The 51,504-nt window shown below is 42.8% G+C and overlaps 2 protein-coding genes across 3 annotated transcripts; one reads left to right on the top strand and one right to left on the bottom strand.

Moving 5' to 3' along the window:
• Positions 1–9,251: 9,251 nt before the first annotated feature.
• On the top strand, positions 9,252–44,512 carry skila (SKI-like proto-oncogene a). Of its 2 annotated transcripts, none has more exons than XM_040143105.1 (8): positions 9,252–9,602; positions 10,176–11,457; positions 29,619–29,711; positions 30,457–30,545; positions 32,889–33,031; positions 36,660–37,030; positions 37,777–38,007; positions 40,017–44,512. In XM_040143105.1, exons 2-8 carry the CDS (start codon positions 10,336–10,338, stop codon positions 40,275–40,277), a joined length of 2,310 nt encoding a protein of 769 aa, XP_039999039.1. In that variant the 5' UTR covers positions 9,252–9,602; positions 10,176–10,335; the 3' UTR covers positions 40,278–44,512. The 2 variants fall into 2 exon arrangements, with proteins under 2 accessions (XP_039999039.1, XP_039999038.1); XM_040143104.1 differs by having other exon boundaries at positions 29,616–29,711.
• Positions 44,513–46,673: 2,161 nt separating this feature from the next.
• Positions 46,674–47,646, bottom strand: gpr160 (G protein-coupled receptor 160). The gene has a single exon (XM_040143770.1). It carries the CDS (start codon positions 47,580–47,582, stop codon positions 46,674–46,676), a length of 909 nt encoding a protein of 302 aa, XP_039999704.1. The 5' UTR covers positions 47,583–47,646.
• Between the last annotated feature and the right edge of the window lie 3,858 nt (positions 47,647–51,504).

Here is a 51,504-nt window from a genome sequence, read left to right as displayed (position 1 = left end):
ACAGACTGAGACTGAGATCCCCAGAGCCACACAGCTAGAGTGGTTGAAAAAAAAATCCTACCCTTTTAACGTTTGTAACCAAAGTGAAAAATGTATGTAATGTGAAGCGACACGAGCGAACTGGACACATGCCACACAGGAATTGTTTTACCTGTCGGACCTACGAAAAATATAATGCTCCACTGTCGGGCTCATGCAAACACATGCCTGTCTGTAATAATTTCAGGCTGTGGTAGGTAGTTTTACAGCTGAGACCAGACCTGAGCTCTCAAACCCACATGGGTGTCTGGAAGGAAGGGAATTAGGTTTGAGTGGTTAAGCTTGAGCTTTTCCACTCCAGCTGCCTGTGTCTCTGCTGGTCACGTGACTCCCGCCAGGCTTTAAGAAAAGGTCCTCGGTGTCCCCGAGGGTGAAAAGGTCATTGACACCACAGCTCTGTACTCTGCCCTCAAGCATTGCTGAGTGTTGAGAGGTGGGGAAAAAAAGGGTAATGGAAATGATGATGTATCAAAAATAATAAAAAGCATTGATTTGTGTGCTGCAATAACTTGCACAACGCTGGCTAGAAGCCCACTGGTTGAGGCTTTTTTTCACATTCCTGCTCCACTAAAACACTGCATTTAGTCTCAACTGAAGCAGGTCTAGTGGAAAATTACTCCCCTCGTATGACTGCACGAGACAAACGCGGCATTGCCGTATGCAGGACGAGGACAAATGCCTTTGCATAATTCTGTATTCCCGCGGTGGCGTGTTTGACACTGTTCCTGTGCCCTCTCCGGTGGAGAATGGGGGTACATCCCCCCAGGCACTGTGGCTCCACGTCACCCCGTGGAAGACACAGGGAAGGCTAACCTTGTATAATTAATGATGTAAAACGGAGGAGGATCTGAGAAAACATCCTGTTTTAATTGCTGTTATCTCGTTGGGTGTTTTATTCCGTCCCTGAAGGGATTAATTAGGCAGGAGAAGAATCATACTTGGTACTAAATGCAATCCCTTAGTAAAACACACACTGCAATTTAAGGAGCATCTAGTGTTTTACTTGACACCGTCTGCACGCTATCACTGCATTTACTGGAGCTCTCGACTGTAGCACCGAGGTAATGAGCTGTTCTGAGTGATTTCCGGCATCACAAGTTAAATACACTCGTTCCACCCATCCTGTAAGGTAGATACAAATTGGTGTGTGCTACTTCAGTGATTGTAATAATAAAGTGGAGGCATCTCGAGTAGTAAAAACATTTGTGTCATCAGGAGACACTTGAGATGATTCCCCATGACCACCACTTCAGAAACACCTACATAACGAATGTAAGCGAGCGGGACTCACGAGTAGAATAATGGAGGAGAAATGCCTCCGTAAACTGCATTGTTTAAAAAAAGGAGAGAAACACGTACTTCCTTGAGCACGTCGCATAAACCAGTGGGATTTACAGGAGAAAGATCTCACTTTGGGAGCTAAAAACTAAGATATAACCCTGTGTGGAAGAAGTATTAACATCCTTTACTTAAGCAAAAGTACTGCATTCAAAATCTGACTTCAGTAAAAGTGAGGAAGTATTTCATCAAAATCTACTTAAATCTACTCATCCTGCAGTAAAATGTTCCCTGTGACTGATATATTATTATATATGACATTATTAGATTGTTAATACCAATGCATCAATGCATACGTAGCACTTTACTGTTGTAGCTGCTTGAGGTGGAGCGAGTTTCAGCCAATTCGACGACTCCCTGGGCCTCGATCAGTTATTTAAATGACTCCGTCTGAGTTGAGAGGAGAAATCATTCACTACCAACTCGTAGACATTTGAACGAGGGGGCCCATACAAGAAACTGCTTCTTTTCCAAAAGGGAAATCCTCAAGTAAGGTACAAGTACCTCAAACGTGTGCTTTAAGTGCAGTGCTTGAGTAAATGTACTTTGTTAGTTCCACCACTGCTATATGTAGTGTTGAGTATTCAGTACACAAGCGTCTAGAACGAGGACCTTGAACTAGCAATGTGATCACAGGTAAAAACGTGGTGCTTATTGACTGTCAAGAGGCAGGGTTTGGAAACCTATTGTACAGTATGATGTACATGTCTGTCTCATTTCTCTCAGACGGTTCGGGTTCAGCTGCACTGCTCTTTGCCGGTCCAGTTTGTCTGGCATATGTTTTTTTTTCTGCAAGACTGTCAACACAGATTTTTTTCAAGTCTTTCTTAATACATAACTCGCATGACGTATGTGTTTGGAGAGTTATTGGTTGCCAAAAAACATTTCCAATCCACATACTGGCAGTGATACCAGGGTATGAACCGATACCGAGTGCTCTTTTTCTCCATCTGTGTAACAGCTAACTGCCTCAAACTCATTAAGACAGATAAAACATTATTATGCATCAGGGTCAGTGGCGCCATGTGACTGAATTGATGTAACTTATAGCAGAAACGCTCAACTTTATGACGACATTGGTGATTAAACTGAATGTAAGTGGGTTGGTCAAGTCTGGTGATACCAGATCCTCTTGATAAGGTCAACATTAAGCTGACACCAATCCAGCAGATCAGATTGGCGCTTCCCAAAAATAAATCCCCTCCTAGCACGCATTTTAAAGTTCTGCTGAAGCTAATATGAGGCTTCAGCAGTCAGAGGGTGTTTTCCAAAGCTCGTATGAAGGTCCACCGTTGTGTTTCCCCAAGCAGTGTTTTCTTACTGAGCTGCAACACAAAAAGAGGGAGTTCTGTACAAACAAAAGTCTGTAACCTTTGGTTGATATCCACGTTATTTATAGTTAACACAGACTGCTGAAGCCTCATATTAACTGTGGATGAACCTGAGAGAGCGCTTTGTAAGAATTTTGTAGTCCATCTCTCACACTGGATGTGCGCCAGGAAGGGGATCACTTCGTGGTCAGCATTGAGACGAGCAACGATTACAGCGAGCAGTCAGCCTCATTTGACGCAACTTTATTTTTTATTGTCATTTTCAGGCAAAAAGAAGGGATTTATATTGGAATGGGGTTTTTCTGTCTCGTGTTATAGACATGTATATGTAGTCCATTTTTCCCCAGTATTTTCCATATTGATCATGTCTGAGTCTTAAGGTAGAGCTCTGTTTCTCAGTTCAGTCCAGTTGTCTCTGTTGGAGGGTTTGATTGCAGCCATTTCCTTATGATGGTTTTTCTAGCAGGCAGCCAAGAGTATTTTAAAGAGGTATTCATTCTGAGCCATGAGTTTGCCTGGGATTTTGCCCAAGTATAATGTGACCTGGGCAAGAGCAATCAACTGCTATTCCAAAATTTCAATTATTTCTTTGGTAATCTCTTCCCAGTATGAAAAAAATTGAAGAACAAGCTCAAAAAATACGAAATATGATTTTTTTTTTTTTTTTTTTTTTTAACCACACTGCCACTGGGCATTTATCCTGTCCCTGATCAGGCTATTCATCCTATCCCTAAGTACCAATTATCCCTTTAAAGCACTGTACTGTATTACTACAGACTTGAAAAAATTTGAACCTATTCTTTTTGCAACTTTTGACGTTTCACCTGTATTATATGTGCTATGACGTGACCGATCCGCATTAAATACAGTTTTTTCTTGTCAGTGTCCCTAATACAGTAAAATTCAATGTGACCGCAATCGGTTACGCTTATTCAGTCACTGTAGGCCGCTGAATCAGCATCACAGCCTCATGTTACATAGAAATTATTCCGGTGAGATACGCATTTTGATCTTATTTGATCTTATATGATGTTCACATGGAACATGAGAAACCTGGTTATTCTGATCCCTGTATACGTGATCGTAAAAGTATCCTGGTATCTGATCATCTGCGTGCAGTTGTGTCTTGATTTCTCACCATGTTCTGTACCAAAAAGACACGTTTATTTGACTTTCTTAAAAAGAACATCTATTTTTGATTTGTCTAATGATGGTGGGGAGGATATTGCAGGCAGAAGAAGCTCTATAAAGAAAAGTTCTCAGCATAAACTTTGTTCATGGACACGGAACCACCAGATGACCAGTGCTCACTTGGTTTGTATTTTATCTATGGCAAAAACTAGTATATACTAGTTTTTTTTAATCTTTTGCCATTATGAAAAAAATTGAAGGACAAGCTCAAAAAATACGAAATAGGATTTTTTTTTTTTTTTTTGCAAAAAAAGAAAAACAAAGTTGCAAAAAGAAAAACTAGTATATACTAGTTTTTCACTGCCACAATATCCTTTCAATCAGAGTACTCAAGGTAGCGTATCCAGGTTTCTGAAAACCTGGATACGCAACACATGGCTGGGATATTTGAAATTCCCAATAATAACCAAGAATCCAGTGCAGATACAGTATGAACACACTAACTGGCATTCAACATTACTCACCTTTATGGCTGCTTGTAGCAATTACATCAGAATTTCCATTATTTTGTCTGTCTCTTGTTTATACCCAGTTGAATTTTAAGAGCCAGGTGACGACTACTGTTTCAAATAAATAACACACCGAATACTTTAGAAGCACTTACTGAAAGTACAACACATGGTTTCAATGTGGCTGCAAGATGAGACCTGACGCAACCTGCTGACACACATCAGAGAACAGGAAATTTGCTGAATGTCCGTCCTACACTGACACCTCGGAGCTCAGACCACCGCTTCAGCAAGCATCATTATCCCAAATTACAGACACATGCTCTGAACAACTCAGGACATATTTCAATATCCACCATTGATTCCAGACAGGATGTATGAAAACGACCATGAGGTATCTGCCCCCAGGGTCCACTTAGTACTAAGTCCAATAACACTTAGACAGAGTCTCGGCTAATGGAGAGGCTTATCAATGTGCTAGTCTGTTACTCTCTGTCTGTGAATTCCAACTTCCCCCACCACTGTCCACGCTACCTCATCCCTCAGCTTTTTGCTTTGTACCGCTAATGAACAATCAGTGCTGGTCACCTTATTGCACATATGAGATTAATTTACTCCCCTCAGCGCAGAGTGATGTTATTACAGGAAAATCGATGTCCCCCCCTTGTTGTTCTCTGGGGCTGGACGGGGCGTACGCACATCTGCTCTCATAATACAACTGCTGACCTTGCTGTCAGAGAGTGAGCCAGAGAGAGGCTGCGGCGAAAAGGCCAACGGTGTTGTTTATCAAAGCTCTATCAAGCCTCTATGCTCTCACAGATGTGTGACATCAGACTGTGGGTCAGTCCGCCGGCCAGGGTGTGCGCCGGCTGAAAAACCAGCGTATGTAGACAGAGCACGCAAACCTCTACAAATTCAGATTTGACGGGAGTTATAAATGATAGTGTTCATTCAGACTCAAGGGCAAAAAAATGCTAAAGGATATTCAAGCTCCTTCAAATGAAAATATATGATCTATAATTCATAAAATCTAATTCCTGACCTCCTCATACTCTGATTTTATTAACTCCCATTATCACTAAAGGCACAGTAGCCCGCCTGAATGACCCGTTGACCTTTTGCAGAGGAGAGGTCCATAAAAAAAAAGAGGGGGGAGGGGAACTATGGGAGAAGAAACCTTTATTTTGCCCAGTGAGTTTGTCCTCTCTTATCTTCTCCTTTTTTTTTTTTTTTTGGGAAACATGATGGAAAGCCAATGAGATAGATAAAGCTACTGTCAAGTCAGTTCATGCTGGCAAATGTCATCCAAGGCCATGTCAATAAAACTGACCTACAACATGATTCAAGCCAACAATATCATAGACATGAGGCTGAATACAGGTTTGGACTATCAAAGAAAGTGAGGGAAAATTTTAGGACGCTACTACCTTAAAAGTCACATTTCAAGCAAAAATGCCAAACATTACATTGCTCCAGCGTATTATATGTGAGGATTTTCTGCTTTTTAACTGTTTTATATTATTGTAAATATCTTTAGGTTTTGAACTGTGGGGCGGACAAAACAAGATATTTGAAGATGTCACCTTGAGTTTCCAGGGTATTGTGATAGGCATTTTCACTATTTTCTACTGGAAAATCACACTGACAAAATAATTGAGTTCACAGATATTTACAATCACAAATTCATTTCCAATTTCCTCACTGAGCTCAGTTTTTTATTGAAATAACAGCCAGTGGTGGAAACTAAGTAAGTACATTTACTCAAGTACTGTACTTAAGTACAATTTTGAGGTACTTGTACTTATTTGAGTATCTCTATTTTATGCCTTTTTCAACCTCTACTTCACTACATTTCAGAAGGAAATATTATATTTTTTGCTCCACCTCATTTATCGGGCAGATAAAGTCAATTTTCAGATTAAAACTTCACATGTAATAATCTTACAAAATATAATGCACTGAGGTGCAAAGTGGTAAATTCTTTCACAAAAAAAGAGAAAAAAAAAAAAAACTCAGGACCTTTTGCATTTACCTAGTGACCCTTCAGAGTGGGTTCCGACCCCTAGCTAATAAGTCATGTAAAATAATGTATCACTGACAGGGGCCATTTTTCTGCAGAATGTGTACTTTTACTTTTGATCCTTTACATATTGCTCTATACCTTTACTTAATTTGGAGTTTTTTTTTTAAAAGTACACCACTGGTAATAGCAAATGTGCAGTAAAGAGCTATTGCCGTGAGAACCCAATGCTGCTGGACCCTTTTAAGCAATACTGGATACTAGGGGGCCTCAAAAACTCCAGGTTTGCCCCATATTATTTGGGCCTAGATAATTTGATTAATCACAAATTTGTCAGAAATTTGAAACTATGTGGGGTCCGCCATCTTCCATTTAGTGGACTTGCTACTTTTAAGACCTAAATTATTTTTACGTTATATTGAGTTTCTTTATTCCATAGTTGTATCTGTAGCATTATTATATCATTGCAGAACTGTAAGGTTGCAACCAATAATTATTTTCATCATCAATACGAGTTATTTTCTTGAATAACTGATTGATTGTTCAGTGTATAAACCGTCAGAAAAGAGTGAAAAGGCCAATTGTTATTCCCAGAGACCCCAGTTAAGATATTCAAATTAATGTTGTTGTCTGAGGATCAGTGAAAAATACAGATAGATATTGAGTTTACTATCATAGAATACTATGAAACTACCAAATATTCCCTTTTAAGAAGCTGGTACCGGTGAGTTAAAACTCAGTTGATCAATTAATCAAGTTTTGAGTGAAACTATCGTGTACAACGGGGGGTCAAGAGGGGCCCAACGACACATTTTTACCCTTTAGGACGTTAATTCCGCCATGCTCTTAAGGACCTCTTTACAGTCCCCGGACCCCAGTTTTTCGCATCCACTATCCCCTCCCTCCCTCCTCTCTCTCTCTCTCTCTCTCTCTCTCTCTGCAGGCAGCGTTACCTTCTGCTGGAGGAAACAAATGTCCCAGACTCTGTGAGACACACACACACACACACACACACACAGACAGACAGACGGGCAGACAGGCAGGCAGAGAGCGAGAGCGAGAGCGAGAGCGCGAGCGAGCGAGCGAGCGAGAGAGAGAGAGACACACGAGAGACACGAGAGACACCCCCGCACAGTTTCCGTCAGCCGGGTGACGTCTCCGCCTCTCAGACCGTGTGCAGCGTGACGTTCGCGGCTGTAGTGGAGCCTCTAGCTGCATCTTGTTGACGATCCGCCAGGCTTTTCCAGTACAGAGAAGAACCTCGGGCGAGTGAGGACGGCACACGGAGAGACACACACGCAGCGTTCAGGCAAGTGTTTGAAAAAGAAAGAAAGAAAAGAGAAAAAAAAAACAAAACAACGACGGAGCTTTTAAATGGATTTATTTGAACAGTTTGCTGATGTGGTTGTTGATATTTGAGCCCAGCCTGAGACGATTAACGACCGAGTTTGAATTGTTCAGTCGCAGAGGACGGACGGAGAGGAGGGGGAGAAGCTAACATGGTTTAGCCTGCTGTATCGCTCTCTATCTGGGGTTAGCCTGCTGTAATGTTAGCGCTTTCGGTCCGCTCGGTTAGCCCGCTTTCTCGCTCACTACGGTGGGCTAGCCTGCCTCATTATTGTAGCGGGTTACCCTGCTCCGTCGCAGCGGACACCGCCGCTCAGTTATCGCCCTCCGTTTGCTGGGTGAGCCCAGGTAACTCAGCCTGCTTTATTGTCGCTCTCATTGCCGGGGTGAGCTGGGTTAAGTTAGCCCTTGTCTGTGCTCCCGGGAGCGGGGTTGGCGTGCTTCATAGCTGACTATGCTGGTAAGATTGCTTTTATAGCCGCTTCTACCGGGGTATGCCGGGATATCTAAGCTAGCTAGCGCAACTAGTATTGAACGTTACCCCTCGGAAGATAAAGATCTCACGTTTGTGTGGATGTTTGTAATCAGAACATCGTCTTGTTAGCGTTATGAAATAATGTCACAACACGAATTTGTAACATGTAATGTCTTCTTTCGAACGGTGTGGCCGCTGGGTATATCGGACAAGCGATCTACCTGCGCGTTTGACATAGGGGCGAACCGCGGTTGTAAACCCCGCCGTGCCCTCACCAAATCGCCGTGCGTAACGCTAGACCGTGGTGCCTTCCCAGACCAGACTGTAGCGTAGACAGTGAATGTCATTATCAGCGCTGTCTGCATACCAGTGCCGTCGTGGCGAGCCAGCAGAGGAGGCACAGTTTGCAGACTGTAGGAGGGAGGGAGGGAGGGGGGTGTGTGTGTGTGTGTGTCGGGGGGGGAGGGTTGGGGTCGCTGGGAATTGAGCAGAGCAGGAGCAGTGTTATACGCGGTGTCCTTGCAGCAAAAAGGATACCAGAAGTCGGGGAGGGGGGGGGTCGGGGGGGTGTTAGGAAAAATGTTTAATAGCTATGTATGGCTGTGAGGTTGTTTATGAGAAATGCCAAAAGGGTCGTTATTCAGCAAACCAATTCGGGCGTTGTGATTTGTGTCACAAATAAACCGATCAGGTTGGAGGTTTCAAGCAGCCAAACCAGAGTCCTGTAACGCACTCATCATGCTGGGGAGAAGCTGCCTCCCCGTTGATCCTCATTAGATTATGCAGTGTTTTTTTTGTCTTTTGTTTTTAATTCCTTTTCTACCGGCCCACGGTTAATGTTTGCCATTAAAACGCCCACGAACATCAGCTCGTTTCGGAAACGAGCTCGAGGTTTGCTCCGCAGCAGCAGCAGCAGCGTCTCAGTCGGTGGAAAAAAAGCGATGGGATGCTGGAAAAAAAAAAAAAAAAAAAAGCTTGCACACTTAGTCCCTGTGGTCAGTTAACCCAATGTGCGTTTTTTTTTTTTTTTTTGGACAGTCTGAAATCTCCGTTCGGTGCAGATTTTTTTTAAATCCGTCGCCTTTCACGACAGCACCGCGGAGCGCGGATGATACAGTAAACGTTGCATTTTCGAGCCGCAGTCGCGTCCAATCTGCCGTCTCGCCGTGTCATATTGCAGCAGTAGCCATTGTCAACTAAATGGCGTTTTAAATTGGGGGTTACCGGCTACGCGCTGTTTACCTTATTACGGTGGACCTGGTAATTCCGCAGTAAAGCCTGATAGTAAAAAGGGGGAAACGCCGCTTTCCGCACTGCCCCGTGTCAAGCTGTGAAAGGACTGAGAGGAGGGGACGACTGCTGTTAACGCTTTAACCAATTGTTTTTCATGGAGTTGATGGGGTCAGCGTGGGGTAAGCAGACCTAGGTGAAGGCACAATATGGTTGGGAAGGGCACTTTCATTTGCAAAGTGAAATGTTTTTGACCATTGTGTACCAGCCTTACATTAACAATGTAATGGGAGAGGGGCAGGGAGGTGGGGAATTTCACTCAGCTTGTTATGTCTGGTCAACTGGTTTCGCTTGTTAAAATTCTCACTTTGTGCAGGAAAGTTTGTTTCAAAACCTTTGGTGGAAACCCTGATGTAAATTTTCCCTGGGGTTCGGTTGCAAGGGCTGAAGAAAGCCTTGCATTTGCGTGAAGTATGGTGATGGCCATTTGGTTTAGTGGTCCATGCAAACAGCCATTGACCTCTTCAGCCCACAGCTGAGACAGTAGCCATAAAACATTTAAATTCCTTCTGGATGTTTCATGCTCCAAAACACTTTTTGACAAGATCATTTTCAGTTCGTTCATTCCTGTACAGGAAAGAAATTGATTAGCTGTAGTTTAGATAATGACTGACTTTTTTTTTTTCACCTCTTCCCTGTTTTCTGAATTTGTTTTTTTTTTGTTTGTTTGTTTGTTTGTTTGTTTTAATGCTCAGGAAGCGGATAAGAACATAGAAAACTACAGTCACCATCATGCATGTGTCTGACTACCAGCAGATTTGTGTCATTTGAAAAGACTTAAGAAGGAAAAACAGACTCAGAGGAATACAAGAACTCAGTCAGCAGACAGAAACGACAATAACTCAGTGCTTAGATATGGCCAGCACCCAGACCAGTTTGAAAACCCCTTTCAAAGACTTGACCTCATTCAAGGGCAACATGAAACGGCTGTACAGAGAGCGTCTGGAAGACGCACCCATCAAGAAGCGAGTGATGGCGGAGATCAACCTGAAGCGTCGCAGTTTGGATTCCCTCCCCAAGACTCCCAAGGTGAAGAGGGAGCAGACCGAGGACCTGCACCACGACTCTGACATGGATGTGGCGGGCCGGGTTGAATTACATATGGTGGGCTCTGCTAAAGCCCTGGACCTGAGCCCTGGGCTCAAACACACACTGGCCCAGTTCACTCTCAGCAGCCAGAGCTCCCTTGGGGGCCCAGCTGCCTTCTCAGCCCGCACCGGCCACGAGCATTCCCCAGCCGGCATGCCCCCCCTGCCGTCCCCTCCTGTTCTGGGAGGGGGTCCTCTATTGGTTCCCTGTGACAGCTCCACTGAACTCACCCACTCGCTGCTGGAAGGAGAGTCCATCTCCTGCTTCGTTGTTGGGGGAGAAAAGCGGCTCTGCCTGCCCCAGGTGCTCAACTCTGTGCTCCGCGACTTCTCATTGCAGCAGATCAACACTGTGTGCGACGAGCTCTACGTCTACTGCTCACGTTGCGACGCTGAGCAGCTGCACATCCTCAAAGTGCTGGGCATTCTGCCATTCAACGCACCCTCCTGTGGCCTCATTACACTGACGGATGCGCAACGGTTGTGCAACGCTCTGCTGCGCCCTGGGGCGGCCTTGCCTGCCGACCCCAGTGGTAAGCTGTCGGCCCATGGCCTGCTGAAGGAGAGCGAAGCCAGCTTCCAGGTGGAGCACCAATGTCTGGGGAAGTGCCAGGGTCTCTTTGTGCCCCAGTTCTACACCCAGCCTGAGGCGCCGTGCATCCAGTGTGTTGAGTGCCAGTTGCTCTTTTCACCACAGAAGTTTGTCATGCATTCACACAAGTCACCTGATAAGAGGACCTGCCACTGGGGCTTTGACTCAGCCAAGTGGCCCTGCTACCTGCAGCTTGCCAGGAAGTACCAGGGCACGCCTGAGGAGCCCAAGCTCAAGCAGCTCCTGGACGAGGTCAAAGAGAAGTTCCATTACCAGCTCAAGAGATCACTAGACAAAGTAAGTGCACTTCAGAATGATAACTTTGTCTTTGTGTGACTTTGTTTGTTTGCGAGCAATAAAATGACATTCATCAGCTTTCCCCTAAAGAAACCAATTAAAACTTTTATTAGGTGGATAATGTGCTATTAAAGTCTCCAAAACTGGTTTGCCAGTTGACCCTTCTCTTCTGTGATGGTCCAGTCCCATATTCTGTGTGATCAGCAGGTTTGACCGGCCTACCGTACGCCTGGTGTTTTCTTAAACCAGTGTTGACCCAGAATGTGTGACGGAGGACAGGTGGTGTCATTTTCTCTGGCCGGCTCTGATCAGACGAGGTTAGGCCAGCTGGCCACAGCTGAAAGGGAAGTGCATCGTTTGTCCCCTGAGGTCAGCTTGAGGTCACTGGGAATGTCCCTGAACAAAAGGCCAATATATGAGGCTCAGGGGGAGACTGTTGAACTCCTGCACAATTTAGATCATTTGACTGATTGAAAAATAAAAATTTATTCTAGTCTGCTCAAGTTAACTGGAATTTGTCTTTTTAGACTTAGACGTCATTAGTGAGCCTTTTACTTTCAAGCTAACCTGAAAGTGAAATGGTTTCATTGCATTAATGGTATTATCACTGAAAGCCAGAATACTGCAGTGTCTCCCAAAGAGGATGATTTTGCAGATTCTTCTTATTTTTCTGTGTTTTAAAAAAAAAAAAAAAGCAGTATCTAAGCCACAAGGGCAGCAGGCCTATTGAAAAGTCAGCATTCAATGGGGGAAAAGCTCTAGATTGTTTCTCTGCCATTGACTGGTTTATGTCTCATGACCTCCGTCTGACCATTGTGGACCGCCCTTTTTGTATTGCTTTGTAGGTACAGTTGGGCTTGTGTTTTTGTCTGTTTGGTGTGATCTGTTCACACTCAAATCACCAGCTCGAAGTTAGTGAAGTTAAAAAAAGGAAACGCTTTAGCCGGCAAACACTCATTTTAAATAAAAAGGGGCTCTACTACATCCCTTACTGGCAAGATTTAATTGTGATTATCGTACAGCAGGTAGCAGGTTAAGTGAGAGACTGTGGAGAAGAGATAGCAGTGTGTATTCATGGTGTGTGCAGGTGTGAGAGAACACATTTCTGAATCACAAGACACACATTTTGAACTGTTTGTGTACCTATTAGATAGGGAGATGCTTTGCATTTTCCCTGTCTGGTTAACTTTGTGTGCGAATGTGCCGGAAATACAGTCTGATGTCTCGTCTAGCGTCCCGACCGCATTCCTGTCCAGCCTCTTCCTAATTGTCGTCCTCCTTTTCCTCCGGCCCCTTATGTATGCATCTTCAAAGACCTAAACGTTCTCTCTCAAAGACAAAGATGTTTTAGTACCACAGAGGAAATGCATGTAAAAAAAATACATGCTCAAGTCCTACTGTCTTTGTTGTGTGTACGTGTGCTTTTATGTATGAGACATTGCCAACCTCAGTGGGTGTAATGAGCTGCTAACTGGTGGCTAGTATGACACATCGTCACCTCTCCCTGTCTCACACTTTGCCAGGCTCTCTGGAGTCTCTGTCTACTCACAGTTTCAGGCGCTGTCTTCTCTGTGTGGGGTGATTTTTCTCAGTTGGTTTGTTGTTTTTTTGTTTTTTCCCCCCCTTTTTTTGTTGTTTCTTTTTTTGTATCTTGCTGCTCTTGTTTGGCAGCAGTGACTACATTTTACCTTCTGTTTTTTTTGATGGGTTTGGCTTGATCCAAGATGCTGTTGTAAAAGGTGAAATTTTATGCAACAGTTAAGTCCATGTAGACAGACATACATAGGGACTAACGGACAAATTCCTGGAAAGACAGTTGCCTGTGAGTCTACAGGAAGCAGGTGATTTTTGGCATCAAAAGAGGATGCCCCCCCCCCCCCACTGGAGCGGATATATGGGTGTGTGAAAGGTCAGTGACCAGAGAACACGGTGACCTGGCAGTATCCCTCTTCACTCAGTCAGGACACTGGGGTCCCTTCCAAGTCCAACCAGTCTGTGTTTATGTGTGTGTATTTGTGTAATGAAAGTGTGTGTTTTACTGAACAGGAAGTGAGGCAGACGGACATGTCTCTCACCCTGAACATCCTCCAGACTCTGTCCAGCTGCCTCCACTGCATTGACTGTGTGACTCATACTTTCCACATCCCAGTGGATGTTAGTGGAAGGCCAGCCAGGCAGCTTATAGTCTCACATGCTTTTTAGAAAGATGGCTTGCCTCGATGTGTTGATCTAACCTCGGCTGCAGACCCTTTTCCCAGTGGCCTTTATTTACACACAGTGTCAATGTGCACATTTACAAGCAATTCATAGTTTTACCGGAGAGCTCTGGGACCTCTAGAAGAGAAGAGACACAAACAAGGGGAGCCTTCTGGAAGTCCCCCCCCCCACTTTCTCCAATGGCTGCTAGTCCCATATCCTGTTGGGAGTGTTTGGTTTGAAAAGGTGCAGTTAAAAACTCCAGGACTTGCTCTCTATAAACGGTGCTTTGTGCCCCGAGGCACTGCGACCATGTCTACTGATCCCTGCTGTGTAAATAGAGTTTGCTAGACAGACGCCACCAACAGACAGCAACAAGCTGAAGCCTTATCTCAAGAGTCACTTTAGAATCCGACAGACAATGAGTTCATTTTTGCCTTCGGGGATTGTGACGAACACTTGTACTTTCCACTGAGACAAGATCATGTGTCGTCATTTTTTACTGGGTGATTTATTTTTTGGTTTTTTTTTATGTTTTGGGTTTTTTTTCCTTCCTGAAAGAACTTTCAATTTGATAATCATCACCACCACTTTGTGAAGTATCCATCTTGCTGGAAGGACATTTTGTATTATTTGGGTAGTGTGTCTACATTGCATTTCATCAGACAGCGAGGTGGTGTATGACCAGACATTTGAATGACAAAATCTATGTTACACAGATACACAAAGGTTGTTTTTACTGTTTAAAATGTAAACATTTATACTACTCTTTAACTGGTGTTTACTTTTGGTTTGATTGACCAGAGTCCTGACCTTTTCTTAATCTGTATCTCTAAGTAGAAAAAATTTGGCGTTTCAAAATAAGAAAAAGACATTACAGACTGATATTTTAGGCATGTTTGTGAAACCCAGCGTGCATAATCCCAAGGTAGAGCAACATAGTGAACATAGCTGAGTGCTGCTTAGTTGCCTCAGCCTCGTTTGTAGCATTGCGCTGGCCCAGAGTCAGAAGTGTCAGACGGAGAGAACAACCTTCCTCTGTCTGCCACCTTGGCTGGGCTGACACAGTGGCTGCGGCACAGACGGCAGACATCTGCATCTCTCTGGCTTCCTCTATTTGCTATTTGGAAACCAGTGACTTCATTACCGCAGACCAGTGCAGCTGCACTCTCTGGCTGTCTCCTGGGCTGTCTGCTCTGTCTGTCTGTCTGCTCTGTCTGTCTGTCTGCTTGTCAGTCACTCTCGTGGGCTGTATCTAATTGGATTTTGGCAGGCATGCTAATCGTTCACTGTGCTGCATTTGCTCTCTGTTCCTCCTTCCTCTACCTCTCCCTCTGTCTTGATGTCAATCTTCCATCTGCCTGCTTTTCTTGGGTTCCTGTCCTCACACGTCTCGACTTGTGGTCTTCAGTCTGCCATCCTTTGCTCATCATCATCCTTTTCTTTTAACCTAGACAGTTCGGCTTTAGCCCACATGTCTCTGTAAACATTCAATACCCCCCTGGGGCCCCTATCAACGAACAGGAAAAAAAAAAAAAGCAGTCAAATGACCCGATAAGTCGATCGTTACATAAGCAATAAGACCACTTGTGTGAGTCTGCAAGGCGCATGAGAGGAAAGCCAGTGGCTATTGATCTGCTTTCCGACCTTGATGGATGTGGCGAGTTGCTGGGTGACACGGACACTGAATAGAGGAGGAGATGGACCGAGGCAGGAGGAAGTGGAAGGAGAGTGAAATGAGGAGACTCAGTTACAGGGGCCACAGCCGGTGTTGCAACAGTTCCTGTCTGTGTTAAGACATGTGAGCCAGTCTCTCAAGTTAACCTAACGTCTGCCGTTGCTTGCCATAATTCTTGAAACTCTGACAGGCTGCCAGACAGAAGTAGTGTCAGGCAGACGCAAGAAGGGTAAGTGTGGTCAGAAAACATACCACCACTGAGGCACTTGAGCAAATGAGGTAAGGGCAGAGAAGAGAGATAAAGAGTATGAAAGTAAGAAGATGAGAGGGTAAGAGCAGGACAGGTGAGTCTGGCTGTTGTCTCTGACACAAACTGCTCTACACTTTGGTCGTCTTCCATGAAATGGGCCATGTCAGCCAGGTTTTTACAGGGGGCTCGGGCCCCAGCTCTTCTTTCCCAGAGTTGAAAATTAACCTCCCCAAGACCTGAGCTGAACCACAAATCTGGCTTGGAACAACCCTCTTGGTTGGCCAATCACATGACGGCTAGCTCACATTTCCACAGCTAGCACTCCCTCCTTTGCCACCCGCCCCATCCCCAGAATACGTATTTCTGTGTCTGTTTGTGCATTTTCCAAAGAACAATTATCCACTTATAATGAATACACAGCAGCTTCCTTGAATGCTGGCCCAGAGTAACCTACAGTCTATCAAGCCTGTATGTAGTTTGGTGTTGAAGACTGTCTGTGTTCCCTGTGCACAACACGCTGTGCCTTGGCCAGTGTTTGTAAAGGGCTTAATGGGGCCCCGCAAGGTAGGAGGGGCTAAGCCGAGGGGCCTCTGGTATGTCACCATCAGGTCAGTGCCAGTATCACAGCTCCATAACAGCATTGCAGCTCACTGGAGGAACGCCAAAGTCATTACTTCTCAGTCTTTTTCTCAAATAGATAAAAATCTTTGAAATGTAACCAGCATTTGAAAATGGTTACAGGCCTCAGCGACAGTTCAGTTCACCGCTTAAATTAGTTGTGCAACAGCTCACAGCTTTTCCTGTGCACTACAACCCCACAGTTAAAAAAATGCATCACTGGTTGGCTGGTGGTAATTTCCCAACCCAGCTGCAGCTTGTTATTTTTGACTGTTTCCTTGGTTTGGGCTTTTTTTCCCACTTCACCACCAGAAGAAGAAGATAATGTACTGCTGTGTGACTGATGTGAGCTAGCAAAAGCAGCAGGCAGCAGAGATAGGTCAGTCCAAATACAGTGGAGCCTGTGCCATGTCTGCCAACAGTCTCATAGACTAAACAAACTGGCAAAGCCCCTCCCAGCCAAATGCCCTGCAGGCTTTAAAAGTTCCCTGGACTGACAGCCTGTTTGCATGTTCACCGTTCTCTGGCTCTCCCCCCTCAGGGTGTCAGACCAATTTGTTGCCTGTAAGGAAAATGAAAGCAAGAACAAGTGAAAGAGAAGGCAAATAATGGGCTACGAGTGCAAATAAAACTGTAAGAAGAGAAAGTAGCTTGGATCGTAACATGTCTGACGAGCTTGCCTCAGTTGTTCTGCGTGAGACAGGAATAATGAGGAGTCTTGGTATTAATTAATCGCAGTGTTGATGAGAAGATTAACTGTCCACTGTCTAGTCTCCCTGGGAGACAGACAGACTAGCAGGTCGTGTGTGCGTTAGGGACAGGGACAGGGAGTCGGAGGCGAGGGAGGTGTACTGTAAAAGGACTGTGGGAGACTGCCAGCCTGTGCGTGTTGTGTGCAAGCAGAGTGAGTGCGTTTGCATTTGAAAGACTCTTCTGTGCCGCCTTGCCGGTGGGAACGGTGATTAATGAAGATATAAATGGAGAGACCCACAGACAGCGCTTTCCATAGGAGCACCATATACACAGCAGAGACACACACGCATAAACACCGTATACGTACTTAAACTGCCTCTCTCATATTTTCTCCCACAACCCCGGTCTCCCAGGCAGGGAGATAAACATAGGATATCAAAGGCATGTCGTCAGTCCTGCTGGGCTGCCACCCGGCACATCCACAACACATTAAGCTCAGACACTACACTGATCAATTATGCATGTTGCAAACACAGGGAAATCAGGGGAAAATAGTTGGTCTTTATGATTAAAGGAATCCCCATCTCACCACTTTGCTTGTAATGTTTTTGCGTGTTTGGTAATGGCTCGCCATTTCCATATGGAAGCGATTCTGCTTGCGATGCTTGATTAGGTGTCCACGTTCTTTTGTCAAACGGTCCCACGTGCTCAGTTGCACACAACGGGAGTCAAGTTAAGTGCTGCCGTGGCCCATGCTAGTTTTGAACTTCCGCCTGCGCTCCAAATTTAAGCAGAAAGCAGAGCAAACCACTGATGTAGCTTGGAAAAGGTGATTACGTCCTATAAGTGCTTTATTTTGCCGCCTTGCCTTTGGTCCACTGACATCAAACTCTGTTTCTTTCCCTTCCACTGCTGGCTGCCTCTATACCTTGTAAATCCTCGTCTAACCAGGGGCCCGACTGATGTTGCTCAGGACAAGGCTGTAAAGTTAGCAACTGAGAAACAGAATGCAATAGTGGAGGTGAAACAAGTGACATTTTATGTTTTGCCAAGACCTGAATCTCTTTATGCCTCTGCCGTGCCGAATGCTGATGTGTTTATCTCACCGCTATTCCCACCTGCAGCGACGCCGCTCATGGGAAAAATCTGTCTCCCTTAAATTTCTTAGGGCAGACAAACACATGCAAACATACATTTGCCTCATATCCCTCAGGGGTCCACAAAAGCTCATCTCGATCCTGTAAATAGAGGACTGTTTCTCTCTGGATCCTCAACAGTCCCACTGTACCTCTTTAAAGCATAAGCTAAGTAGTAGACAGTCCTCAGGGTCATTGACCTTAAGATGCAATTAATTACATAATAGCTCTCATAAAACGCATTATATGTATGATTATTTGAGTATACTTCAGCTATGGAAGCCTAATTAAGGGTTGCATGTGACGGAAACTGGTGATTGCACTTCAGCATCCTTGCATACGAGCTAATAGTCAAGTCCTTCTTAACTGCGCCCAAGCTGCTGTGCTGTGTGCACGTGTATGCAACTCTTGTCGAGCATGTGGTACTGATTCTTTGCGTGTACATCTTCTTTTCTGGCTTCACTGTTGTTCATATTAAACGAGCCTTGCTGCTGGGGCTACTTGGCCAGCATGGAGCCTTATTACCCTTGACTTTATCCTTTGAAGAGTGAAGCATTGCCTTGTGGTTTACGGTCTGGCTACATTTTAACCATTTCCTGTGAAAAGTGCACTTTGTTATGCCAGACATTTTCTTTGTCATCACTATCAAAATATTCCGGCTGAGACGCATCCTGATCCCTGATGAGGCCATATGTACAGTAGCTCTTAGTAAAAATGACTCATGTTGAGAGGAAAAAATCTTGCCTCAAGCCAGATGATGGTAAATTTTGGCAAGGTTGTCTTTTCTGTTAGCTTTTTTGGCAGACAATATAATTTTCTGTTCTGAAAAGCAGTGTGCTCCATAAAAAAATGAACGTTGCTGTTGAAATTTAAAATCCAAAAGTCAAACTTTTTGTCTTTGTTATCAGGGGTGAATGCCAGAAAGCCAAACTGTGACTTGACCGTGACACGAGCTTTGAAGGTGTCCATATGATGACATCTCTTATCAGACACATCACACATACACACAGTAGCATGGGATACAGTGCCGATGACACAGTCCACTGTTCATGGTTAAAGGAAATGTAATGGTCAAACACAGCCAGAAACACACACAAAGACAACCACTAGCACCACGATCAGCCACTTCCTCTAGTCACCACACCAAGCCTATTCTCCAGCGTGAGTCACGGTGCTCCATCAGTGCTGCGGTCTGCTGTCAACTCATCAGCGTCACTGTGGAGCCAGGACAAAGATTTATCACCTTCCTGGTCTCTCACTCAGTCTGTTTGATCTACGCCCAGGTGTGTTCACTTAAGAGCTCTGACTCAACCGTAATGACATTTACCAAACCCAGCTGCGCTTTGCCTGGGCTGTTGTCAAGCTTGTCTCAGACAGTGACTGTTTTAATGAAGGAAGTCTGGTGATCAAGTGTGCGGCCTGTGGGTTCACCCGTCATAAATTTTGGTGTATTAATATCAGTATCAGCCTCAGGCCAAAATGCTGGTAGATTTCTGTGTGTGTTCAATGGTGAAGTTCTTTTCATAATTCAGATTTCACCAGATTAAAAGCAAATGTCTCTAGTGAATTCTGCAGACCACGAGCCATTGTGAAAGTATAGAGAATGGTCTTCGGAGACTTGTTTTGAAGACCAGAGATTGTGACAGAGAGAAAGGGAGAGTGATAGAGGGAGAGTCATGCTAGCTGATCGATTTGCATTACAGGAGCTGTTTGTGTGTGGGAGAGACAGGCAAGCCCGAGGGGCCTGGACAGCAAAGCCAAGCTGCCCATGCAGAGACGAGCAGTAGAGGCTTCAAACAAGCTCCTGCATGTAATATGGATGAGACCGGAGCTCCCTGCAGAACAGTCAGAGGACCCAGGGCCTGTTTTGGATTTAACTCTCTCTCTTTCTATGTGTCTATGATAGATTTTACCCTGCGGGGTGTTTTGGCCAGGTGGAGCTTTCTCTTTGTAGTACTAGGACTGTATCATGGATCAGCCTCCTTACCCTCTTTCCCCCTCTCTCTTTCTCCATCCTTCCCTCGATGTTTCACCTTTCTCCCCCCGTCCTCGTTGCAGACAGGGACGACCAACCAAGCATTGACATTTACTGCAGTATTCCACATTACAGCAGAGCCGTTGGCTGTGCTGAGGAGGAAACGAACAAACCGCGGATCGATATATGACTGCATGTGAGGACCAGTGAAGATGGGATTTTAGTCAAGGACAACTCCAACTCTTGCATTAAAACATTTAAACATTCACCTATTTAAGTGTGAAGCCTGTTTTTCATTAGACTTGTTTTTAGAGATGCAGCACAAGTGGTGAGAGTTTTTATTTCCACCTTTCACCAAGAAAAATCATTAATTTTGGTGTCTGACTGCTTAAAGACTAGTCTTAAAATGGCATTCAGGCCAAATTATGATGAGGTTACTGTTGCTGGGTCTTATTTAGTTACCAAATGTTAGAAGCAGACTTCACCATATACTTTGAGGCATTTTAGTGAATGCAGTGTAATTTACTGCAAAGCCAGAGGGTCAGGCAGTGTCTCCATTTTGTGTTTTCTTTCTCTCTCTAGTGATAGCAGTGCATTGTTGGCTTGCTGACAGCCTCTCTCTGCTTTCAGTCTGCTTAGCAACACTCTTCCTATCTGCAGCTCTCTCACTCCCCTCTGTCTCCAAGCACTCTGAGTTGTTTCATCCATTTGAATAGTAAGCCGCGTTTGCTTATATAGAAAACCAGGCAGCTCATCTGCGTTTTTGTGATGGCAGTCCGTGTATCCCTAATTGCCGATTTCAACCAGTAACCTACCTCCAAACAGTGTCCCATGGCAGCAAGCTTCGCTAGAGACTTTCTCTTTGGTTTTTAGAGATGGTAAAGCACACGACCACTGGCCCAGATGAAGCTCAAATGATGAGTACAGTCATCCTCAGACAAGACAAGGGCCCACTGGCCTCATTCTCAGTCGATGTGTTCTCCTGAGAGCATGAAGTGTGTCCGCTCGTGTCTGTGTGCGCATTTGTGCACGACAGTTTGCTTGCAGTAAACTACGTCATTCTCCTCATCCTGCTACACTGCTGTTTGATGGAGCTGTTGTTTGATGATGGGATGTCTGTTTACTTGCGTGTGCATCTGTGTGAGTGAGTGTGTGTGTGTGTGTGTGTGTGTGTGTGTGTGTGAGTGTGTGAGTGTGTCTGTCTGTCTGCTGGCCTGGTTGACTCACATAGATGAGCCCCGACAGCTTTGGTAATTAACGCTCTGGGGGGCAGTGGGGAAGGAAAGTAGAGCACACACACACACAGAGCTTCTGTGCTAGAGACGATGAGTTGCACATGCATATACAGATAGTATGGTCTCTTGCACATGGATGATTATTAAATGCCCTTCACCTACTGCACCACACTTCCAATTTCCCTGTGTGTGTGTAGACAGGATGAACGTCACTGGCTACATTTTGAAACAGGGCTGTAATGTTTCATGTTCAACCAAATGACATATCTTGGTGGTACAAGAGATGAGGGGCAGATTTCATTTGGATTTTAAGAGTCAGAAACATTATGTCCTCATAATATTTATTTGAACATGAAGTGACTTTGGTAAGGGAAAGCATACACTTTTCAGTTTTTCGCCATGTGTTATAGCAGCTCGGAAGGCAAACAGGAAATTTCAGATGTCACTAATCTCTCACCCTTCATACTGAGCCCATCCTTTCACAAGGCTGAATCATATTTCCTCTCTCATATAGCTGCATGAGTATGGCTAAAATTATCTTATTTCATGACATACTTTGTCTATTTATGAGTATTAATCACAGTATTGAGGTTGAGGATTTGAAGAATGATACAATTCAGTTGTACTTCTGAATTCTGATGCAGTTTCTGAACCATTTACAATTACAGCGGTTCCTTTGAGTTATGTTTTTATATTGCTATTAGGGCTACAGCAATTGTATCTGGCATTACTGATCAATTAATCATGTAGTATATGTCAAATATCCACCTAGTGTTACCAGCATTCAAAGAGATGTCTTAAAATAGCTTATTTTGCACTGGTTCCAGTTTCTCAAATGTCAATATTTGCCGGTTTACTTAATCCTCTTTTGATAGTTAATTGAATATTGTTGGGTTTTGAATTTTAGTCAGACAAAACAAAACATCTGGAGATGTCATGTTGAACTCTGATTGACATTTTTTTCTATTTTGCAATATTTCATCACCCAAACAATTAATGGATTAATCCAGAAAGTAACTGGCAGATTAACTGATAATGAAAATAATCATCACTTGCAGTTGCATAGTATTTTTCTTTTGCTACTTTAATATATACTGTGTTGTATATAGTGTCGTGTGTGATGTGGGAGTTACCTTAGCCTTTGTGGCCAATTGTATTCAAGTCAGACAATTTGTCCATTCATAAGCTAACATTATTACAACCCTCCTCATGTACTACTGCGAATATAGACTAGAGACCTCCACCTGGGATTTGACTGTGAAACATGAGAAACAGAGTGGGAAGAGAGAGAGAGGGAGAGAGAGAGAGAAACAGGGAAGATGAATAGAAAAATTGATCAAGAGAGCTCAAAGAGCCTGCTTTTTATGTAAAGGATCATAGCGAAATACTGTAGCTGGTTTCGAAATTAAACTCCTGTCTGTGGTAAAGCTTCAGTGGGTGGACAGTAGATGGTGAGCTCAATTATTAGGGGGAGTTTCCTCGCTCACATCACTTTTATAACTCACTCCATTTTCTCACATAGATTCCCATTAACCGTTTCTACGCTGGGTCCCATTGGCTCAGGCTATCAAGGCTGTGGTGTGTGGATTGCAAAATGGCTGACTAGAGCTGTAGAGGAAGGAGCTCAACATGTTGGCAGGGAGTGGAACGGCTGTCTGTGTTTGTGTGTGTGTGATGACTGTCTAGACAGAGTGCCCATGTGATGCAAAAATGTGCCCAAGGCCTGAAGCCAAAGCAAGTCAGGAATTAACCTGTCCTTATCTGCCTGTGTGTGTTTGTGTGTTTGTGACTCTGGCATGACTAGTCTGGCTGATGCTTATCATTGTGCTTGTCTAGCCCTGCTGTTTCTCTTTGTGTTTGGAAAGAGGGAGGAACAGGTGTGTGTATGTGTGTGTGTGTGTCTAAGGGCAGGCACAAACAGACAGACAGTCACATGTTGTCTCTTTGTGTCCTCATCTGTCTTGGCTGTCTGCTGGTCCTTTTTTTTTCTCTTTCCTTTCCTGTTTTCCCCCCGTCACCCTTTAGTCTAACCGTCCACCTGTCAGACCTGTCCTCGTCTGTGCCCTGCTGTTTTTTTTAATCGCATATCTATTTGTTCAAGGCTAAAACAAAAGAAAAATAAGTTGAGTAATCGCCTTCTTTGCACATACAGTAAGAAATAGGTTTCTTCCTTTTAAGCAGTCAGAGAAGTGTGAAGACTTTGAACAGTCTGAGCAGAAGACAAGAGAAGATTATTGTTGCCTCTTGACTTGAAAAGATATGTGCTATGAGAAATAAGCTATATACTTGACTTTTTACTATTATTCCAAAATACACAAGTATAACTGAAGGCTTAAGCATTCACAGCAGATAACAAGTCAAGAACTGAACATGCACACTCTCATTTCAGTGTTGAGTTAATGAGAGAGCTTCTACCAAAAAAAGTGTATCCCTTTAAATGCCCCACTTTGCTGCCTGGTTCCCTTGTGGGCTGTTATTGATTTGGCTGCTGAAACAAAGTGCGGCTTATTGGATTAAGACCTCCATATAAAGGCCTCTAGTGTCTGTGTGGGGGGCCAGGTGCGACCACCAGAGCACACAAACACAAGGTTTATACGTCAGATCCTAAATAAAGGCAAAGGACAACGCCACTTAGATCAACTTTTGGGGGAACTTTGAAGAGAAAGTGATGAGTGATGAGAGAATACAGGAGACATGATTGAATTTCTGCGACACACAGCCATGCAGCCAAGAAGCTGCAATATCTTGTTGTTGCATGATTTGGCCAGGAAGTATATATAACTATTTATCTGTAGCTTGATCTTTCACACAGTTGACGACTGCAGCAGAACAGGATGTGGTTTAGAAACAGACAGGGCGTGACTGACTGTCTCTGTGAGTGTCTGTGTATGCGTGTTCCTATTTTCTCCCTCTCTGTCTGAGGCAGAATGAAAAGGCACCCAAATAAAGACTGTTTTACTTCCTCCTGAGAGGGGTAAAAGGAGAATGAGCCGCATTACTCCATCCTCATCAGCTGCCTGCCACTATCCTTTGCCCTCTCCCTCCCCTTCTTGAATGCCAGGCACATAAATGGCTCAGAGGGGGGAGGAGGAGGACGAGGGAGGATGGGTGGCACAGTTATGTTTTGTGAACCCCTCTGTTTCTGCCCCATGAGCAAGATTGTGGCGGACGCCTGGGATTTGTTTCCGTTTTCATACGCCCCGACCACTGATTCCCGGGTTTCAGTAGATGCGAAGACAGTTGGGCCCAACTGTGTTTTAGGGCACAGAAGGGATTTTAAATGGATTTAAATAGCACACACACTCACATTGACAGACAAACACACAGGTCTGCTGCTCTGGGATGAAAGGTCAGACTAAGGCTTGCACACTCTTTATTGTGCCCTAGATAAGATTTGCCATTAGGCCTGTTGAGACTAGTTGTGGTTGTGCGTGTGTGATTGTGAGTGTGTTTTATATCCTGGGCAGGGTTTAACAGTTTAAGTATTTCCGTAGCATATTCTCTGAAGAATCAATTCATCCTGCCAGCTAAAAACAACAGCATACGGATCCTGGTGATGTGTCTAGGGCTGCAGCTAATGATTATTTTAATTATCTTTTCATTTTCCAAGGCGATGTGTTGAAACGTCTTGTTTTGTTCAATCAACAGTTCAAAATTTAGAGAGATTCGGTTTACAAATATATGAAACTGAGAAAAGCAGAAAATACTTGCATTTAAGAAGCTGGTACAAGAGTGTTTGGCTCTTTGCCTTAAAAAGTGACTCAGTATATACCAATTGATTCAGCTCTTGTAGCTCCAAAATGTCCTCAGCCTTCTCAGGATCGTGTCATCATTCAACTGAAGCAACATCTTGCCACAATTTAAATTAGATTTATGAGATTTTCACTTCACTTCACAATTTGAGGAAGGTTGTGTTCACGGATCACCCTGCTAAATGTATTTCTTTTTCCTCCTAAATTTTTTAAAAGTAAGATTTGCTGCGTGGAAAATGCATCACTTTAGGGAGTGTGTGTGTTTGTGTGTGTGTGTGTGGGGGGGGGCGCTTTTATGTGTTTTATTATACATGTATGGAGACAGCATGTTTATTTATAGCAAAGTGTGTGTGAGTGTGTGCTTGTGCTTGTGCTTTTATCTATGTGAGGACTAGTGACTTATATACCTAACGGAGTGAGGACATTTTGGCCGGTCCTCACTTCTGACACACCTTCAAAGCGCTTTGTTCTTGTGTGTGCGCGTGCGTGCGTGCGTGCGCACACTGAGACGGCAGTCATCTGGAGTGTCCACGTGACTGAAGTGAAGAAACAGAGAAGGGAGGCAGAGGAGAGCTTGACCTCGGACTTGTTTGCACTCTGTGTGTGTGTGTGTGTGTGTGTGTGTGTGTGTGTGTGTGTGTGTGTGTGTGTGTGTGTGTGTGTGTGTGTGTGTGTGTGTGTGTGTGTGTGTGTTTTTAAGTCTCTACCTGTAGCTGAGATGCATATAAAGTACACCAAGGATAGACTTACGATTGAAAATTCCTCTTGTTGTCTGTTAGTTGACTAGAGACTGGCAAGCGCTGAAAGAGACTCACTTACATCCTCTGGTGTTTTCTGCTAAAGAAGAAATTGGGTGGTTTTCAACTTTTTTGCGAAGTTGAAAGCCTTCACCCCAGTCGGAAATCAACACTTCATGAATGATGTGGTGGTGCTTTCCATAAGCACAGCAAATTATGAAATGTGACACTCTGAGCAAAGATTAATTTCTATCTTAAATTGAAAGAGCACAAGCTTAAAATGACATATTTTTTTAGATTTCTGTTCACACAGGCTTACATGATAACGTCTGCCTCCATTTAAGATGCACCTTTTGTTGTAAATTTCCATCAAAAAAGAGAATAGAGGCAAGAAGTATTCCTGGCTTAAATTAGATTTTGGGGCTTTGCGGTGGGAAGCACAGATGGAACTCGTGGTAGAAATACACGGCCGCCAATGAATTGCATTTACTCTCTGCCTGCGTTTGCGAGACTGTGTATGGTAATGTACAGTCATGGATGTCTGTTTAGTAAAGTGGCGCTTGTTAATGTTGGATTTAGCAGCACTAAGGCCACACACACACATACACACAGCAAAAAAACACTTTCTGCTCCATTAATATGCCTGTTGGAGGAATGTCATGTGTGCTAATGGTTGGGGGACTAAACTGAGGGCCCAGAAATGGGTCACAAAGTTCACATGGCCATGTGTGTCTAGAGCAGCACGTTTCATGTAGCTGTATGTAGTGGTGGGGTGATCTGTGTGTGTGTGTGTGTGTGTGTGTGTGTGTGTGTGTGTGGCTGCAGCGGCAGGCAGACTGTTGCTGGTGATTACGAACAACAGGGCAGAGTTCAGCTGAGCGAGTGTGTGGAATGCTGATCCACATTGTCATAAGGCAAGCTTCAGCCTGACAAAGGACTGAGACATAGTAGGGTTAAGGGCTGTTTGTGTGTGTGTGTTTGTGTGTCGCAGAAGCAACCCACATAAGAGAGGTGCTTCATTACTGCAGATTAGGCCCGAGTCAAAGCATGGTGTGTGTTAATAAAGCACATGGGGGGGGGATGGGCAACAGGAGGAGAGGAAAACAGTTGTGTTGAAATGTGCAAACGTTTGCACCCACACACATTCATTAAGGAATAGAGAGCGCAGAGCAGCAGGAATAACGAGCAGCAGGGCTTGGGTGGTGGGCGTTAAGCTGTCAACTGTCAGGTAAGCAGGAATTACAGGGAGAGACGCAGGCAACCATTAGTGGAACACACATACATGCACGGCCTCTATTTGGACCACATACACATATATAAACCCATGTACAAACAAGTGTTTTTGCAAGCAAACAAACACACACAGACAAGAACCAACACAGTCTCATAATTTCTTTCAAATTGATAAACACACATGCACACACCCACCTTTTTAATGAGCTGTCAGTTGTCTCATCAGCACAACATTTCCTGTCGTGGGGGGTCAAGCAGATGAAAGACCCCTGGATGACCTGGTGTTAATGTCAGTTTGGCTCTGTCTGTGTTTGTCTCACACACACACACACACTTGTGCAGGGGGAGTGACAGATTTGAAATTAGGGGTGTAAAGTAGCAAGTGCCTCCAACATGCACAAATACACATACACATGCGCACATTCAGACACCCTTGATATTGCAGGAAATCCAGCTGACGAGGACCCAGCTCACCTCCTCACCACTGCAGTGGGCTTATTGTTGTTTCTGTCAATTCTCCTCCCCCTGTCCCCTCCTTCCCTCTGTCTCTGCCCTGTCCCATCATCCCCCCCCCCAGTGCTGCAGTGCTGCCTTCTGGAGAAAAAAATAAAAGGAAAAAACACCCACCACAAGTGCTCATAAACAGACAAGACCCCTTCTGTATACACACACAGAGACACACCTGGCTATGCATATGGCTCCAGTCTTTTACATTTGCATGCACATGCTCATTCATCCATGCCCTTGTAAATTTGTGACTATCACCTACATACAGCACACATGAATTCACACACTCACAAATAAGTACTAGTAGTAGTTGTTTTCTCATGGTTTCTTTATTGTGACAAAACAAGAAAGGGTAACTGAAATAGGAGTAAATGCAGACAATCTTTCAGTCTCTTAAAATGTCACAGAATAGTTAAAAATGCCCCAGGTGAATGATATAAAACAGAGGGAAGCAACAAATCCTTGAGTTTTAGAGGCTACAACTACTGAATATTTTGTGTTTTTGCTTGATAAATGACTTAGACAATTAATCACTTCTCAAATTTTCCCAAAATGTTGAACTATTCCATTAACAGTATAGAAATGTTGAGCTTGTGTCTCTGTATGTTTTGGTATGCAAACAGGGCACTGTATGGTACGTGAAACATATATTGATTGTGAAATTTGATAATTAGATAAATACATTTGAAAAAGACCAAATAGAGGATGTATTTTGAGATATAACAAGTAACTAATTATGTTTCAAGAAAATACTATTGGCTAAAGCTGCTAAAGTAAAGCTGCCTCTGGACTAGCAGCTGACATGGATGTTAGGTGGGTAATACCTGGCTGTCACAGTAATTTGGCTAGGTTGTTATAAGGCTGTTTAGCTCTGGTAAAGACCGTGTCTCTTAGCAGATACAGCACCGAGGAAAATCCTTTAGTCCATCTGATGAGAGGCTGTCTGTTTATTATTCATTGTGTGCGTGTGTGCGTGCGTGCGTGTGTGTGCATTCATTCTTACTAGCTTTAAAAGGCTAGTAAGTAAATTATTGATGCTTTCTACAACCTCTATCTCTCTGTCTCCCTTCCTTCTGCTCTCCACCTTTGCACTTTACTCCTCATTGGATTCTCACTCTTCCTTTATCCTCTTTTATTTTACATCCCCATCTCCTCCCACCTTCTACTCTGTGCTCTCTACACGTCCACTCTCCATCCTTTCTCTGTCTGTTGCTATGGTCGACCTAGTGGTTCATATTGCGATGCTTGTTCCTCTGATGCCTGTGCCACATGTCAGTTTGGTTGAGTGTGTGTGAACTGCAGGCAGCGTGTGTGTAGTGTCAGGCCTGTCTGCCACAGATAAGCATCAACTGCATCAGCTTGTGGCCTCTCGCTGAGTGTGTCCTGGATTTGCTGAAAAAAAAACAAAAAAAACAAAAAAAAAAACGAAACACACACATAGACGCACAACTACAGGCAAGGCCAGCAGTATTTATATGAACACACATGGCTCAGAGTGTACGAAGCTGAAGCACACACACACACACACACACACACACACACACACACACACACACACACACACACACACACACACACACACACACACACACACACACACACACACACCTTCACGCGAGAGGTTGGCTCCAACGGCGTTGCATGCGTAACACTGAATCACACGCACAGAAGCAAATGATGACAGGCCTTTATGTAACCATGTTGACTATCGGCGTCGCTTTTCTTGTGTTTTATTCATACGCCTCCCTCAGTGGGCTCATTCAGGCTCTACTCTTAGTTTATCCATTTCCCTGCCACCTTGGTTCTCTCAAACGCTGTATCACGGTCCGCTCAGGCCGTAGCTTGCTCATGCTATTCACTTTTAATGCCATTTGTCACCATTTCCTATCGCTTGGATGTCATTTGTCTCTGTTTCCTATCGTTTAAATGCCATTTTTCTCTATCTTTCCCCTCTCTGACCGCAGAGCCGGTTAAAATTTTTTTCTCTCCTCTTTCTTCCTCTCATTCCCACGCTCCCTGAGAGAGAGCGTATCATTTTAATTGTTTAGAGTATTCTAACAAATGTTTTCTGTGCTTACCTCTGTGCTCCCTGTTTAAGCTTGGCGTGTGTGTCTGTTTAACTGCCACCTCTTTCTCCATGTGTTTCAGAAGGTAGTGGAGGAGAAGGAGAGCCAGGTGAGGAAATCATCAGCAGACCTCTGCTCACCCAGCGGCAAGTTGGCCGACGTCGACCCTGCGAGAAAGGTCAGTCGTCGGTTCCCTCCCTGCATCCGTCCACCCATCTCTCCACCTCCTCCTACTGCTCCAGCATCCCCTCCCCTCTTCCCCCTCCCCCTCCTCTACACACAGGTCAGCTCTCAGGGTCACCCCACCACTGACAGACACACCCTTTGTTCACTCATTCATGGCAGCACGCTTCTCCTCTCGGACCTGTCAGGAATATGCTCATACAGCTGCTGAAAGGCTCTGCTCTCCACCTCCCCCTATCACCGCACATGCAACGACTATACACGCACACACAGGGAAGAAGCTCTTCATCATGATTGTCTTTTTTCTCCAACGTGCGCACACACACACACACACACACACACACACTCGCTCTCGCTCTCTCGCTCTCTCTCTCGCTCTCGCTCTCTCTCTCTCTCTCAGCTGACGCCTGATGGATGATCCCTCTTCCCCATGTATGCATGCATATATTAGCTTTATTAGATTATGGCACCAAGATGCGCCATGTGCACTACTGCATATTCCCTTCTCCTCCTGCTGTTTTCTCTCCATGTATTCATGTGTGTGTGCGTGGGCATGCATCTGATCGCCGTTGTGATAATTCACTTATTCAACTGCAAAATTGTATGCAAAGGTCAATAAATGTGGATGGAAGAGCTGCTATTGTGTGCCTTTGTGGCTGTAACACAATAGATAAAAAAAGACAATGTGTTGCTGTGGTGTGTTATGTTTATATGCATGTGTTTTTTTTTTTTTTCCACAGGGGAAAACATCTCCACCGACTATGGTGTTCAACCGTCTTTTCTCGGACATCAAGGAGGAGCCAGGACACCCCACCCTGGTCCATCCAAGGTACTACATCGAATTAACCTTGCTTAAACAGCACCAAAACAACATTTAAGGGTCGCAACCAACAGTTTTTTGTATTATGGATTTATCTACAACTTAATTTTTTCATTTATTATTAAAAAAATAAAAAAGCGACCAGCACATGCCCTCAGAGTCTAAGCTGACGCCCTCAAATGTCCTGTTTTGTCTGAAATTCAGCCCATAACCCAAAGATATTCAATTTAAAATGATTAAAAAAAGCAAAAGCAGCAAATCCTCACATTTGAGAACCTGCAATTAGAATATTTGACATTTTTGCTTGATTAACCTATTAATTGGTTAATTTTCACAAGTGAAAAGCTTAAACCAGTAAATGTGTGGCCTTTTTGCATGAAAAAAACAACAACAAACAATTAATGGATTATCAAAATTGTTTAATTAATCTGAATCGGTTAATCGACTTTATCATTGCAGCTCTAGTTGGTTTTTGTTTTTGGATGTATTCGCTTTGTAGTGCATTTTCGCTTTGTGTATTTCCAGGAAAGTGCTTTGGATTTGCCTGATGTTGTAGGAATAGTATTTTTCAACAGGCTGTTTGCTTCTAAGTTGTTTAAATTTGTTGTTTAAAGATGGTCAAGTTTACATTGGTTTGTATTCCTAGAGAAAATTAAAATAGCTAGTTGTTTAAATTATTCTTTTTTGTAGAGGTAAACTTTGTGCAAGACAATTTAGATGTGTTTGGGTTGTTTGCCCTTCTGCTTTAGTGCACAAAAATCACCAAGTGATGTTAAGTTTGATTTCAGTTTCTTTTCTCAGTAAATGAAATTCCCATTCCTAATTTGTGAGGACTTTAATCAGTCTTCTGCACAGTTCCCTCTTTGTCCTCTATCCATCATCACAGGAGCCTCTCCTCTCCTCTCCCTCCCTCCTCTTTTCTTCCCAAAGCCCCTGTTTTCTCTCTTCTGGTTCTCTTCTACTCCCTCCATACCTCCCCAGAGCATATGAGCCTGGGCTCGGATATTGTGCTTTGATGGCTCACACAGTAATCTGACCCAGATTAAAAAATGGAATTAGATGGTTTACGGTGCCGTAGCTACTTGTTACTGCCCCGACAAACTGACTGTGTTGAGGCTTGTAGACGTCAGGCCAGACTAACTGGCGGGATTAGAGTTCTGGTCACCTACCAGCATCACATGACTGTTACACTGTCAAACCAGTCAGGACTTGCACAGACCAGTTTGGAGCATGTCTTCTGCATTGTAGCGTTAGTAATAATGAAATGCTCTGCTCCAGCCAAACGCCGTGCTAGACATCCGCAGCACTTAATGTCGTATTTGGGTTACTACCAACATCCATTAGCGGTACACTTGTCAAATACGAGCCAAGCTTACATTATTCAATCACATCTTTGGTGTTTCATGTGAAGGAGTTTTTAGATTCTCATTCGGGCGAGCAGGCAGTGTTTCATTTCCATCCAGAGCAGAGGAAGCAAGGCCTTGTTGGTAGTGCTGTAGTTTTTCAGGCAGAGCCCCACTGAGCTGTCATGCTTAACCTAGTTCACAGCTCCAGCTCCAGCCTCAGCTCTGTCTGGAGGGGACTGCTGGTGGGGGAGGGGTTCAAAGCTTCTCTTCTCTTCTCTTCTCTTCTCTTCTCTTCTCTTCTCTTCTCTTCTCCATCTGCTTCTCTATCTTTCTGTCTCTTTCTATTTCTCTCTATCCTCCTTCCCTCCCTTCCCACCAGCCAGGAATAGGCAGATAATGTTGCCTCAGTGGCTTCAGTGCATCTCCAGGCACTATCTCTCTCTCAGTTGTACCCACTACCTGGACTTTTGTGATAAGCTGAAGGTCTGTTTAGGCTGAGATCCTGTGAACACATGATAAGAAATATTCATGTTCCAAACTGTGTTTTCAGCTCCTGTCTCCAGGTGGTGCAGTTACTGTAGGCATAAACAGTCACCAAATGACTTCTGTTTAATTACTCTGATTCAGCTGTGTTTTACTGTTGCAGAGGTAAAAGGGCCATTAGAGTAATTGCAGGCTTATATGTTAGTTAATGTATATCAGCATTGCAAAGTCCATAACTCGTAACATTTTATGGTCTTTACTGCAAAAACAGAGAAGTGTGTGAAAGGTAACACTGCTGCTAGAATAAAAACAACAAAGACAAAACAGACACTTGATCCAGTGTGTACATTATTAGCAGCATACCCCACCTTTGCGTGATCAAGGGGAACTATGACGTGAAATCAAATTACTTTTCAAGGCTATTGCATGTTGAGTATTTTGTGTAAGAATAGTAAAGATTTGTCTACATATGAGACCAGTCCAGTGTTGAAATGTCTTTTCTTTATCTGTTTCTCTCTCCCAGTTACTACCTGTACACATATGATAAAATGGTGGCTCCCAACGTGTCTCTGCGGAGGGAGGCGGAGATGAGCCCAGAGATGCTTGGAGCGCTGCTCAAACACCACTACAGCCACAGAGTGCTGGGGCATGACGAGCCACCCATGGGTCAGTAATGATACACACATTAATACACGATACAGAGAGAGAGACACACACACACACACACACACACAGACATTTATTGACTGTCATGCAAAATTACAACCATATACCACTTTAACACACAAATCCAGATTCTAAATTGGGATTACAAACATTCATTGCCATCTTTTTGCTTCTTTCTAAACCATAGGAACCAAACAAACCATGATTTATCTCTGGGGAGAGGGAAGGTTTTCAGCCTGCTTTGCAGCAGAGTTAATGTGGGAGCATAATCTGGCAACGTATTCCAGGGACTAGGAATATTAAAAACCAAAAGTCGCATCCCCAATTTTAGATTTAATCCTGGGAAAAACCGGAAGGCCTGAACCAATTGACCTAAAAGGTCTGATATTGGTTAAGCAGGCGCAAGGCTGTGTGGGCTTGTATACAAGAAGTAAAATGTGATCAAATTTGATTTCGGCTTTCCTTGATAAACTGTAAAGTTCCCAAGATATGCTGAAAATTGTCATCCCTTTATACAGCATACACATCAGGCAAGCACTAAGTGAGGAAGTCCTACCCATTTTTCAAGCCTCTCAATTTGCATGGTATAATCAAACACTGCACTCAAGTCTAATTATACTAAAATAAAATAACACCTAGATTCATACGCTTTCTTACTTGACCTTTGTGTGAAAGTAAATGCATCAACCTACACTGTACAGTTATGTTAATTCATGTAAGAAACTGAAAATAGCAGTGCTGAAAATACTTGAAAGGGTGGGTAATTGCCTCCAATCCGTTAATTGAATTGTTGGCTTTACAACTACAGTAATTATCGAGCTACATTACCCAGTGTAAAATGGCGGGTGAGGTGGAATTTCATGTTCAGAAATCATCTTCCTGTGATTAGTAGTGTAAAAATATCATGACAGTCGTTGGGATATTCAGATAAATTAATTCAAGAGCTGACAAAATACTAATGAAGAATAAATCCAGTTCTACATGATGAAAAAAGAAAATTATTCTATAATATATGTGCTCCAAAATTTTGCTGACCATTTAATTTTCAAATAATATTCATCCACTTCCTGTTTGAAACTTTTATATTAAACTTACTGTTTATAAACGCTAAATAGTTATGTAAAAAAAAAAAAAATTGATAAATGGTTTATAACACTCTATGATGTGGCTGTAGGTAGATATGAACATTTATTAATGTATTTGTAAACAACTAATTCCTCCTGTGGGTTGGTGTATAAACAGATAATTAATGACAATATATTAAAACACAGTTGTAATAATAACCCTAAAACTCTAACGCTATGTGTTTTATATTTAGAAGTTAAATTTTTTGATAAATACTGTACATTAACAGACACTTAAAATGTCCTTATATCTGCAGAAACCTATATTATAGTGTGTTATAAACCCTTAAGTAAATGTTTAAATATTGCTTATAAGTACTAAACGGGGGTATGGGGTAAAAGTAACGTTGCTAAAATTTGAGTTGCTTCTTTGTAAACTAAATACTAATACTTTACTAACTAACACAATGATAATTGATAATGATATGAATTACCATAAAATAATGAGCAAAAATAATAATAATAATAATAAGATGATAAAACAATATTTATTTAGGGTATTAAGGTTAATGACTTCAGAGAGAGTATCTTGACAGAAAAATCTTACCCTGTGGTCCACATACTGTTTTTGTTTTGTTTTGTTTTTTTCTGGTTGAAAGCTCCAGAAACACTAGTAAGTGGGCCTTGAGTTACGATTTTGTCATAGAATATTTATGTACTCTGGTCTGAACTTTGTATTAGAACCAATTTCAGGTTAAATGATTTCCACAAACAGTCAGAGGCAGACAAGACTGATGGTATTTGATTATTAAATACAAATAGTTATTTAATAAACACTCTTGTGTTTGCTATCTGTACATTAGACACACAAACACGGCTGACACGTGTCTACTATAAATACATCACACGCATACAGCAAGCATGAACAATTTACATACATACAACATAAGCAGAGGAGACAAGCAGATCATGTACATGTAGCATACTCAAGGAGCAGACACGTGCTTACTGTAAACATACAACCGTGAACTACCATCCAACAAACGGGCACAAACACACAAACACACACACATTTACACACACTTTACATCGTAGCCTGCAGCGACGCACATAATCATGCTTTGACCTTCACATAAAGACTCTGGGGGCACCTCTCTATTGAGCAAGAGGGGTGGAAATGGCATTGACCTCCCCTCGGTAATGTCTGTGTGTTTTATGTGCACATTAAAGTGTGTATATTAAGCCGGCCATAATAAGAGGTGTGTGTGTGTGTGTGTGTATAAGACAGAAAGAGAGGGAGAGGGTGAATCACAGCAGTAGTTTCCGTCTGCCATTATAACGCCACATCTGACTGCCAGGCTGTCTCTCTCATATCTCTCAGGCGTTCTGCTCTCCTTTTTCCTCTCCAACCAATCTGTTTCTCTTCCCTCCATCCTCCCTCCCTCTTTTCCTGGCTGCTATCTCCACATCCTATCTGAGTCTGTCCTCTGTCTGCTCCCGCACTTCCTCTTCCATCCATCCATCCGTCCTCGCCTCCTTTCTTCTCCAGCTCCCTTCATCTCCGCCTCTCTCTCAGTCTGCTGTCACCCCCCCACTCATCCTCCTCCTTCTCCTCTTCATCCTCCTCCTCGTCTTCTTTCTTTTTTCTTTTTTTTTTTTCCCCCACATTGAATGCCTTCCTTTCCCAGTCTGTCTGTGTGCCTTTCACTCTTTCTGTTGTGGCCCTCTCTCTCCCTCTCTCTGTCCTGCTTATTTCCTTTTGATCCACCACCAAATGACTCACTCCCGTTATTTGTGTGCTTCTACTATCGTGTGAGCTTGTGTGGGTGCCTTGTAGAGCATGTGAGTCTGTATGAGTGTTAGTGTGTGTACGCACACGCGCAAGCCAGCTTGAGTCTGTAAATGAGTGTCCTCTCCAGTGCCAGACAGGCTGTGTATAGAGCAGGATGTTTCCTGTTACACATACTGTAGGAATACATTATTCTGGTAAACAACCTGCTGTTCTCATCCTCTCTCTGTCACTATTTCCTCTTTTCTTTCTGCCTATGAGCTTATACCTGCAAACAAACTGCCATTACAAGCCGACACATGCCCCGCTGCAGCATCTGTGCACATCTGTCTTTGTGTGAGAGAGTGTGACACCGCCTGTTTGACCCGTTTCTCACGATGTACACTTTAATGGCCACAGTGATGGAGCAAGCCAGAGTTTGAAGGGGCCCATACAGAGCAGTGGAGCTCCCACATAGGTCCTCTCTCTTCTCTTTCTGTGTCTGAGCACACACACACACACACACACACACACACACACACACACACACACACAATTTGTATGCAAATGTTTGGTTCCTCAACTGTTGCCATGCTGTGCTTGTGCTTGTGTGTGCACTCACGGTGAGAAAGAGGTGTGAACTTCTATGAGGTTGTGCGAGGCTCTTACTAAGTGTAGGCGGGAGGATGCACCAGCCCAGTTCGCACTTCCTGTCTTTCAACTGTCTCCTACCCCCCCCCCCCTTTTTTTTTTTAAAAAAACTCCCTACTTCATCCTCCTCTTCCTACCTCCTCAGATCTTCATGCGTCGCCTCCCGTCACTGCTGGCGCCGAGGAGGCCAAATCCCAACGTGCCACTGCTGCCTCAGCCACCGAGCGGGAATGCCAAACCCAGGCAGTTTCCATGGAGACAAGCATCCCGAGCTGCAAGAAAGCCACCCACACCCCCGCCCACACCCCTCCTCCTCCTCCTCCTCCTGCGTCGTTGTTGTCGCCGGTAACGGAAGTAGCGGCTAAGGACACAGGCTCTGCCACAAGCGGTGCTGCAGTGGCGATGGGCGGGCTGGAGGACGACAAGGACAGGATTGTTGTGGAGATCATGCAGATGTACAGCAGGCAGCAGGAGAAGCTCAACTCCACTCTGCACAAGCAGCTACAGCTGGAAATGGTGAGTCGGTGGTTGGAAAGAACAAAGACCAAAATAAATGAGCCCAAGATAAACTAGATCAAAACTGTCCTCGCCTATTAAAAGTGTCCTTGAAGTGGATTTGGAGGTGACGTTCACCTCCCACTGACCCCATCTTCTCTCCCTCCTACCACATGAAACATTTATCTATCAGATGGTTCTGGCATTTTTAAAACGAGTCAGCACTGTTTCACTAATATATAACATATTGTATAATTATTAAAACACTTGAGTTTAATTTCAGTTTGGAATTATGGAAATATAGTTGACCTATATTATAGTGATGTTCACACCTTCTGCTGAATTATGTCGCTGTGTTTAAAGCTTCCAGTGGGATTTAGAGAGCACTGCATAAGTATTCTAAAATAAGATATCCACTATTAGACGATATTGGTTACAAAATGTCTTTAATAAATACCAGATAAGTTAAATGTATATACACAGAACTTTTTGCACAAGTGTTTTTTGTTTTTTTTTATTTTTTTGCCCTTGACTGCATCATAGTCTGACTGAATGTGTAGCATTAAAGGTCAGAGGTTAAACAATTTGATATGAATTGGGGCAGGATGGTGACATAAGCAGCAGAAGCCTGCATTCAAGCCCAATGTGGTATCAGAATTCTGACTCCCTATGGAGGGGCTTAAATGTAAAGCCATTTTCCCTACAGAGGTCAGTGAAGTATCACATTATTATTATTATTTCCCTTGACTTAATCTTTGTGTCTCCAGGAGCTGGAGGCTTTGCGCGGGGGTGAGGCGGCGAGGCTACGGGAGCTGAGCGCCGAGCAGCGCGAGCTTCGCAGCGAGCTGGAGGCAGTGCACAGCGAGCAGGCGCGGCAGCTTAGCCAGGCCCGCCAGGAACAGCTGGAGCTGGAGACCCGTCTGGAGCAGCTCCGACAGCAGGCCTGTGCCTGCGAAATGGGGGCACAACGCCAGCAAGAGGCCCACTACACAGCGCAGGTAGGGGCTTAGAGGGGGAACACGTGCACGCACAGAAAAGGTCCTTGCATCAGAAACAATCTGAGTGATACAATGATACTTAACATAAGCCATTTTTATCTAAAGTGTTGTGTGCTGTGCTCCAATGAGAATCAAATTCAATTTAGTTCGAGGAAGCATCAGTGAAGGTGCAGCACTGTACTGAAAAAGCACTGAACCGATATGCACCGAACTTGGTGGAGGGATGGGGCATTGGCCAGGGAAGAACCCATTAAATTTTGGGACAGATGTGGATCATTTACTATGAATTTGAAGTTTTTGCTCTGAAGTCTGGTGAATGTTGTTTCGACACTGGTCTTGATGGAGGTCTCTCTCTCTCTCTCTCTGAATGCCCTTTTTCTTCCCTTTGCTTTCAGTTTATTACCATAAATGTACAATAATTTGCCCTTGAATCTTCGATCTCCACTAGGTTCCCAGAACTGCAGGTTAGAACTCAGTAAACACCAGCAGTTCGCTTGGTCCAGTGGATGTTGACTAAATGGAAAAATATTTTGAGCTCTCCCGTTTAAATATGCCCATCAGATAGCGGCAAGGAATTTTGAGATCACATAGTCCTCACCCATATATTTCCTATGAGAGTATTTTCCAGAGAGAGAATATTTTCTACCAAAACCTTGAGCCTAGAGATATGGACAAGCTCTTTCTGTGATTGAGAGTTTCCTGACTAAATCATTTGGTGCACATGCATTTCCTGTGAGTCCCTATGCTGTTGAGGGCCGTGAAAGAACACACACAAATATTCGGGGCCTTTGTTTGGGTTTCCACTAGACTTAATCTTGAGATAGACAGTGTTATGTTGGCCTGAGCTCAGGGCTGCAGTATCCCCCTCCTGTCTGTTATTGAAGCTCCTCCTGCCCGGCTCCCCTTGGCATCGAAATCAGGCTGTCTGCCAGTTACGAGAGGGGGTGTGAATGTGAATGTGTTTGTGTGGTTACGAGACTAATGCTAGCCTTACACCAAACATTGTCTTAAGTAATTGTGCAATTTCACACATTCTTAAAGTAACGAGGAGTAAAATCATGGCACCTGGCTTGTGTTGGAATCATTCACAGGTGTCTTTGTACTTTTTTTTTTTTTTTTTCTGCCTTATTTGTCGTGATAATTAGACCAGATTATTATCAAAGTGATTTTTTTTTTTTTTTAGTTTTGCCTTAAAAGGTTCATGATGAGAAGTGACTTCATTTTTGGTCCAATCATTTTTGGTGTCAATCTTTACTGTAATTGCCAATATCTTGTCTGGCAGCCGCATATTGGCTGTGACAGTAATCTGTTGTAAACAAGGTTAAGTCAGCATCCATGTCTGACCACTGATGACTGAAAGAGCAGCAAACAATGAGGGTTCGGGTCTTTTCAATCAGGTTGTTCCTGCGTTCTGACAGTCACAAACCAGAGTGCAACAAAAGTAGATATCCTATCTGCTGTACTTTGCAGTCTGTTATGATAGCTTGCAAGCTAACTACTTTTCAGCTACTATTTCCTGGTCTAAATGTTGTGTGTAGAATCTGCTTTGTGTTTTGACATTTAATGTGTACAGGTTTTTACACGTGAGGATTCGTTCCTTTTACGTTGTCTTATGTGATCGTAAACTGAGTATTTTTGTAATTTGGGCTGCTGGTTGGACCAAACAAGCAATATGATGACATCACCGTGGGATTGAGTAGATTTTGATGGGCATTTTTTTACTATTTCCTGACTTTTTACAGACCACACGTTTATTGAGAAAATAATCTGCAGATTAATTGAGAATGAAAATAATTGTTAGTTGTAGCCCTAGGTAAGATTAAGAAAAATTTCAATACAGTTCAGTGTTGCGGGACGTTCCCAGTATTGACAGAATCTCACTCTGTGTACATAATGTATGAGAATAAATACCATAACTGTCTTGTTGGTATATGTGATAATTTGTCAGAGTAAATGTCTTCTTATGTGCTGTAGTCTGAACTTGACTTCATGTCTGTGTCTTCTCCCAGTTGTCAGAGCTCCGTCAGAGGCTGGAGCGGGCGGAGGCGGACCGACAGGAGCTGCAGGAGGAGCTGCGCAGGGAGCGGGAGGCGCGGGAGAAGCTGGAGCGTACAATCACCCAACTCAAGCAGCAGATGGCCCGGTCTGGCACGGTGGGAGGCAGCCCCTCTCCTCCTCCTACCCCTTCCACCGGACCCCCTAATGCCCACTCCCCGCCCTCCTCCTCCTCGTCCTCCATCTCAGAGGCCCCAGCGGCTGGCCAAAAGTAACTGCCACCCCCCCCCAACTCTATAGACAGAAACAAATCAGCCTGAAGCAGAAAGGAGCTTCACATCTCCTAAGACTGTTTTTAAGTTGTGCAACTCACCCTCCTCCCTTCTTATTTCAGTGTAGGACTGACTTTTGTTTTAGCTATTTAACATCACTTAAGTTTTAAGAAAAGTTTTATGGTGTGTGTTTTTTTTTTTCATTCTTTCTTTTGCTCCTTCTCCTCTCTTTAAACAGTATTTAAAGATATTTTTCGGCATGTATGATTTAATTTATAGTTTTTACTGAACAAACAGCTGCTTCTCACAGACAGGAGTTTGGTCGAGTAGAGATCAACTCAACCATCACTATTTTCCCCCCCCTCACGATTGTCACCCTCCTCATCCATCCCTTCTTATTCGCTCTGGATTCTGGAGCCAGTGACTTTGAGACTTCAGACTTCAGCTCAGACACACAGACACTTGTCTCAGCTCCTCATGGACGTCCCTTCATGCTACTACCTGGCACAGCACCCGGTGCCCATGGACATGCAATGGTGCCCGGTTGTTTGCCTCCTCTCCGTCTTTCTTTACCTACAGCCCAGATGCTCAAGTACCAGCGAATGCAGGAAACTGCATGGATATTTCAAAACTTATTTTTTATTTTATTTTATTTTTTTCGCTCCTTGTAAAATACAGAGAAAGAAAAGTATAATGTGTTAAAACATCAAGTCTATATGGAGGAGAAAAACTTTACTGTACAAAAAAAGAAATTTAGCAGATGTCGTAAAACCTCATGAAAATATGCCAATATTGACGCTGAACTTGAAATGAGTGTATTGAGTGTGACCCCTCAAGGTAGCTAGCTAGCAAACTGTGTGGCCTGGACCCCAGCTGCTCCTCACACAGTCTAGCTCCCTCTTCACTCTGCTGGGCAGCACCTGAACTCTCCTGTTGTAGACCAAACAATCCGTCGGTTGATCCACCAGCTGCCCAGTGTCTGCTCTGAACACCCCCCCCCCCTTCACTGGAGACCTCGCACCTTCCCTCGTTGTACGCTAGGGCCATTGCCCTCTGCTGGGAAACTCTTTAACACCCACTTTGGGCTAGACAGGAAACACTGTGCTCTTTTCAGGCTTGGCATGCAGAAACTCACGAGCAGTGTTATGCTCTTAATGTGCTCTCCTCCCCCAGAATCTCCTGGGAAAGGAATGTGTCTGGACACGGGGGCTGGTTGAGCCAGTGTAGATTTTCTAAGAAAGAAGAAAGGCGTAGTCTCACATGTGCAGTGGCTGTACTGTGTTACCATAACACATACGACATCCTTACATGCCCAACCACACTCGAGTGTGTCAGTGCAGTGCAGGCGTTCAGGCAGAACAATGGCCCCAGCGTTCCCAGCAGATGATCAAAGCTCCAGTCTGTCCCTGTTTTCTGGGCTGCTTCTTCTTTTTGTATCATTTAACTTCATTGTTAGCAGAAGGTTTTATCCCCACCCTATTTGTCAGAGCGTCGTCAAAGAATTTGGGTCGCAGGTGAAAGCAGTTAGTCCAGGGTGGTTTGGGCCCTGCTTCACGTTATTCTGCCTGGCTGAACAAACAGCATTGGGCCAGGAAAGGAAGGGAATGGAGGATTGAGGGGATCGCTCAGGGGACTGGTGCACTCTCCCCTCCGGCAGGCTGGGTGGCCCGGACGCCAGGGGCACAGAGGGAGCCCTTTTTGTATTGTGCCGTAAGAATGGGGGCAGCTGTTGTTGTCTGGGGGCCTCTGCCCGGCCCCGGTTGAGACTGTACAGGATCCCCCAGCTCTCAGCGCAACCTCCCTCCTCTCGCACTGAACCGCCGTCACTCACTCACTCTTACATACCCGTCCATCCATCTCCAGTGCCAGATCAGCTGGGGGTGTGCAGCGTTTTGTAGATGCCCAGGAGAGCGAGCAGACGTCCAGCCAGAGGAAGAGAGGACTTTTATTGTTTCAGTTGCCAGGCAAAAGCGCTTTTTATTGCCACTAAGGAGACCCCTGTAAGCGAGTTTATGTGTGTAAATAATTGTTTAAAAAGAGAAGGGGATCGTCCTTGGCTAAACTCTGAGCTTTTTTTTATGCATCTGCTCTAAATGCAAATTGATAGACATTCCACTGTGCTCCATCCTGTTCAATGCAGATTTTCTTACACAGCTTCCCTTTACAATAACAGACCTTAAAAGGCGGGCAGGGTACAGTTGTGGTTTGTTGATAGTCATAAAAGCAGGTGCAGGTGCAAGCCAGTTAAATCAAACCCATGCCGCAAATGTACACTCTACTATTGTTCCATTTAAACCTTTATTGAAATTATGAAAGAAAATATTTAACGTATTAACTAAAGATTTATATTCACTTTGTAAATACAGTAGTCATTAATATATTAACTGTTCTTATATGAATAATCTTCAAAAGGTTATATAGATTGGACCAGAACTAAGGCTTCAGACGGCCCAAATGTTTTTGCTTTCTTTTTTTTCTTTTTTTTTAAAAGTTATCTTTGTGGATATCAGAAATTGACCTTTGTCGAGTGGATGTGGGGGAGTGAAATGCATGGTTTACTGAGACATGATGCAGGACAAAGGCAAAATAGGAAAATTATACTTTGTTATACACTTTCCCCCTTTCTGAACTGATGCATTTGTTTTTTGTGGATTTCATCTTGACGGACTGTTTAACTTGTAATGTAATGAGCTTTTTCCCTTCTGTTAAAACCCTTCCCCTGAGCTAAATTTAAAACATTTGTTAAAGAAAATGCATTTTGGAAGAAAAAGAATACAAAAAAAAAAAAAAAGAAAATTTTTTTGCATGTTTGCTGCCCCTTATGTTAAGTGTCACCGGGCCACTCTACCAATCAGTTTATTGTGGGGAAAAAAAAGTCCCCCCCCCCCACCACCCATGTAACGCACAAATTATTGAGATGGCTCATATGCATGAACATTGAACATGTGCAAGTTTTATGTCATTGGTTCAGAAGCTAAATATAAAGTCATAGTAAGATTATGAAGAACATAAAATGTAGCCTAATTTGATTTGGAAATAATGTGAGTGTGTGTTTGAGAGAGAGAGAGAGAGAGTGTGTCTGTGTGTGTGTGTTTACCTCCCACATCTGAGTGAAGCACAGCAGCTTTGAAAAGGGAAAGAGAAAAACTTGCTCATGTGGCTCTGGATGTGTAGTTTGTTTTCTGATTTGAGATCATATATCTTCGTCTGGATATCTTAACACCACTCAAAAGATAATCAGTATTAGTTTTTATTGACTTAATTACCTCTTCAGCAGAACAACAACAACAACAAAAAAATCATTTTAATTCATCACATTAGCAGATACCTAATGAAAATCTGTAATTTTACTTTCTGTGTAATTTGCATTTTATACACAAGGGGGTGATGTTTAGCTTCTTTAATTGTGCACCATAATGAAAAAAGGACTAAATGATTGGGGAGAGAAAATCCCTTTTAACATGGCGTGTTGGGTCTTTTTGCATTTTGCAGTGTTATGAGAACTTGGAAATGCTTTGTACAGACTTTTTACAGGTGTGAAGTTTGCCCAACAAAGTAAAACACGGTGAAATGAGCCAGACTTTACCACATGAACACATTTTAATACAGGATTTACATACGCGAAGAAAACCAGTAAACAAATCCAAGGTCACCTTTGAACTGCTGCAGGTGGTGTGCTTTGTAATTGGGTGTATAATTTTCAGCCATTAATTGTTCTATGCCGATGCGGGAGAAGTCGGAAGTAGGGCTGCATTGGTGATTGATCACTGGTTACTAAGAATATATTGTTTTAATTTCTACACATCCTGTTAGAGATGGAAAAAAAAATATTTATGGCTTTGCTAAAAAAGAACCCTTCTAGCACCCTCAATGCTGTTCTGGAACATGAAACGCAGTGTCTGTGTATGACCATTGCATACTACGTTGCCAATACTACAGTGTGATGAGACTTCTGTTCTTGCATGAATCGAGACACTGTTCTCCTACCTCATGTTGTGATATAAAAAGATGTTTTTTAAGCAGAAGACACTGCATCTCTAACTGTTTATCATCATTGATATTTACTAGTAAATGACATACCTGTAAATGCTTTTAGCTAATACCTCAGTTGTATCTAGTGTTTGTTTTTTTTCCTGTTTTTTGCCCCCCCCCCCTCCGATTTCAGATCTTGTAAATATGCCCTGTATAGACAATGAACTTGGATCAAATTCAAGTAAAGTTCTGTAGTGTCAAACCAGTGTTATATTTTGCCTTTCTCATCTGCTCGTGATGATATTGACGCACAAGATACTCAAGGGAGGAAGCAGCAGTGTCCGACATAAATATGTGTAGAACTCAAACAATTAGTTGATCAATAAATTAATCAGCAACAATTTTGATTATCAATTAATCGTAGTAATAAATAGTAATAATAAAAGTAATTTTTTATGGAAAAATGCCCAACATTTGCTGGTCTTAGCCTCTCAAATGTGAAGATTTCCAAAATTTCTTTCCCTTACATAATGGTCAACTGAATATTTATGGGTTTAAAATTGTTGTCTGCACAAAACAAGCATTTTAAAGACGTTCTCTTTGGCACCTGGGAACTTGTGTCGGGCATTTTTACACTATATCCTGACATGTTATAGACCAAATGATTAATCGACAAAGTTTAGTGTAGATTAATCGGTAATGAATAATAATAATTTTTAGTTGCAGCCTTAAATATGCACCTTCCAAAATATTTCCTTGGTTAAATTTGTAACATGTAAAGCTGAGACATTTTTTAAAAGCCCCTCCCCCTCCCCATTGGAAGGTATCTGGTCTGCAAAATACATTTTATAGCTTTTCTGTTAATCTTCTTGCATGGCTGCAAAATCAGAGCATAAACATTGTTTTTATTTCACATTTAATATTCAGCAAGCTGCACCTACCTGTACACCCTGTCAGCATAAACAACTCCAGCTCCAACACCTGGCACCAAAATAGCACCATCTAAACCTAAGAGAGCTTCATCAGGAGCACAGAGCGGAGGAAGATGTACTGTGTGAGGTGAAAGGGTGAGGTGCATGCAGGTGTCCTAAAACCAAAAGGAAATGAGTTATTGTTGTTTGACCTGTTGATCAACACATACTAAGCTGCAGTTGCAGCGTCGGTGGTTACACACAGCTCATGGGGGCAGTTAAGGAAGGCTGTCGTAATACTCCTACCGCCAGATTGCTCCAATTTGTGTCGAAAATCTGGGTTAATAACTCGGTGACATCTCAACGCACAGACATGATAGACAAAGTTTAGATTCGGTGTGACTTACACTTTCCGAGGATATCATTATCTCCGAGGTCCACCACAAATAAACCCACTCAGAAATCGCTCCCTATGACTGCAGAACCTGTCTGAGAATTACCAAGTGTTAAGGTCTCCTTCAGTCTCACAGTAATCCAGTGATAGTTGTCTGTACATCCAATTGTACATGATAAACACGAACTGCTGATAGCAAATTTGGCATGCTTAATTTTCCAAAATGTAAAAATAAAAGGCTAAATAAAGCAGGGCTTTAGTTGTATCCCACAGCATAACTCACTGAATCCATGACAATATTATACCTCCTGTTCCATCCAGATGATTCGAAGAGTCTTTGGTGGTCCTTAAAATCCGGCCGGAACAGTGGTAAGTGTCTTTAATCGACCTCCTGGGTTTTCAAATGTCTCTGGTTAATTATTCTTTGGAGAAACTGACCCGAATACCTGAGAGACGCAACCTAGGGCTTACTGTTTCCCAGCGTACCTTATTGTTGAATATTTTACCTGTGTTGAAGTCATTTATAGTGTACTTCATTTCTGCTGAACTCCATTGTTCTGTTATGATTGTATTGGATATTTTGTCTGTACTCTGGTCTTGAGTCAAAGGTTAATCTGCGTCTGAAACTGAAAAACCTAATGATGGAGCCAATTCAAGGGATCACCAAACTTACTACAATTAAGCCTTCAGTTAATTCATTCAGTAGTTGTTGATACATTTCACTCAAAACCACAAATGTCAGCCTATTGGTGGCACTAAATAAAAAATCAGGAGATCAACAGAGTCACTAAGATACAGCGTGAACGGGAACCACGAATGTCTTGTAAATGTCGAGATATTTCCCTCGTATAAATGAAAACTTTGACCTGACGGTGGAGCCGAAGGAAAGGTTGGGGACTCACAAAAATCAGAGGGATTAATTCTCATAGGATCACGGATGTTTGTACAAAATTTCATGGCAATCCATCCGGTAGTGGTTGAGATATTTCAGTCTGGGCCAAAGAGCCACACTGCTATGAAAAAAAAAAAAAAAACTTCTCCAGTACAAATTATTTTCTCACTACAAGACATTCATGTTTCATCATCTAATTAAATTTCGCCTAACATTTGTTCTACAATAAATTACTTTGTGCAGTCATGTTCGGTCCTCTGCTCCCAAGCTAAATTTAGCCTCCACTCACAGAAGCTGTCAGGAGGAACTGCTGCCGAGCCATTTGCTAACTGCGAGGTTGGACAGACCACACAGAAAAGGACTGCTATCAGAAAGCTGTTGACGAGGCAGAGCCAGGCAACATTCAGACCCAGGTAAGCGGGTATTTCCATGGGCACCAGGAGGAGCACGGCCAGAAGAATCAGGAAAAGGGCCCAGGTGTCCAGAAATATACGCAGGGCTTGGCCAGCAACATTTGTCCTGGAGTGAGTTCTACTGTGGTCTGTACTTTGGCCTCTCAGAGGAGGATTTTTTAATAATCGTGTGCTGCAGACAGCATGCAACGCCGCGCAGCCCAGAACCAAGAAGAGCAGCATGGCAATCTGAGAGATCTGAGTGGTGTGGAAGACCCAGCACTGGTGCATCTGGTGGTGAGGCACGTCTTCCAAGACGGGAATGAAGTCAGACAGCAGGAAGACATAGAGAGCGGCGAGGTACCACATGAGGACGGTTACAACTGAGTGGACGATCCATTTTGCCCCGCAGGCGGAAGGTTGCAGAGACATGGTGCAGAGATGGTCCAAACTAGCCACGACCACAACAGGCCACTGCAGAGCACTGTAGACTTGTCCAAAGATTTGAGCCAGCAAACATGTGTGGTATCTGGTCAGCTGCAAGTCCAAGAGGAAGACGTGTCCATCGCTGTCTATGTAAATGGTGGTGAAGGTGAGGGTCAGCGCTGTGTCTACGACAGCCAGGGACACGCTGAAAACCCCCACAAAGCTTCTGCAGATGTGGTTCCTCTGGAGAAACACCAGGGCCCAGCTGAGCAGACATTTCGCTCCCAGACCGAGCAGGATGCCAGGGATGGAGATGTTCATGGTGGTTTTTTCCTCGGAGAGTTTTTCACTAGGAGTGTACTAGCGACTGGGGACCATTATGGAGACTCTGCTGCTGCTGCTGCTGCTGCTGGGGTGGGGGGGGACAGTATTTTTAATTTAAAGTTTTAAAACCACTAAAAAAACTTAATTTCAAATCTTGCTGTTTTTAGGATCTCATGTTAATGTGATTATATCTTTAGGAATAAGTGCTACATACTGCTTGAAAACACAGAAAAAAAGTGATATGACAATGAATAATTCTAGGTCATATCGTCCCGTCTGGTTTTCCTTCGTACTTTCATACTTTGGCTCATTTGATTGTGTCGTTCTATTTGGCGTTAAAAAGTCTGGAATTTAAGTTTAAAATGTTTTAATTTAACCTTCAAACCAGTGAGAAGACACAGACAAAAACCCCGAAAACCATAACTTCTCATGTGAAATTACCAAAACTGTAGGATCCCATATTAAGCCGCTCATTGAAATATGTTCCACAACAAACCTCACAGTCTAAACTAGAGCTGCAATTATTTTTTCAACTAATTGATTCATTGTTTTGTCCATAGAATGTCATAAAATAGTGAAAAATTACAGTAATAATTTCCAACAGCCAAAACTACTGGCTTCAGATGTTTTGTTCTGTTCGACCAATTGTCCAAAACCCAAAAATGTTCAGCTTAGTGTCATGTACAATGAAGAAATACAACAAATCCTCAATTTTGGATGGATCAAGCAAATATTTGGTTTTGCTTAAAGAAGTTATTAAATTATTGTTTGATTATCAAAATAATTATCAAAAAATAATTTTCTGTCGAGCGACTATTTGATTAATTGACTAATTGTTGCAGCTCTAGTCTAAACCCAGTGCTTCTGCCTCAGTGAGTTTAAACACAGCCAGATTTCCGAAGCTTAAACTGTCAGAAAATAAAAAATAATTACAAACAAAAATTAACGTAAAAATTTTAAAAAAACAACACTTTTTTTTTTTTTTTTTTTAACTGCTCTTACCTTATCTAACTATTTCTTGTGCCTGCATGGAAATAGTTTCCCATAGTTCTTGTTTTCATTTTTTAAATCTTTTTCTAGTTAATGCTTACAGCAGAAAACTCCAGTGTGTCATCTGGGCGTTTGGAGGTCAAGGTAGCTGAATTAAGCAAATTCAAGCAAAAGATGAGTCGAGCATTTGGGAGTGCTCTTAGTCAAGGGGGGTTAAACTTCCTCAGTATTATTACTTGCCTATGACCGGAAAACAAATCAAGTTGAATTTCATCAAAAATGTTTAACTTCTGCTTTTCCAAACCGTTGTTTATTTGGCAACTAATTTTCAACTGGTCTTACATCTGCCAGGTCAAATAGTTCATTTCCTTTGTATTTTATTCTGGGTAAATGGAGCTTTGAAGAGCAGTTTATAAAAGCCACACATTTTTCTTTTAAAAAAAAGATATACATCAATTTTTTAATACACAATATTATTTTTTAGAACGTCACATTTTGTGGTCCATTTAGTAGCTGTTCCTGAGCTTTTGTTCGTATCTCACAATAATAATCAACTGATGGAGTCAGATTAAGGATTTTTTGTCCATGTTGGCTTTAAAAGTTGAGATTGAAACCACATTCTTGACCTTCGAATACTGCTGTTAACAAAAATAATTTAAGCACAAGGTCACTTCGGTAATAATTTTTGTCAAATGCTATTTCCAAGATCATGGATGAGCTTTCAATTTACAATTTCAATTTTTTCTTGTTAATTTTGTCTTTATTTGATAGGAAAATTGGCTGCAAACTGAGAGCAAAAGTAGAAGAGGTTTTTCAGACACAAAAATAATCTATCTGTTTATTTATTATTTGTATGTGTATGTTTTATTAGTTTTATTAGTTTTTGTGTTGCCCATTTATAGATTCCCTTTGTCAGCTTTGTGTTAATTTTCTGTTATGACTTGCCTGTCTTTACTCTACTGCTTGTCTCAAACCCTTTAATAATCTTACATTTAGCATGTTACATATTTGAGTCTAACACAGTAGCTCTGCAGTAAATCCAACCTTCATGAGGGTTATAATGTTCAGTTTGTGTTGAAACAGTTCAAGAGAGGTCTTGATTCAACTTAAACATTTTTTTTTGCTGAACCAAAGACAAAGAAAGGGGAAGCTGGGGTGTGTAGAACCAAATTAAAGATAAACATACAAAGAAGGTTTGCAAGCCAAACTCAATGAGATAATTCCTTTTATTTAGTTTAGATTGTTACATATGAAAACAGGAAATGTTTTGGCTATGCCTTTCGTCAATGTGCAACAGTCCTTCAGTTTCATAGCTGGAGCCTTTTAACTTCTCACCAACAATGAGTGTCATTCAACTTATTACCAATGGGTGTAAAAAGTGGCTATAACCAGAGATGTCCTCGGGTTTGCCTCACTGAAAACCTCACAAAGTCACTTATCAACATTAAATCCCATTAAAACCCAAAACAAAACTATATATTCATAGAACTATAGAGAGATTATACAGACAAAAGCCATATGGGCTATTTCAAAAAACAAATTCCAACAACAATAGACAACAAAAACACTACATAATGAACTAGAAGTGCACTCAGTAGCGCATATAGTTCCGCCAAGGCCAGTGTCAAACAACTTAAACCAGACCTCAGAGAAAAAAAATCAAATTCATAGTAAATGATCTAGATCTGCTCCAAAATTGAATAGGTTCTTCTCTGGCCCATGCCCCATCCCTCCACCAAGTTCGGTGCAAGTTGGTTCTGAACTTTTTGCTCAATCCTACTGACAAATAAACCCACAAACGAACCAATACACAGACACACGCGATCGCATGACCTCCTTTGCATAGGTAAGAAGAATTGAACATTATAACCTTCTTGAAGGAGGATTTATTGATGAGGGCAAAGTCCATTTCATGTGTTATTGTTCTTTACATGATGATTTCAGGCCCATGTCTTCAGAAATATATCCTTCATTTGCGTACTTGTGGGAGAACAGAAGTTGAAGTTCTTTATAATGTTATATGTAAGAAGTTACGTTCATGTCTGACAAATGTTGCACCACTCTATGAGCATGACTCTGTAAATAAATAACCACCTCATTAACTATTGGAGGGCTGTGTCCTTCGTTTTAGCTAGGTGTACCTAATATACTGGCAACTGAGTGTATAGATAAAGGTTATCGTTATTAATACAACTATTTATCAAAATTTTACACCAGATTTTATTCCTGGTGGAGGAGAGAAAACGCTCAAAAACAAAGCTATTATACCATCATGTCAGCTCTCTGGGGTATACCACTGATTTAAATGAATGAAGAAAAAATAGAAAAAGTAAAATAGTTAAGCGCCGTGGGGGAAAAAGAACAAGTACATTTACTAAAGTACTGTATGTAAGTACAATTTTGATATACTTGTACTTTAGTTTTCCATCTAATGTCCTTTTATACTTTAACTCCACTATATATTAGAGGAAAATATTGTGTGCACTATATTATTTGACAAATGGGCAAAACATATCATTTGCTTAATACAATATACAAAAATTGTTAAAATTAAAGATTAAATTAAACTACTAAACAGTTTATGAAGATTGATGCAAGGCCATAATGCACTACACCTTTGCCTCTGCTGCTGCTTCTGCTTTTCTATTATCAGCAAACAGGTAACAGCAGCCCAGGCAGCTGAACAGGAAGCTGAGATTGACTAAACATCAACACAACAAAGCCAAGTCTCAGATTTAGAACTATTAGAGTGGAATTTTCAGAGAGAGAACTGAGCAAAAAATACACATGCATGTATTCATTAAGCAGAGGTGTAAGTACTTCTCATTATGTTTTTCCTATTTCCTTCTATGTAATTACTTATAAATAAAACGAATGAGTTCATATGTTTTCGTGCTGCAATGAAACACCAGTAGATTCATTTATCTTT

Source organism: Xiphias gladius, chromosome 14 (genome assembly GCF_016859285.1).
Source record: "Xiphias gladius isolate SHS-SW01 ecotype Sanya breed wild chromosome 14, ASM1685928v1, whole genome shotgun sequence".
NCBI lineage: Eukaryota > Metazoa > Chordata > Actinopteri > Istiophoriformes > Xiphiidae > Xiphias > Xiphias gladius.
The sequence above is the reverse complement of the archived record's forward strand: the minus strand, read 5'-3'. Positions and strand labels throughout refer to the sequence as shown.

Bases quoted from the DNA above. Each gene is read 5' to 3' on its own strand.
- skila (XM_040143104.1), top strand. From the start codon at position 10,336: ATGGCCAGCACCCAGACCAGTTTGAAAACCCCTTTCAAAGACTTGACC. The intron at 11,458-29,615 runs GTAAGTGCACTT...CATGTGTTTCAG, and splicing joins TCAAGAGATCACTAGACAAA to AAGGTAGTGGAGGAGAAGGA. The intron at 38,008-40,016 runs GTAGGGGCTTAG...GTCTTCTCCCAG, and splicing joins AGGCCCACTACACAGCGCAG to TTGTCAGAGCTCCGTCAGAG.
- gpr160 (XM_040143770.1), bottom strand. From the start codon at position 47,582: ATGAACATCTCCATCCCTGGCATCCTGCTCGGTCTGGGAGCGAAATGT.